At 43.9% G+C, this 71,419-nt stretch overlaps 3 protein-coding genes and 1 long non-coding RNA gene across 6 annotated transcripts; 2 read left to right on the plus strand and 2 right to left on the minus strand.

Moving 5' to 3' along the window:
• Positions 1 to 27,342: 27,342 nt before the first annotated feature.
• LOC108072873 (uncharacterized) lies at positions 27,343 to 52,733 on the minus strand. Of its 3 annotated transcripts, none has more exons than XM_070287101.1 (4): positions 52,571 to 52,733; positions 28,212 to 28,585; positions 27,981 to 28,153; positions 27,343 to 27,919 (listed from the first exon to the last, which is right to left on the minus strand). In XM_070287101.1, exons 2-4 carry the CDS (start codon positions 28,583 to 28,585, stop codon positions 27,372 to 27,374), a joined length of 1,095 nt encoding a protein of 364 aa, XP_070143202.1. In that variant the 5' UTR covers positions 52,571 to 52,733; the 3' UTR covers positions 27,343 to 27,371. The 3 variants fall into 3 exon arrangements, with proteins under 3 accessions (XP_070143202.1, XP_017019692.1, XP_017019684.1); XM_017164203.2 differs by having other exon boundaries at positions 52,558 to 52,733; XM_017164195.3 differs by lacking the exon at positions 52,571 to 52,733 and adding an exon at positions 52,065 to 52,125.
• Positions 35,486 to 36,225, plus strand: LOC138928704 (uncharacterized). Its single transcript, XM_070286208.1, has 3 exons — positions 35,486 to 35,572; positions 35,707 to 36,083; positions 36,141 to 36,225. Exons 1-3 carry the CDS (start codon positions 35,486 to 35,488, stop codon positions 36,223 to 36,225), a joined length of 549 nt encoding a protein of 182 aa, XP_070142309.1.
• On the plus strand, positions 48,577 to 50,250 carry LOC108072896 (uncharacterized). The gene is made up of 5 exons (XR_001770633.3): positions 48,577 to 48,728; positions 49,204 to 49,383; positions 49,440 to 49,651; positions 49,709 to 49,777; positions 49,839 to 50,250. It is a non-coding gene; the product is annotated as an uncharacterized lncRNA (long non-coding RNA).
• An 11,781-nt stretch (positions 52,734 to 64,514) lies between the features above and the next one.
• LOC138928706 (uncharacterized) lies at positions 64,515 to 67,052 on the minus strand. The gene is made up of 5 exons (XM_070286215.1): positions 66,881 to 67,052; positions 66,328 to 66,814; positions 65,074 to 65,939; positions 64,734 to 64,946; positions 64,515 to 64,678 (listed from the first exon to the last, which is right to left on the minus strand). The coding sequence occupies exons 1-5, from the start codon at positions 67,050 to 67,052 to the stop codon at positions 64,515 to 64,517; spliced, it is 1,902 nt and encodes a 633-aa protein (XP_070142316.1).
• Between the last annotated feature and the right edge of the window lie 4,367 nt (positions 67,053 to 71,419).

The raw sequence follows: 71,419 nt of genomic DNA on the forward strand, positions 1-71,419 counted from the left end.
AAGAAGATTTGAACAATCTCACTATTCCGGCAACCTACACTGATCTTGAATCAGAAGATTCAGACACTTCAGGCAACTCACAGGAGAATAAACTAAACAACACAATAACCATGGCCGATGAAACAATTGCCCAAAGGGCATATATTAAGGAAATCTCGAGCGCCATTCCTGAATTTAACGGTCAAAAGCTTCATCTACAAAGATTTGTTACGGCCTTAAAATTAGTCAATTTAACGAAGGGAACCTTCGAGCACATAGCCGTAGAAGTTATTAAGTCCAAAATTGTAGGATCTACTCTATACAAAGTTCAAGATGAGACCACAATAAACGCAATAATCAAGAAATTGCAGGACACAGTAGTCGGTGAAACATCCGACGTAATAAAGGCTAAAATGGCTAAAACAATACAGAAAGGCAAAACTGCCGAAAAATTCACTACCGATATAGACAACTTGCGAAAGCTCTTAGAAGCTTCATACATTGATGAAGGCCTCTCAGCCGAACATGCAGATAAATTCAGCACAAAGGAAGCCATCACCACAATGGTCAAAAATTGTGAGCATGGCCGACTAAAGACAATACTGGAAGCTGGCAACTTCACCACCATGAATGAAGCCGTCACTAAGTACCTACAATGTAGTACTGAAATGACGGGTAATGCCAACGCCATATTGTACACACAGAGAGGTAACAACTATCGCGGTAATAATTACCGAAATAATTATCGCGGTAGGGGTAATAGCCGAGGTAACTACCGAAATAATGGCTACTACCAGAATAACCAAAATAACGGTTATAACCGCAGCTACAACAATAACAACAATAATTATTATAGAGGAAACAACCGTGGCGGAAACAACCGCGGCGGAAATAGCAGCGGATCGAACCGAAACAATCAAAACAATGTCCGAGTAGCCCAAGGCACATCGGAAAACTCGCAAACCCCTTTAAATATTCAAAATTAGACGAAGCTAGAATTCACACAGTTAATCTCAGCCAAAATGTATTTGTTCCATTTTTCAATGTAGCTACTGGGAAACAGCTTATCTTTTTAATAGATACGGGTGCAGACATTTCAATTTTAAAAGAAACTTCGGATAACTTCCAAAACATTCAATACGATTACATAATAGATATCAAAGGCATAAGTCAAGAAATAACCAAATCTCAAGGTTTAGTTTCAATTGAGATACAAACAACTAAATACATAATTCCACACGATTTTCATATCGTAGATTCACACTTCCCTATTCCATGCGATGGAATATTAGGAATTGACTTTATTAAAAAATACAACTGTCAATTAGACTTCAAGCCATCTGAAGACTGGCTTATAATTAGACCCAATAATTTGAAATTCCCAATTAATGTACCAATAACTTACAGTTCTGGCAACAATTCAATACTTCTGCCAGCAAGATCCCAAGTTATTCGGAAAATTGTACTTAATTCAAAAGAAGACAGTGTATTAATTCCAAATCAGGAAATTCAGCATGGTATTTACGTTGCGAATACCATAGCAACATCCCAAAATGCCTTCATAAGATTAATTAATACAACAAATACAAACCAAACAGTAAGTACAGATAATCTAACATGTGAACCACTTTCGAACTACGATGTAGTCAACACAAATCCAGACAATAGAGAAAAATCTGTACTATCGCAACTTTCAAAAAACTTCCCTCCACAATTCAAGTCACAGCTTTCCAACTTATGCACTCAGTATAGAAATATATATTCGGATTGGAAACCGAATCAATAACAACGAACAATTTTTATAAACAAAAACTGAGATTAAAAGATGATGAGCCAGTCTATATAAAGAACTATCGAAGCCCTCATAGTCAGGTTGATGAAATTCAAAAGCAAGTCGGAAAATTAATCTCCGACGGGATTGTCGAACCATCTGTTTCTGAATATAATAGCCCTCTGTTACTTGTTCCTAAGAAATCATCCCCAGGGTCCAATTTAAAGAAATGGCGATTGGTAATTGACTACCGTCAGATTAATAAAAAATTACTATATGATAAATTCCCATTACCTAGAATTGATGATATTTTGGATCAACTAGGTCGAGCTAAATACTTTTCATGTCTTGACTTAATGTCAGGATTCCATCAAATTGAACTAGAAAAAGGTTCAAGAGATATAACGTCTTTTTCAACGAGCAATGGCTCATATCGCTTCACGCGATTACCTTTCGGATTGAAAATAGCTCCAAATTCGTTTCAGAGAATGATGACTATTGCATTCTCTGGACTAGAACCTTCTCAAGCATTCCTTTACATGGATGACTTAATAGTAATAGGATGTTCCGAAAAACATATGCTTAAGAACTTAACAGATGTTTTTGAGAAATGCAGGAAATACAACCTAAAGTTACATCCAGAAAAATGTTCATTTTTTATGCATGAAGTGACTTTTCTAGGTCATAAATGCACAGATAAAGGAATACTTCCAGATGACAAGAAATATGACGTCATCAAGAATTACCCAGTCCCGCACGACGCGGACAGGGCTAGACGTTTCGTCGCGTTCTGTAACTATTACAGACGTTTTATAAAAAATTTCGCCGACTATTCACGGCACATAACGAGATTATGTAAAAAGAATGTTCCTTTTAAATGGACAGATGATTGTGAAGATGCATTTCAGTATCTAAAAACAAAACTTATGGAACCTACCTTGTTACAATATCCAGATTTCACAAAAGAATTTTGCATAATAACAGATGCAAGTAAGCAAGCATGTGGAGCGATTTTAACTCAAAACCATGATGGACTCCAACTTCCCATTGTATACGCATCAAGAGCATTCACTAAAGGTGAAAGTAACAAGTGTACTACTGAGCAGGAATTATCTGCAATTCATTGGGCAATATTAAATTTTCGACCGTATATTTATGGAAAACATTTCGTAATTAAAACGGATCACAGACCCCTTACATATTTATTTTCAATGACTAATCCAAGCTCTAAACTTACACGTATGAGGCTCGAACTAGAAGAATACGACTTTACAGTCGAGTATTTAAAGGGAAAAGACAATTATGTAGCTGATGCGTTATCGAGGATAACCATCAAGGAATTACAAAACATTACCGGATCAATAAATAAAGTCACTACAAGATTCCAAAGTAGACACAAATTCCGCGCGGAACATCAAGAAAAAGAATTGCCAACGCAATCTCTGAATAAAGCTTCTAAGCCCAACGTTTACGACGTCATAAACAATGACGAAGTACGTAAAGTAGTGACCTTGCATATAAAAGATATGTTGTGTTTATTTAAACATGGCAAGAAAATTATTGCAAGATATGAAGTTAGCGATTTATATACTAATGGAGTTATCGACTTAGGTCAATTTTTCCAAAGGCTTGAAACGCAAGCCGGTATACATAATATCAGCCAACTCAAAGTGGCACCGTGGGAAAATATCTTTGATAAAATATCAACAGATAATTTCAAATTAATGGGCAATAAAATACTGAAAACATTAAGAGTAGCGCTACTCAACCCGGTGACCCTAGTATCAAAAGATACAGAGAAAGAAGCAATTTTGTCTAAGCTACATGATGATCCAATACAAGGAGGTCACACAGGCATTACAAAAACCTTGGCCAAGGTCCAGAGACACTACTACTGGAAAAATATGTCCAACGACATAAAAGAGTACATAAGGAAATGCCCAAAATGCCAAAAAGCTAAAATAACAAAGCATACAAAGACTCCTTTAACAATTACAGACACCCCAATAAATGCTTTCGACAGAGTGATAGTGGATACCATCGGACCACTACCAAAATCGGAAAATGGAAACGAGTATGCAGTCACTTTAATATGTGATCTAACTAAGTATTTAGTAGCAATACCAATTCCGAATAAAAATGCTAATACTGTCGCTAAAGCCATATTCGAATCTTTTATTCTGAAGTACGGTCCAATGAAGACGTTCATTACGGACATGGGAACCGAATATAAGAATTCAATCATAGATGATTTGTGCAAATATATGAATATCAAGAATATAACATCAACAGCACACCACCACCAGACCGTTGGAACAATAGAAAGAAGTCACAGAACTTTCAATGAGTACATACGATCTTACATATCGGTTGATAAAACTGATTGGGACGTATGGCTTCAATATTTTGTCTTCTGTTTCAACACGACCCCCTCTATGGCACATACTTACTGTCCATATGAGTTAGTGTTCGGTAAAACAAGTAATTTACCGAAACACTTCAATAGCATAAATAGCATAGAACCACTTTATAATATAGACGACTATGCTAAGGAATCTAAGTATAGATTAGAACTAGCTTATAAAAGAGCTAGGGTAATGTTAGAATCAAATAAGAATAGGAATAAATTATTGTACGACCATAGGGTTAATGATATAGATATATCAGTAGGCGACCAGGTTTTGTTAAAAAACGAAACAGGTCATAAGCTAGATGTTAAATACACCGGTCCTTACATAGTAACGGAAATAGGTGATAGGGATAATATAGTAATAGCCAACGATAAACGTAAGACACAAACAGTTCATAAGGATAGGCTAAAAATCTTTATTTCATAATTTGCATTCAGCCTATCCATACCTACACATAAATACACTTACAAAACACACAAAAAAAAAAAAAAAAAACCCCAACCAAACAAAACTAAAACAAAAAAAAATAGCAAAAACCCATTAAAAGTGTATTAATTATAAACATTAGTATAAAATAACTTCACTTAGTTACGTTATTTTTCAAAAGGAGGGAGATGTAGTATGCACACATATTGAATACGCACTGTACCCAGAGTACTTAAAGAGTGCGCACTGTAATACAATGTTGCAGTGTTTATACAAATCAAAGTCCCGGTCATAAACCATGAGTGGCCGAAATATGAACCGATCGCTAAGGCTTAGCCTGCACTCAGAAAGTGCTAGTGTCGGCATATTTGCATCAAATGGACTACACGCGCATACCCCCTCGCGCCTCCACTCGTGAGCGCATAGCCAATGTACATAAGTACATTTCCTTATACATAAGAATACTTATACACAACCGTCTCTCTGCCGCCGCCTGAGAGCAGCGCAGCTCCGAGACTTAGCTTACTTTATAACTTAAGGAACTCTGTGTAATCACTAACTCATCGAGCCTTGGAGCGGCATCATAGCTGCCCTTAGCTAACTCCTAAAAACTCTGGAGCGGCACCATTGCCGCACCAACATAAATAAAATAAAAAACCAATTAATATCAAACATAAAACTATACCAAGTCTTGTCCTTTTGGAGGAAATACTTCATGGCGGAACAAACTTATTTCAGTATTAAATTTTCCTTATTTATTTACTATTTTATTATTCTTTTATCGATATTTTGAGTTATTCGATTCCGATTTATTATATTCGGTATTTCTATTCGTTTATTCGCTTAGCGATCGGTTATTATTTATTCGATTAATTTTTATTCGATTTTAGTATTCTCGGCGGTTATTTTTATTCAAATTTTATTGTTGATTTATGCCCTATATTTGCATTTATTTTATTTGATTTGTATTTATTAATTTGATTATTTTTGGTTTTATTTATCTTTATTTCGATTTATTTTAATTTTATTAATTTATTTTAATTTTTATTGATTCATTTTAATTTTTATTGTTTCCGTTTATTTTTTTGCATTAATTATTTTTGTTATGAAATTTGTTATGATGTTCTCGGCGGCAGGATCTCGCAGGATTCTTTGAGGATTCGTGGGCGTCCTTAACTTGGTTAAAGGATAGTGAAAATCTTTCCGGTGTGCAAGGATACGACGACGAGTTTTAATAAGTGGGTCTTTCGAGGTGTAAGGTCTGCGACGATGTGTATTCAATGAGGTGATTTTGCGAAGTGTCTCCCTCCTAGCGAGGGTCCCCTGTATTTATCATAATGCTTAAGCTATCCTAGCTGTCCTGACCGGTCCCTGCTCGGGCGCCATCTGTAAGGATGTGTCTTGGGCCGGAGTAAACCTCAGCGGCCCAGGATTCCTCTCCAGAAATATTTATATTTTTAGAGACGGCCAGAACATGGACGCCGAATTTTATTGAATTTCCTAGGGGCAAAATGGCAGCGAAAGGGGCTCGTTTCAAGGGGAAAAATCTGACTTGATGAAATGGGAACCTTGGACGCGATTACCCTGGCGATGGCCAGGTGCTCCTCCGTTTCCTGCGCCCGCTCGGTTGCCCAGCAGCGGCGACTCTTTCGACCGGCAAAATCTCCGCCGCCCGGTGAGACCCAGCGGCGATGGCGGGCAAAATGCAGATCGGACGGGAGGAGAGGGAAGAGGGGAATCTTGGACGCGATCACTCTGGCGATGGCCAGGTGCTCCTCCGTTTCCTGCGCCCGCTCGGTTACCCAGTAGCGGCGACTCTTTCGATCGGCACAATCTCCGTCGCCCGGTTTGACCCAGCGGCGATGGCGGGCAGAATGCAGATCGAAAGGGAAAGGAGAGGGGGGAGGGGAAAACTTGGAAACACGCGCCGGCGGCGATGAACACGTGGTCCGGGAAACCCAGCAGCCCCGATGCCCACGCCAGATCTGTGCCCGGGAGAATCCAGCGGCGACAAATCCCGCTACCGTCCCGCTGCTCTGGCCCGGAGCTTGCCCAGCGGCCACGCGAAGTTGGTGCGGGGAACCCAGCCACCAGCTCGGCGAGTGAGTGAGCGGGAGAAGAACACTTTGGCACGCGTCAAAATAAGGGTTGATTGTTGCTACGCAGAGTTCGGTGTGAGTGAGAGGGAGAAAGCGATACTATTTTGGTCTTCATTTTATTGCTTAGCTGTATTTGATTTTGTACATTTATTCCTAACTTAGATTTGACTACGCCTAACGGCACCTAGCCTGGCCCTACGCCACACTCCAGAAAGCTACCCTGACATGGCTCTCAGCCGGCTCACCCGCTGGTGTCGGTGGGCGAGGACACGTTTCCTTCAGCCGAAGGCTCCTTAGGCACTCGCGTGTCCTTTTGGGACTTGGGTACTGGCTTCGATAATTTCCTTTTGGACTTGTCGCGGTGACCGAGTTTGACCGATCGCGTTTGCTGTCGCCAGAGAAGTGAAGAAGGCCAAGTTTGGGCAGAGCCCTTGTGGCCTAATTCTGCCCGGAATTTTGCGGGCAGCGCAGCTTTCTGTCGTCGGCTTTGTTGTCGTCTTTGTTGTCGTCTTTGTTTATGTTTTGATCGCGTTGTTTATGTTTTGATCGTGCTTGTTTATGTTTTGATCGTGCTTGTTTACATGCCGATCGTTGTTGTCGTCCCGGAGGGGAAATGTCGCTGCCTCTGCCGCTTTCGCGTCGGCTTGCGTTGGCAGCGGAGAGGGGAAATGTCTTCAGCGCGGCCGCGACTGTTTTAGTGCGGCCAGTTGACGTAGGCCTACAGTCGTTCCCTAAATAATGTACACGCTTGCTGTTTTCTAATTACTTTGTAATCTGGCCCTTCTTGGGCAAAATAAAGATCGGGCTTCGTGCCGTTAAATCTACGGTTTTCTGTGTGCGTGTGTGGTGTGTGTAGGAGTTTTTTTTTTTTTTTTTTTTTTTATTATCCATTTATTAACAACATTAAATCTTAGTAATATACAAATAACAACAAACAAGAACGAAGACTGCGAATTGTTGGTTTGAAGGCTGCTTTCTTTTACAGTGTAGGGGCCTTGGTCGCGGTACCGCCGCTAGGCATTGCTTCGCGCGAGGTGCGGGCCACCTACTCCGCACGCATCCTTCTCTCCGTCTCCAGGGTCCTCAGCGTTTTCATGACGCTTGCCACAAAAGTGGCAGTCGCGTCCCAGGCCTTCTGGCTGCCAAGCATAGTGGGGACCAGATTGTCAGCTCCGATGGCAGCGCCCACGACTTCCTCCAATGCTAGCCGCTCGTGGTGAATGCGATGGCATTCGAAAAGAACGTGGTGCGCGTTCTCTTCAACTCCGGTCCCGCATTCCGGGAGGTAGCTCCAAAAACAACCGTGCCCACTGAGTGCCTGAGTCAGGTAGATGTCTACCTCGCCGTGCTTTCGGTTGATCCAGCTTTGGATATCAGGAATCAGGCGGTGAGTCCAACGGCCCTTTGTGGAACTGTTCCACCTGGACTGCCACCGGGCGATGCTCCTGCGTCTGGCGCTGCTCCTGACCTCTCGCCTCGCCAAAGAGTTTTCCGACTCGCGTGAGAGGCGGGCTTCCTGTGCTTCTCGAACCAGCTCGCATATCGGCACCTGCCCCGCTATGACTAGGGCCGCGTCGTCGGAGACAGTCCTGAAGGCGCACGCTACTCTTAGAGCGCATAGGCGGTAGGTTCCTTCTACACCCCTCACATAGCTTCTGACTTTCACAGCCTCCGCCCAGGCTGGGGCTGCATAGAGGAGTTGCGATGTGACGACGCTCATGAGCAGCTTCCTCTTGCACTGCTTGGGCCCCCTGGTGTTCAGCAGGATCCTGGAGAGGGACCTTGCGGTTTCGCTGGCCTTTTTATGAACATACTCTAAGTGTTCTCTGTAGCAGAGGCGTGTGTCCAGGATGACGCCCAGGTACCTCAGTGCGCGCTGGGAGGTGCTTGGAAGTCCACCTACCCGGATCTCCGCCGTTTCCACGCGCTTCCTGCTGGAGATCAGGACTGCTTCGGTCTTGTGCGAGGCCAGTTCGAGGCCGGCGACTGCAAGCCAGGACTCGACCGCACGGATCGCACTATTTGCCGCCATCTCCGCATCTGCCAGCTCCTTCGCCACAACCACCAGCGCCACGTCGTCGGCAAAGCCAACGATAGTGGTGTTCGAGGATAACGGGAGGTTTAGCACCCCGTTATACATCGTGTTCCAGAGCAGCGGTCCCAGAACGGAGCCCTGCGGGACTCCGGCTGAGACCTCGTGCGTTCTGGTACCCTGGGACGTGTCCACGATGAGACTCCTCTCGCTGAGCAAGCTGCGGACTATCCTCAGCAGGTAGCCCGGGATGCTGAAGGCTTCCAGAGCCTCCAGTGTCCGCCTCCAGTCCGCAGAGTTGAAGGCGTTCCGGATGTCAAGAGTAACAACCAGACAGTATTCCTTGGCGCCTTTTTTCCATCTTGCGCCAGCGATAGCGTTCGCGGCCAGGTTTGTGACCGTTTCAATCGCATCCAGGGTCGATCTCCTCTTCCGGAAGCCGAACTGGTTTGGCGCGAGCCCACCAGCGCGCTCTATCGCTGCCTCCAGCCTCGAAACAATCATCTTCTCAAATACTTTCCCAATCCTATCCAGCAGACAGATGGGTCTGTACGAAGATGCCTCGCCCGCTGGCTTCCCCGGTTTCGGGAGAAGAAGAAGCTTCTGGCGCTTCCATCTCACTGGGAATGAGCCTTCCGCCAGGCACTTGTGAGCAGCAGTTTGGTCGCCCTGTTAGGGATTGAATCAGGGCCTGGCGCCTTCTTGTTTTTGAGTGTCCTCGCTGACACTAAGATCTCCTGCTCCGAGACCGGGCATATCTCCATGGACTCGCTGCTCACATGGAAGTTGAGCGGTTGCCCAGTCGGAAATAGCACCCGGACTATGCCTTCGAGAGCCTCAGGGTCAGTTGGCGCCTTGCTGCCAGCGCTCACGTGTTTTACCACTTTTTGGTATGCCCCGCCCCATGGGTCCTTCTCGACGTCGTCGCATAACTTAAGAAAGCACTCTCTCTTACTGGACTTTATCGCCTTCTTTAGGGCCGCCCTTGCGATCCTGTAAGCCTAACTGCGGGCTGGTAAGTTCGGAGAGCCGCGCGCTCTCTGGACTTTCCTCCTGGCTCGTAGGCAAGAGGAGCGGAGGTTTGCGATGTCATCGCTCCACCAGTACACCGGTGCGTGATGCTTCCGGAAAGATTTCCGTTTCTGCATACTTGCATTGCATGCACGCTCGACCGCGGCCGCCAGTTTGAGCGCAGCATCGTTTGCGCTGTCAGTTTCGTCTGTGGCTAGGCCCGCTAAGGCGCTCGAGAACGCTTGGGCGTTGAGCGTGTCTTGCCGATATGCCTTATTTGCGCTGGGCGGGATCCTTCTGCAAGGTGGGTCCTCGCCGAGGGAGACGAGGATGGCCTCATGATCGCTGGCTGTGTATATCTCGCTGATCCTCCACCTGGCTAGGCAGGCTAGCGTAAGTGAGGTCTATAACGGACCCTGCTCCCGCTCTGTTGAAGGTATGCTGGGTACCCTCGTTGAGCAGAGCGATATCCTGGGAGGCGAAGGCCTGACGTCCGCCGATCTGACGTCGGACATGTGAGCGGGTTCTCGCCCACACATCCACAGCGAAGCTTTTCCAGTCCGGTCCATGGCCCAACCATGTGTGCTTGCAGCCTTGTATGGCTCGCTGAGCACCGCCACATCCGCGTCCAGGTCGCGCACTGTCTGCATCAGCAGATCATGCGCTGCCCTGCAGTGATTCAGATTCAGCTGAATCAACTGCATGGCGCGTTACGGGGGACGGCGCCACTGCTACTGGAGCTCCTGGACGGGCTGCTTTTGCTGGCTGCCTGGTGCCTCGTCTCCTTCTTGCCGGAAGCAGCGCAGAGGAAGCATTTCGCCTCGTTGGGGCACTTTGCGGCTTTGTGACCACTCTCCCCGCATCTTATGCAGCACCCACTCCGGTCAGTAGCGCTTTTACAGTTTGAGGCCAGGTGGCCAGCCTCAAGACACCGGTAGCATCTTGGGGGGCCCGTCCTTTCCCTGATCGAGCATGAGGACCAACCTATGCGCAGTTTACCTCTCTTCAGCACCGCCTTAGCCAGGGAGCATGGAAGGCTTATTACAGCCGTCTGGGACTCGGCATAACTCGGGCGGATGCTTCGCACCTTGACCTTCGCCTTATCCAGGCTGTATTGCTCGGCGATCGCAGCCACTAGCTCGGGCTCCTTAGGTGTGTGTAGGGGTGTTTTTTTTTTTTTTTGTATTCCAATTATTTTTTTATTCCATCTTACAATTACTAATAACTATAATACACTTAAAGTTACAACTAGGACAAGACGGAACAGGTACTTGGGAATAGAAGCTCACGCCGTGAGGTACCGCCGCCTGGCATTGCTTCGCGGGCGTGGAGGCCCCTACTCCGGCCGCTTCTTCCGCCTTCGCTCCATCGCTCTGAGGGTCCTCATGGCGTGTGCGGCAAATGTTTCTGCCGCTTCCCAAACTTTTGGGTCTTCCAGCATCCTCGGCACCAAAGTTTCGGAGCTGATCGAGGATCCCGCTGCTTCCTCCAGTTCCTGTCTCTCGAGGCCGAACCTGCGGCACTCGAAGAGAACGTGGTGCGCATCCTCCACTATGCCGGAGCCGCGCTCCGGGCACCAGTCTTCCGCCTTGTGACCAAAGCGCTTCAGGTACTGGCGGAAGCATCCGTGGCCACTAAGCACCTGGCAGAGGTAAAAACTCACCTGGCCATGCGCCCTATCAACCCATCGCGCTAGGTCTGGGATGAGCCTGTGCGTCCACCGGCCTTTCGGAGAAGAGTCTCATCGAGCTTGCCAGTTCTCCATGCTCCTTCTTCTAGCGGTATGCTTCACCTCAGCGTGGGACAATGGTAATCGCCTGTCCTGTAGGGATTCGGAGATCTCCTTCCTCTCCCTAATGAGCTCCGTCAGTGGGACTTGCCTTGCGATCACTCGTGCCGCGTCCTCCGAGATTGTCCGGAACGAGCATGCGATCCGGATGGCACATAGCCGGTAGGTCGCCTCCACTCCTCGCATGTAGCTTTTGACCGAAATAGCTTCAGCCCAAACTGGTGCCGCATACAGGATCTGAGCGGTCACCACCGATGAGAGGAGTTTCCTCGTGTACTGCCTTGGACCTCTAGTGTTCGGCAGCATCCTGGAGAGCGCTCCAGCCGTACCGCTAGCCTTTTGGTGGACGTACTCCAGGTGCTCCTTGAAGGACAGCCGGGTGTCGATGATGACGCCCAGGTACTTGATCGCCCTCTGCGACCGGATCCTCGTCCCTCCAACCAGCACGCTAGCAGTCTCCACCGCTTTCCGACTCGAGATTAGGACCGCTTCCGTCTTGTGGGCCGCCAACTCCAGACCGGCAACCGCCAGCCACGTCTCTACGGCTTGGATGACCGTGTCCGCGCGCGCCTCCACAGATGCTAGCTCCTTTGCTACCACCACTATAGCGACGTCGTCCGCAAATCCAACCAGGTTGGTGCTGACTGGCATCGGAAGCCTCAGCACGCCGTCGTACATTGCGTTCCAAAGGAGAGGACCCAGGACAGAGCCCTGCGGGACTCCGGCTGAGACGTTGTGCTCTTTGGGACCCATGCTCGTGTCCAACATGAGTACCCTGTTGCTGAAGTAGCTGTGAGCTACGTTCAGCAAGTACCCAGGAACGTTGAAGTTCCTCAGGGACTCTAGCGTACGGCTCCAGTCTGCCGAGTTAAAGGCATTCCTGATGTCCAGGGTGACCACCAGGCAGTAGGACTTGCTTCCTCCTTTCCACCTGGTTCCGGCAATGGCATCCTGCGCCAATTTGACTACCTTTGTAATGGCGTCCAGCGTAGACTTCCCCTTCGTGAAGCCATATTGCTCCGGGGAGAGTCCACCAGTGGCTTCGATAGCTTGGCTCAGCCGGGTTGAGATCACCCTTTCGAACACCTTGCCGATCGTGTCCAGCAGGCAGATCGGTCTGTAGGACGATGCTTCTCCTGGTGGCTTGCCTGGCTTGAGCAGCAGAAGCAGACGTTGCCTTTTCCACCTGTCGGGGAACGTCCCCTCCAGAAGGCACTTGTTGAACAGGCCGGCAACTTCGGACGTCAGCAGCGATAGAGTCAACTTGGTTGCTCTACTCGGAATCGCGTCTGGCCCCGGAGCCTTCTTGGGCTTCAGGCTTCTACCGGCAAGGAGAACCTCAGCTTCCGTGACCCAACGGATGTCGCCCAACTCGGTGCTGGGGCAGATCAAGACCTGCCGACCGCTCGGGAACAGGGAGCCAACTATCCTCTCCAGCGTCACCGGGTCGGTTGGGGCACAGCCACCCGCATTAAGCCTCTTTACTACAGTTCTGTAGGCTCCTCCCCATGGATCCTCTTCGGCGGCGTCGCACAGCTTGAGGAAGCATTCTCGTTTGCTGTTCTTAATGGCAGTCTTGAGCTCCTTTCTTGCTGCCTTGTAGAGGTCGTTGCACGTAAGAAGGCGCGGGGTGCCTCTAGCTCGCTGCATCAATCTTCTGCTGCGGTGGCATTTACGGCGCAGGTCCGCCTCGGTATAGGCCTCGCTGATCTTCCATCGGGCGCGGCTGGCCAGCGCACTGCTGACATAGGTGAGGTCGATTACTGAGCCCACCCCGGCCCTGCTGAAGGTCTGCCGGGAGCCTTCGTTCAGAAGGACTACGTCCAGAGAGGCGAAAGTCTCCAGCACCGCTCGGCCTCTGGCGTTGGTCCGGGAGGATCCCCATTCCATGGCCCAGGCGTTGAAGTCGCCGCCAACTACGACGTTGCTCCGCCCACGCAGATCGCTGCTCAGCTCGTCCAGAATCCTGCCGAACGCCTCCAATGAGAGACTGGGTGCCAGATAGCAGCTGTACAGCCAAGTGCCGCCGACGTTCGCCCGGACAAAGCCTTCCGCTGCTTTGGTGTCGCACATCTCCGGAGCATCCGCTCCGCAGAGCCACAAGGCCGCCTTGCCAGAGCGGTCAGTGGCCCAGACGCGGCTGGTACCGACCCTGTAGGGTTCGCTCAGGACTGCCACCTCCGAGCCCAGCTCCCGCACCGTCTGCGACAGGAGATCTTGCGCAGCCCTGCAGTGATTCAGATTGAGTTGAATCAACTGCATGCAGGCTTGGGATTCGCATACCCACTGTTCGAGGCTGGACATCCCCTGGGTGTGTAGGGGTGTATGTGTGTGTGTGTGCAGTGGTATATGATATGCCTAATCCTAATTTATCTCCCTATATTAATTACTAAACTTAACTATGAACCTAACTAATATTTACATTATTTAGAATAGGGGCTTTTGTGACTTCGTCACACCCCATCCCATCTTCGGGAGGGCTGGAGAGTGACGATGACTTTCCCATTTCGATTTATTTGGACGCGGAAGCGTTGACTCGCCTCCTCCTCCAAGATCCGGGTCGTCCGTCGCAAGGCGGCCGGCAATGTGCCGTTGGGCGTGGTCCACTCTGCTGGAGCCGGTACCCAGAGGGGAGGGTTGGTGGTCTCTTCGCCGGTGTCCAACGACGATTCGTCGGATGAGCTGGGCGGGCTGTCTGCCCATGGTGCGCCTTGAGATGACGGCGGCGCAGCGAGCGGGGGTGTGCGGGCCGGTGTAAGGCCTCGGGCCAAATATGTCCTCGTAGGAGGGCGGAGGGGACCTGGGCTGGGCCGTGAGTGGCGTCCAGCCTTGCCGTGGCGATGGTCCGGCTTGAGCGACGCTGGGCGGGGTCCAACGCGGGGGTGGCGACCTGGAGACATGGGTCCTGACACTGTCCCGGCTGGTCTCGTCCTCCTCGGCTGAGATGGTCGATGCCGACTCATCATCAGTGGGTCCGGTGGCGTGGGGCGGAGTCCGACTCGGGGACGACGGTCGCGAGGCGTCTGGCTGGCTGCTATCCCGGCTGACCTCGTCCTCGTCGGCCGAGATGGTTGACGGCGTGTTGTCGCCGGTGTCCCCCCAATCGTCGAGGCCTTCCGGTATTTCCCCGAAGCACTCGACCAGGGCGGCTTCCACTTCGCCCATATATGGCGGAGTCCGGCGGGTGCTGGGGTGAGGCCTCCTCCGGATGTCGCGACTGTCCTCCGCGGTGGGGTCGTGTAGGACGGTCGCGTCGCTATCGTCGTCGTCCTCGCCGGTCGGATTGTAGTTCCGACGGGTGCCAACGCTGCGGTGGGCCCCTTTGGTCCAGGCCTATGGCTGCCTCGTCTGGGTCCTCGAGGGTGCCGAAGAGGTCGCCCAGTGTGTCTTCCACCAGATGCTCGAAACTGAACCAATCCTCTGGTAGCGAGGCGATCCGGGTGGAGTCTCGCGTCGTTGGGGCGGGGTGAGGTTGACCCGCAGGAGTCCGAAGCTGTGGTCTAGGGGCACTTCCTCCTCGTCATTGCCGTTGTCAAGGGCAACTTCCAGAGGAAGCGCCGGCGGCCCTATGTGGCCGGTGCACAGGGGTGCCAAGGGCGGCATGCCCCTTGAGGGTGCTGGACGCGGTATGGTGTCGTCCGGGTGGACCAAAGGCAGCATGCCCCTGGGAGGTTGACGGGGTCCGGAGCTATCGTCCGGGTTCGCCCTCTCCAGGTTGTCGTCGTCGATGGTGATGACCTCGACGGGTAGAGCCCGTGGCCAGAAGGGGCCGGCGCTATGGGCGACGAAGCTGCCTCTGGGAAGCGGCTGGCTTGGTCCGGCGCCGTGGAGCGCCTGTAGGAGCTCGTCGACCGCATGCATCCATGCGGTGTCCTGTGGCGCCGGGGCGGGAGTCGGCGGATGGCCTTGTCCGTCCATCGTCTGGTTGGCCTCGGTGGTGGCGGAAATCTGCGGAGCGCGTGGCTCGTCGTGCCTTGTGGTAGGCGGGCTGAAGGCGGTTACTGTAAGGACAGATGAGATTGTGTTAGTGAGTAGCCCTGGGCCCTAGCTAATGGAGTGGGCTAGGGTTGGCTACGGCTACGGCTACGGCCTTTTGGAAAGAGACGCATGTTCACCCCACTAGGGGGTTCGGGACGTTGGACAGGCGCGCCTGTCAACAAGTGGCCCCTGCGAAACATGGTCATCTCCCCCTACATGGGCGCTCGTCGCTAGTGTTGGTGGCGTGGGATGGGTCCCCTGCGCCGTGCGGTCTTGGCTGATGGCTGTGCGTCCAGAGTGGTGTCGTCGGCATCTTCGATCGTGGTGTCTCCGGCGTCGGTGTCTTCCCGGTGGGTTCCGGCTTCGGTGTCTGCCTCATCCTCGTGGTGGTACGGCTTCAGCTGGTTCAGGCTGGCGGTCCGCCGGCGTCGGCTTCCTGGCACGTGCAGTTGCACGATGTTCGGCGATGGGAACTTCGCTACCCGGAAGGGTCCTTCGTATTTTGCTGCTAGCTTCGCAGCGAAGCCCTCGGCCGCGTTGGACAAGGCGTGTCGGCGTACTAGAACCATGGATCCAACCGGTGGTCTCCACGTCCTCCGGCGCAGGTTGTAGTGACGGCTCTGCTCGGCGGCGGCGCGGCAAGCGTTGTTTCCGACGACGTCGAAGATGTTCTGAAGTTGTTCGCTTCGCTCTGTCGGGGAAACCTCTAAGGTGCCTCGTCCGGGGGTAACTTCGTCGTACAACGTCTTCGGGAGTCGCGGTTCTCGGCCTTGTACCAAGAATGCGGGGCTCAATCCGGTAGTGTCAGAGACGCTACTGTTGATGGCCAGTTATATCTCTGGCAGGAGTTGATCCCATTCGTTCTGCTGGCCTCCATCTAAGTACTGGACGATCATCGTCTTGATCGTTCGATTTGCCCTTTCCGTAGGATTCTGCCTCGGAGTGTAGGGCGCCGTGTGCTGCAGCTCCATTCCTAGGGACTGGCAGAACTTCTGGAACGAGCGACCGGTAAACTGTGTACCATTGTCGCAGACAAATGTCCGAGGAACACCGAATCGACTCAAAATCCGCTCTCTGAAGGCTCGCTCCAGCTGAGTCGCGGTAGCTTTGCGAAGCGGCACTAGCTCCACCCACTTGCTGAAGGCGTCCAGGAACACTAGAACCATCGTGTTGCCTTGTTTCGACCGCGGCAGTGGGCCGACGAAATCTGCGCATAGGATGTGGAACGGCTCCTCGACCTGTCGAGTAAACATTTGACCCGCAGGTTTCTCTTGGCACACCTTGTATCGCTGACAAGTAGGACAACGACGAACGTACCGAGTCACCTCGCGGAACAATCCAGGCCAGTAATAGCGCTGGGCCACGCGAGTGCTGGTTTTCCGGACTCCTAGATGACCGGCGGTGGGGTGATCATGACATTCTTCGAGTACTCGGTGACGGTAGTCCGATCCTACGCAAAGTTTCCAGGGCGTGTACTCCTCCTCCTCAGGTCGGAGTCCAAGGCGACGATATAGCTGGCCATTCTCCTCTCGGCAATCCGGGAATTTTTCTGGTTCAGTCCGAATCTTCTGGAGCATCCTCTTGATCCACTTACAGTTGACTCCTTGTACCTCCGCTTGCTGCACGATGGGCAGCGGTCGGCGAGAAAGGGCATCGGCCACTAAGTTCTGGGCCCCCTTCCGGTAATGGACATCGTACTGATACTGTTGTAACTTCAGTGCCCAACGGGCAATCCTGCCTGTTGGATTGTCGATGGAGTTCAACCACTTCAGGGAGTGGTGATCTGTGAGGACTTCGAAGCGATATCCCACGATGTAACACCGCATCTTCCGAATCGCCCAGACGATGGCGAGGCACTCCTTCTCAGTCACCGAGTAGTTCCTCTCGGCTGTGTTGAGCCTGCGGCTGGCGTACGCTATCACCCTCTCGTTTCCCTCGATGGTTTGTGTGAGTACGGCTCCGATTCCGTAATCACTGGCGTCAGTTTGTAGCACAAACTTCTCTGAAAAATCTGGGCAAGCTAGAATAGGGGCTTCGGTCAGCAGCGTCTTCAGTTCCTGGAAGGCCTGGTCCTGCTTCTGCGTCCATTCCCACTTGGCCCTTCTTCAGCAGCGATGTCATGGGTGCCACAACATCGGCGAAGTTCGGCACGAAGCGGCGATACCAGGAAGCGATTCCCAGGCACCTGCGTAGCTCCTTCAGGTTCGTCGGCGGTGCGAGTCCACGGATCGCAGCGACCTTGTCCGGGACCGTGTGGATTCCGGCTTCGCTGATCACATGGCCCAGGTACACGATGCGGCGCTGGAAGAAGTGGCACTTCCCTCTGTTGAGGCGCAGGTTTGCGCAGCGGAGACGTCTGAAGACCTCTCCGAGGTTGGCGACATGTTCCTCCAGTGTGGAGCCGATGACAATGATGTCGTCCCGATATGCAAACGCGTGAGGTTCCATATCCGGACCGATGACCGTGTCTAAGGCGCGTTGAAACGTGGCGGGGGCGAAGTGAAGACAGAAAGGCATGACTCGCCAATGAAACAGTCCTCTACCCGGAACGGTAAATGCCGTGCACTCCCGACTGTCCGGGGCCACTGGGATTTGCCAATATTTGCTTTTCGATGGTTCAATGCGTCCGTCTCGGAGGAGTTCATTGATCTGCTTGTCAATGACGGCCCTCATGGCTGGATTCATGGGAAAGTATCGCTGTTTAAGGGGTCGATCAGTGCGCATGGAGATGCGATGCTCTGCGATGTGTGATACCCCTGAAAGAGTATCAAACTTGGCCAGTTCCTGGTCCAGGAACTCCTTCACCCAAGGCTCGGGGTAATCCTGCGTCTCGGCTTCCTCTGTCTGGAATGAGACTTGCTCCTCTGTGGGATGACTCACCGAATTGACGGTTCCGCATAGGGGCGGGCTCTGCTCCGGCGTTTCCTCGACGTGATCCTGGAAGCGGACACGTTTTGTGGAGGCACGGAAAGGATTCCGTTGCGCGGCTGTGGCATCTGCCACGGGCAAAGCCTGTCTCCAACAGGGCGGCTGGTTCTCCGTCGTTGGTGAAGCTGTGTCTCGAAACTGTGCTCGAGGTGAGGTACTTGGCTGGTCGTCGAGTTCGGAGCATGGCTCCCTTGGCTGCCCTCGATGGGTAGAGCGTGGCTCTCCTTGGGCTGTCGTCGGTGGCTTCTCGGCGTGGGTGGATTGTGACTCCGGTGCCGTGCTTCGCGGATCAGAGTGTGGCTCTGAGTGGTGTGCCGTTGGTGGCTCTTCGTGGTTGGAGCGTGGCTCCCTTCGCTGGTCAGAGCGTGGCTCTGCGGACTGGTCCCGTGGGTTGTTGCGTGGCTCCCTTCGATGGTCAGAGCGTGGCTCTGTTATTGGTCTCCGCTGGTCAGAGCGTGGCTCTGTTGTTGGTCTCCGCTGGTCAGAGCGTGGCTCTGTTGTTGGTCTCCGCTGGTCGTTCGATCGCAGTCGGAGGGTCTGCCCGCCGCATAGCAGGGTTGCTCCGATTCCGCAGAGGAAGTCCATTCCTAAGAGAATATCGTCCAGTGCGTCCAACATCACGAGGAGAATGGTGGGCGTCCGCTCACTCCCGAGGTAGATATTTGCCGCCAGAGCTCTGGTCAGCTCGCGGCATGTTCCGTCGGCGAGTACGACCTGGGTACGGATGTCCCGTGTGTTCCTTTCGTTGTTCAGCATTTGAGCCGGCCCTTCGCTAATGAAGCTAAGGGTGGCTCCGGTGTCCAGGGTAGCTGTGAACCGCTGCCCCTCCAGGTGGATGGTAGCGCGGATGCGTCCCTGGCACTGATGGAGAGTGTCTCCTATTGGCTTCGGGGATACGGAGGGTTTCTCGGGTGATTCCCAGTCACACGAGGCCCTTGCCCGTTTCCCGACGGTGGCTGTCGGCAACAGTCAATCGTCCTGCGTCCTCGTTGGCCGCAATCCCAGTAGAATAGGATCCGTGGGTTCCTGCATTCGGCTTCGAAGTGCCCGGATTGGCCACAGTTCCGGCAGGCGTCGCGAACGTTGACGGCTTCTGGTCGTGGTGCCACTGCGCTCTGGCTGGTGCAAGCGTTCCGGCTAAGGGAACCGTTGAGGGCGTTGCCTGAAGAGGGCGCCTGTTGAGCTCGTCGAGTGGGCATCCTGTCTCCGTCGGCTGCGTAGCTGGCTCCGGTGGCCGGGCGTTGAGTCGGGGCGCGGCTCTCGGGCACTCGCCCGTCTCGGCTGCGCGTCTCCTCGTAGTTGGTCACGAGGTGCGTTAGCTCGGTCAGCGTACGGAAATCCTGCCTCCGGGTGTAGAGTTGATACTCCGGCAGCATATTTTCGTAGATCCTCTCCAGTTCCCTGTCCGAGGAGAATCCGGCCTGGCGCATCTGCAAACGGATGTCGATAAGGTATTCCTTAAATGGCTCATTGGGCTTCTGAAAGTGCATCCTTATCTCATCCTCCAGCCGCTGATAGTATCGCGGTGGCAAGAAGAAGTCACGGAACTCTCGGCGGACCTCGATCCAGCTGGCTTGCTGGAGTCCGCTCCTGCGGAACCAACTTTCGGCCCGGCCGGTCGGCAACACCACCAGGGCTTGAGCCAGATATCTCCGGTCGATCCGGCATGTATCGGCACGCTCCTCTATATTCTATGTTCTATGAATCCTAGTGGATCCGTCGTCCCGTCGAACGAAAGGCCCCACTTGGTCATCCGATCGATTAAGAGGGCCCCTAAGCCGGCGTCGCTCGGGGAATGCGCAGGTCGCGGAGGCTCTTCCGCCTTCGGTCGTCGCCTGGTAGCCGGTGACGTGCTACGCGGCAGAAAAAGCGAGGGTGGCACCAGCGATGCCGACGTGGTCGGTTCCGGCGAGATGAGAGACGGATCTAGCGGTATGGGCGACTTCATTTCGCCAGTGGGCGCGTTCCCGAACCGGCGTTCCAGTTCGTCGAGCCGATCCAGCATTTCCTCGGAATTGCCTGGCTGCCGCTAGAATGCTATGAGCCGCGCACGTTGCTCATCTACCGTGCCGCTTCGTTCGAGTCCGAACTCGCCGAGGATGGCTTCTAATTCCATCTTTTTGCGGTAGCTTATCCACGTGACGCCCATGGTTCGCAGAAGACGTAGAGAACAAGGATTAAAAGTAACAACGGGGCTCGAGTGAGTGGAAACGGTAGGATACCGTGGCAGCGACCTGGTTCTACGTTGTCGGATACGAGTTTGCGGAAGTGGATCTCGCAGGATCCGCACTGTGTGCACGTACACCCTTGGTTTGGATCTCGCAGGATCACTGGGCTTTTGTCCCGAGAATTGTATTCCGTTGACTCATTTATTATTTTCTTCGATTCTTATTGTTTTATTCAGTATTAAATTTTCCTTATTTATTTACTATTTTATTATTCTTTTATCGATATTTTGAGTTATTCGATTCCGATTTATTATATTCGGTATTTCTATTCGTTTATTCGCTTAGCGATCGGTTATTATTTATTCGATTAATTTTTATTCGATTTTAGTATTCTCGGCGGTTATTTTTATTCAAATTTTATTGTTGATTTATGCCCTATATTTGCATTTATTTTATTTGATTTGTATTTATTAATTTGATTATTTTTGGTTTTATTTATCTTTATTTCGATTTATTTTAATTTTATTAATTTATTTTAATTTTTATTGATTCATTTTAATTTTTATTGTTTCCGTTTATTTTTTTGCATTAATTATTTTTGTTATGAAATTTGTTATGATGTTCTCGGCGGCAGGATCTCGCAGGATTCTTTGAGGATTCGTGGGCGTCCTTAACTTGGTTAAAGGATAGTGAAAATCTTCCCGGTGTGCAAGGATACGACGACGAGTTTTAATGAGTGGGTCTTTCGAGGTGTAAGGTCTGCGACGATGTGTATTCAATGAGGTGATTTTGCGAAGTGTCTCCCTCCTAGCGAGGGTCCCCTGTATTTATCATAATGCTTAAGCTAGCCGACGCTGCTGCCGCAGGCAGAGCGGAACTGGAGATGTGTGTGGGCCCCGTGTGTGTGTGCTTGAAGCGTCCCTTTTGCCGGCGTTGACGCTGGCAGTGACGTTGACTACGATTTCTGGCGTAACTGTACCGCTTGTTTTGGCGACGATGCGCCATATGCACCAATGGAAATTTACCATGCGTTTTGTCTATTCCCTTTTCTCCTGTACTTTTGCCGATTTTTGAAAAAAAATTATTCTAGCTGTCCTGACCGGTCCCTGCTCGGGCGCCATCTGTAAGGATGTGTCTTGAGCCGGGGTAAACCTCAGCGGCCCAGGATTCCTCTCCAGAAATATTTATATTTTTAGAGACGGCCAGAACATGGACGCCGAATTTTATTGAATTTCCTAGGGGCAAAATGGCAGCGAAAGGGGCTCGTTTCAAGGGGAAAAATCTGACTTGATGAAATGGGAACCTTGGACGCGATTACCCTGGCGATGGCCAGGTGCTCCTCCGTTTCCTGCGCCCGCTCGGTTGCCCAGCAGCGGCGACTCTTTCGACCGGCAAAATCTCCGCCGCCCGGTGAGACCCAGCGGCGATGGCGGGCAAAATGCAGATCGGACGGGAGGAGAGGGAAGAGGGGAATCTTGGACGCGATCACTCTGGCGATGGCCAGGTGCTCCTCCGTTTCCTGCGCCCGCTCGGTTACCCAGTAGCGGCGACTCTTTCGATCGGCACAATCTCCGTCGCCCGGTTTGACCCAGCGGCGATGGCGGGCAGAATGCAGATCGAAAGGGAAAGGAGAGGGGGGAGGGGAAAACTTGGAAACACGCGCCGGCGGCGATGAACACGTGGTCCGGGAAACCCAGCAGCCCCGATGCCCACGCCAGATCTGTGCCCGGGAGAATCCAGCGGCGACAAATCCCGCTACCGTCCCGCTGCTCTGGCCCGGAGCTTGCCCAGCGGCCACGCGAAGTTGGTGCGGGGAACCCAGCCACCAGCTCGGCGAGTGAGTGAGCGGGAGAAGAACACTTTGGCACGCGTCAAAATAAGGGTTGATTGTTGCTACGCAGAGTTCGGTGTGAGTGAGAGGGAGAAAGCGATATTTGATTTTGTACATTTATTCCTAACTTAGATTTGACTACGCCTAACGGCACCTAGCCTGGCCCTACGCCACACTCCAGAAAGCTACCCTGACATGGCTCTCAGCCGGTTCACCCGCTGTTGTCGGTGGGCGAGGACACGTGTCCGTCAGCCGAAGGCTCCTTAGGCACTCGCGTGTCCTTTTGGGACTTGGGTACTGGCTTCGATAATTTCGAGTCCTTTTGGACTTGTCGCGGTGACCGAGTTTGACCGATCGCGTTTGCTGTCGCCAGAGAAGTGAAGAAGGCCAAGTTCGGGCAGAGCCCTTGTGGCCTAATTCTGCCCGGAATTTTGCGGGCAGCGCAGCTTTCTGTCGTCGGCTTTGTTGTCGTCTTTGTTGTCGTCTTTGTTTATGTTTTGATCGCGTTGTTTATGTTTTGATCGTGCTTGTTTATGTTTTGATCGTGCTTGTTTACATGCCGATCGTTGTTGTCGTCCCGGAGGGGAAATGTCGCTGCCTCTGCCGCTGTCGCGTCGGCTTGCGTCGGCATGCGTCGGCAGCGGAGAGGGGAATTGTCTTCAGCGCGGCCGCGACTGTTTTAGTGCGGCCAGTTGACGTAGGCCTACAGTCGTTCCCTAAAAAATGTACACGCCTACTTGCTGTTTTCTAATTACTTTGTAATCTGGCCCTTCTTGGGCAAAATAAAGATCGGGCTTCGCGCCGTTAAGGGGGTTTCCTGAATTACAAGGTCAAAAAAATCGATTTTTTTTATTGCTTAAATCGATAGGTAAACTTTCTAAGAATATACCACAAAAATTTCAGAAGCCAATTCAAAGTATTTTCGAAGTTACAGAGATGAAAGCAAAGGAGCGCCCAGCAGGTTTGCAGGCGCTTTGCGAACTTTGAAGCGCGTTTTCTCCACTTTTCATTTTTACGATTCTTTCGAATTGGCGGGAAAGATAACAAAAAAACTAATTGACCGATTGAAACGAATAAAGGCTTATTCTCTTTAGAATTAAATTCTCTTCTAGTTGAACTAAAACGGTTGTTGAAAACCGCTTTTTATATTTTTTACAGCATGTTAAAGTCAATATTTTATCCCGAAAAATGCAATTTTGACTTTAACATGCTGTAAAAAATATAAAAAAAAAGAATCGTAAAAATGAAAAGTGGAGAAAACGCGCTTCAAAGTTCGCCAAGCGCCTGCAAACCTGCTGGGCGCTCCTTTGCTTTCATCTCTGTATCTTTGAAAATACTTCGAATTGGCTTCTGAAATTTTTGTGGTATATTCTTAGATAGTTTATCTATCGATTTAAGCAATAAAAAAAAATCGATTTTTTTGGCCTCCTAATTCAGGAAACCTCCTTAAATCTACGGTTTTCTGTGTGCGTGTGTGGTGTGTGTGTTTTTTTTTTTTTATATTCATTTATTTATTTACTATCAACAATACTAACTAAAGTAACACAGAAACAGAAAATGACAGGGCAAGGGCCCGTGGTTGTGCGGTACGGCCGCAAAGCATTGCTTCGCACAACTGTAAGCCGCTCATCCAGTCTGCTCCCTCCTCGATCTCTCCAGTGCCCTGAGAGATCTCATCAGTTTGGCAGCGAACTCTGCCGCCGCCTCCCATGTCCTCGGGTCCGCCAGCATCAGCGGCACCAGCGTGTCCACACTGATGGCTGTACCTGCTATCGCCTCCAGCTCGTCCCTTTCCTCGTCAAACCGGCGGCAGTCGAAGATGACGTGGCTGGAATCCTCGGTTATCCCGGATCCACATTCCAGGCAGCTTTCCTCCGTGTCGTGGCCAAACCTCTTGAGGTAGCTACGGAAGCATCCATGCCCGCTCAGCACCTGGGTCAGGTAAAAATCTACCTGCCCGTACTTCCGCTCCATCCAGGCCTCGATGTTGGGGATCATCCTGTGGGTCCAACGTCCTTTGGATGAGGCATCCCACAGGGCCTGCCAGCTTCCGTAGCTCCTTTTCCTGGCCGCGCTTTTCAGCTCGGCCTTCGCGACCGTATCGACTCCCTGCTGACCGCGAAGCGTGGCACGGATGTCGGCCTTCTCGCGGATCAGCTCCCTCAGAGGGACCAGGCCGGCTAGCACCAGCACCGCGTCGTCCGAGATAGTTCGGAAGGCGCTCGCCACTCGGATGGCACAAAGTCTATACGTGGACTCGATTCCCCGCATGTAAGACTTTTTCGCAGCCGCCTCCGCCCACACTGGTGCCGCATACAGCAATTGGGCGGTGATGACGCTGGTCAGCAGCCTCCTTGTGCTCTGCTTGGGTCCCCTGGTGTTAAGCAGCATCCGGGAAAGTGCTCCAACAGTCCCGCTGGCCTTCTTTTGGGCGTACTGTAGGTGTTCCTTGAAAGACATCCTTGTATCGAGGAGGACACCCAGGTATTTGATGGCCCTCTGGGATTTTATCGCCGTCCCTCCGACCAGGACCTCCGCCGTTACGATCTTTTTCCTACTCGAAATCAAGACTGCCTCCGTCTTGTGCGCCGCTAACTCCAGGCCGGCGTTCGAGAGCCACGCCTCGATCGCTTTGATCGCACCATTCGCGTTTTCCTCCGCAGCCGCCCGCTCCTTCGCGACTACTACCACAGCTATATCGTCAGCGAAGCCAACGATCTGGGTGTCTCTGGGCATCGGGAGTCGTAGAACCCCATCGTACATGGTATTCCAGAGCAAGGGTCCCAACACGGAGCCCTAAGGGACTCCGGCTGAGACTTCATATGCTCTGGAACCCACATCCGTGTCCACAATGAGCACCCTCTCGCTGAAATAGCTCCTCGCTATCTCCATTAGGTACCCTGGGATGTTCAGGGCGGCGAGGGACTCCAGCGTCCGATTCCAGTCGGCAGTGTTAAAGGCGTTCCTTATGTCCAGCGTTATCACTAGGCAGTAATTTTTGGAGCCGCCTTTCCACCTCGTTCCCGCGATCGCCGTTTCCGCTATCTCCTTCACCATCTCGATCGCGTCCAGAGTTGACCTCCCCTTCCTAAAGCCAAACTGGCTAGGAGAGAGGCCCCCTGCCCTCTCGATGGCGGCATTTAACCTTGCTGCTATCACCTTCTCGAACACCTTGCCAGTGGTGTCGGTAAGGCAGATAGGCCTGTAGGAGGATGGCTCCCCCGGCGGTTTGCCTGGCTTAGCCAGCAATAAGAGCTTTTGCTTCTTCCATCTCTCCGGAAAGGTGCCCTCCTGGAGGCATATGGCGTATAGGGTGGCGAACTCCTTTGGGTGAAGCGCGATAGCCAGCTTCAGGGCCCTGTTGGGTACTGCGTCCGGCCCAGGCGCCTTTTTGGGGCGAACGCTCCTTCCCGTCCGGATCACCTCGTCGGAGACCTCACAGTCGACGTTGGGGTGGCGCTCCGCACTGGACTGCGTCAACACCACCGGGGCTCCCCTCGGGAACAGTGCCTGCACTATGGAGTCCAGGGCTTCCGGGTCCGAAGGAGCCGTGCTGCCTGCTTTCAGCCCTTTGACCACCAATCTGTAGGCACCGCCCCAGGGGTCGTTTTCCGCCTCGTCGCAGAGCCGCAGAAAGCACTCTCTCTTTGCCTCCCTTATGGCCAATTTTAGGGCCCTCCTGGCCGACTTGTAGGCTTCGCTGCACTCGACCAGTCGAGAGGAGCCACGTGCACGGGTCATTTGCCTCCGAGCATGGAGGCACTTGGACCGGAGATCGGCTATCTCGTCGCTCCACCAGAACGTTGGCCTTTGATTCCTCCGACATGTCCCTCTCAGCCGCATGCTCTGGTCGCAGGCATGCTCCAGGGCTGCTGCGATCTGGTTTGCAGCCTCGTTGGCTTCACCCAGCGCCTCGGCTGACAAGCCGTCCAGCGCGTTGGCGAATGCCTGGGTGCGCAGCGTGTCCGGCCGGTAGGCTCTCCTGGGCCGCTGCAGTGTGCGTGTGTTCCCCTCCGGCGCACCCACGGTGCATAGGATCGCCTCGTGGTCGCTCCCGGTGTAAGCGTCGCTGACTTCCCAGTTAGCGTCGTGGGAAATTGCGCTGCTCACGAAGGTCAGGTCGATTATTGAGGCGGCTCCTGCTCTGGCAAACGTGTGCCTCATCCCGTCGCTGAGGAGGACTACGTCCGTCGAGGCAAATGCCTCCAGCACCGCGCGTCCCCTGGCGTTAGTGGAGACGGATCCCCACTCGAGGGCCCAGGCGTTGAAATCGCCTCCGACTACAACCTTTGCCCTGCCACGCATGTCGCTGCATAGGTTGACTAGGATCCTGCTAAATGCATCCAGCGGGAGACTGGGGCCCAAGTAGCAGCTGTAAATGCAGAAGCCGCTGACTTCCGCCCGCACAAACCCATCGGCTGAAAGGATGTTGGACATCCGCCGCTGTCCGTCGCCACAGAGCCACAGGGCCGCCTTGCCGGAGCGGTCCTTCGCCCATGCTCCTCCCTCCCTCGCCTTATATGGTTCGCTAAGTATAGCGACGTCCGCCGCTACCTCGCTCACCGTCGGCAGAAGCAGGTCCTGCGCCGCTCTGCAGTGATTCAAGTTAATTGGGATCAGCATGCAGGCATACGGTTTAAAAATGCCTAAGTACCACAAAAAGTGGTCAAAAACCCCATAGTGTAATATCTCTAGAAAGGGCAAATAATAAGCTCAGACCAACACCCAGCTGCAAGGAAGTTCGTTGACCTTTTAACAAAAAAAAACACATAAATACTATAAGTATTGTAATTTTTTTCCTAAATTTATTTTTACACAAATAATTATAATTAATAAATTAAATAATATTACTTTGAAATTATATTATATAGGTATATAATATAATATATTAAATTGATATGTGTTCATATTATTAATTATTGGCTTTATAAATTAAATAATTTCTTGTTTAAACTGAGATTGACTCATCAACTTGAATTGTTATTATTTTTTCTAGCTTTTTAGTTCTAGGAGGTGGAATTGGAGGGTTTCGAACTATATCATTGCTGAGATCACTGGCTGTTTGGGATGAATGACATTTAAATTGAAAAAAATTGGTTTTGTGGAAAAAAGTTCCAAAAGAAAATTGTTTTCTTTCGTTTAAAATTGTATTTTTGTACAAAAATTGTTTTAACTCTTTAAATCTGTACCAAATTCCCAAAACAGAACAAAATATTATGATAACCAAAGAAATCAAAAGGCAATAATTTAATGATTCTCTGTGGTTATTATCTGCCATTTGTTCTGTTGATGTTAATATTTTAGTAGATTTTGGAGATGTAGTGAATAATGGGTTCTTTGTAGGAACAGGCAAATCTTGACTTAAGGAGATATCCGAACACGATCGAAATTCTTCCTGTGGGCCACAGCCAACAGCACCGATGCCATCGTCGCAGATTCCCCAGTTATTACCAGCAATGTAACGCCATTGTAACACGCAATGGTCACATGTAAAGTCTGAAATAAAAATTTGTTAATTATTTTCAGAAAAATATCGTAATGGTAGGATACATTCTACCTGGTAGACGGGCTTTAATTTCATAAATGCGACTTCCATTTCGGGGATAAAATCTACTTTGCAAATCCGTTGGACTTGGCTGGATAGGAAATCCACCCATTATCGGCAAAACATTTTGATCCAGACAGAACTGTTTAGCATTTGGCCTTGGACATAACCGAAACTCAAAATATCTGTGAAATTAATGAGCTGTAAGTTTTTCGCATAGCAAAAAAAAATATTTTTGTATACCCCATATGACTAGCAGTTAATTCGACACGTATCGTCATCTCGGATCCAGGAAAATAAGTTTTCACGATTAAGCCTTGCCCCCATTGACCGCCGCTTTCATGAGGACGTGGCTCCGGAATGTCCCAGGGGTCTCCGCATTCTCCGCATTTTCCTTTATTTTTTTTCCACTGGCGGGTAAACCCGCCACAGTATAATTCATGATCGTTATAGTCTGGTGGTGTTTGAAATCCATAACGCCAAGCCGATGCTCTACTTGGTGGTTCAATAAGTCTCCCATGAGCATCGCAGTACAGGATGGAAAATGAAATTGAGAAAAAAAGGCAAATCCACACAATTTCTTTTGCTTCCTTTTTGGACCCTGCTCTCAAATGCATCTAACAAAATGAAATTTTTTTCAAATAATTATGGTTAAATAACGTTTGCTTATGAAAAATTGCTTATTGATTATAATTATATACACTTGTCTATCAACGTAATAACGTGAGACCAATCTATTCTAAGGTAATTTAAATTAGCCAAAACCAGCACCTCAGTTGTGTATATTCTAGTATATAAGTCTCAAATTCAGACTCTAAATATTATGATAACCAAAGAAATCAAAAGGCAATAATTAAATGATTCTCTAAAGTTATTATCTGCCATATGTTAGAATCTGGCCCATTTCCGGAAACCAATGAATGTAATTGCTTTAGTGGCGGTACCAATGACGTCAATTTGACTTGGCCGCTGGCGCAACACAATCCAGGGACTTCATTTTTGAATTTTAATGCCTTTCCATGTGGACACAATACATTCAACAATTTGCTCTGAACTGTAATCAATTGCCACATTATAACTGAATGCAGCTCTGTGAGGATAAAACACACCATCCCTATGCTGTTGATTTCGATTCTGTTTATCTTAATTTCGCGCTTTGCGATGCTTATCGTTCTCTGCTCTGAGGTTTAACTACAAAAAAATCAGCCAAATCGGTCTAGCTGTTCTCAAGTTATGTCGTGACAAGGTGAAGTGGGTTTCATTTTTATATATAAAAAGATAATATGTCGGAAAATTCAATACGGCCACGGAACCTGATGCTGTTTCCAACAATGTCTCCTCCAAATTAAACTTGAATGCTAAGACAGTCTCTTGCTTTAAACTGGTAAAAAAGACGTTTAACAAAACATTGCTACCTTAAGATTCGTCAAGTTAAAGATCGGCGTACTGGATCAATACTATGATGAAGTGTTTAATAAGCAAATTTTACAGTGCTCTGTTAAGGTCACAAGGTTTGTTCGTAGAGAAAGGATTAATAAGGGAGATCTTCAACCCCAAATCTTTCGCCAAAACCCGTAGTGATCGACCCCGCTGGCGTCGATGTTCTTTCGGTTTATCTTCCGCATGCCCTTTCCTGCTATAACCAGGCCAAAGTTCCCACAGAATCTTCTTCACCCTCTTCACCTCCACTCGTCATCCACTGCCGGAGTCCCAATGCACCGACAACAACAGCAGATGGTGCTTGCTCAGTCCCTTTTGCCCGACATTCTCCAAAGGCTGGGTTTGGTTGACTCTCGCTTATGCGAGCTCTTTGCAGCTATGCTTTCGCTCCCGGTGCTACAACAACTCTTGCCGGTGTTACGCTGTGCATCTGTATGCTACTCAGTGATCGGTTGGCCGTTGGATCTTCGGTCTATGGTGTGTGCTGGCGGAATTGATACTCTTAACTTTTCTATGACTTTGGATTACTCCCATATCGTTGTTTATAATTAGGATATTGCACAACCCTTTGCTTGTGATCTGCGACCAGCATTATCTTATTCTATATCTGTCGTTCCGGCTGTGCTGTCCGCTCATGTTGAACCTGCGCCACCCCTCTCTTCTTCGTCTTGCGACAGCTCCAGCCGGAAAATATTTTTCAAGATATATCCGGCATCATCGCAGTGAATTATATTAGTTGAAACTTGGCTTAATATGGATTTCTGTGACAATGAATTCTTCTACCCCAATCTATACCAAGTTTTCCGCAAGGATAGAGATGCTGCGAAAACTCAATGCTCTGAAGGTGGAGGCGGTCTTATCGGGGTTTGGCGTATTCTGAGTTGCACATCTATCCGGCTTTGGAATGAGGACTCTATTCTGGATCAACTTTGCGTGTCTCTTGCTGCACCTTCGGAAACAATTTTTCTAGTGGTTGTATATCTACCGCCATGCAGCGCATTCGAGATTTATAAGGCAATGTAAGCAATGATCTGGAGGACTCGCAGTGTTTTTGGCGACTTCAACCTTGTTGGTTTGGGTGTGGACTCTGCAACAATGGTTTCCCAGTAACCTACATCTGCCGCATGAAATCTTGGCGATTGATGATCTCTTTAGTTTGCGAGTGGTCCAAATTAAACATGCATTTAACAAATTAAATAAGCGACTACGCTTAGTTTTCTTGAGTCAGGATTTGAACTTGAATTTGGCGTCTAGTAATAATCCTCTTTCGGATTGTGATGTTCACCAGCAGCCTTTATTCTCTCCGTATAATTCACTAACATATTCTATGTATATTAATGCTAGCAATTTAAATTTACTTCGGAATGATATCGCAAATATTAATTGGGTAGAGGTCCTTTCGCATGTTAATTTGGACACTTGCTATGATAACTTTCTCTCATCTCTTTTAGTCATCATTAATAGGTAAGCAAAAAAAAATATTCCACGGATCTTATAAATTACCCTGGTATACGCAAGAACTAAAAAAATACAAGAATCTTTGAAATAAATTCTATAAGCGGTTTGTCGAAAATGGTAATTCTGCAGATTTTGAGAGATACAGGAAACTGAAATTAATTAGTAACCCGAAATCAATTTGGTACTTTGTTATTTACAAAAAAAAAAAAACACCTTTATCCCTTCCCATATGTCGTACAATGGGTCAATTGCATCTTTCTATCAAGAAGGGACAAATCTTTTTGCCAAATACTTCGCTTAAAATTTGGAGCCATCTTTTCGTTCCATTGTTTTAATCTCAAACATTGGGTGCCTGCATGTCTCCGAATCCGACGTAGAGCTTTAAAACCTCACCTCTCTCCTTTAGTTTTAAAAAGTTATATTGGCGCTCTGTCTGAGCCACTTAAAATCATTTTTAATAAATCTTTCTCCAGTGGTGTATTTATTCAGAGATGGAAGCTGGCACTAGCTACCCCAATCTTTAAGTCTGGCGCTAAAATCATTGTTTTTAACTACAGACCAATTTCAAAGCTTAGCAATGTCCCGAAAATTAAAGTGGCAAAGTAAGCAATAATGTGCTATTGTTTGCGGATGATTTAAAAATGTTCAAGTCAGTGAATTCAGCCCAAAAAAGCAAAGCTCCAGAAGGATTTGTATACAGTTGAGAATTGGTGTTACCGAATAAGCTGCCTTTGAACATTGCTAAATGCTTCCCTGTTACGTACAGCAAATGGTATAATAACTATACATATGTTTCCCATTTCAATTCAATCTATTGTGCTGCCCTGCTGAACTGAAGCCTTATATTTCGGTGTAATGTTTGAAGCCAAATTAAAAAAAATATCTTATCTTTCGCCCTTTACTCTCTCAATTTCCACGATCCTGTTCCTTCTTATTCCACTAAATGCCGACTAGTGCATATGTCTTCGTTAGAGGATAAAACAGGTGTATCAGCCATTATTACTATTTTCGACCTGATTTCAGGCAAAATTGACTGTCCCGTATTATTAAGCTTTGTAAATTCTGTGTTCCGGGCAGGCAACGAATATCATTTGAACCTATTTATACTTTGTTTTGCAGGACAAACTATGCCCTAAACGATCTTTAATTTATTTTAATAAATTGCGGCTAAACATGCGATTGTACCCAACCTCCTTAAGAGATTCGGCAACGACAAAAAACTCTACTTATATTTAGCCTCAATTTAGTATTAAGTATTAAGTATTTAAGTTGCCAATTAAGGAGTCCCTCCGTTGACGAAATAAATAAATAAATATAACATCAGCTGCAGAAGCTGCAAGAAACTAATCGAACAGGAGGCACAACGGAGACACACAGGAGACATAACAGCAGAACGCGTCACTTTGGGCCTATCAGCTAGAATCGATGGGAGTAATAGAAAAACGATTCAGAGTGGTGCCTGTGGGATTCCGTACCTCCGATGACCTCTGGCTGGGAGAGAGCGAATCAAGATGACTCTCATTAAGATTCTGTTGTGACTCTTATTAATATTCTGTTGTGACTCTCATTGTAATGTTATGTCAGTCTTATTCGGCGAGCCAGAGCGTACAGAACAAGGCGAGAAAATACATGTATATAACGAACTTAATTACTTGTATTATTGGTGCAATTACCGGGTTAATACAGTGCCTAAGAAAGCAAAGTCACAACCAGGAAACAGAAGATATGGACCAAAACGGAACTAAACTTTAATTGGAAGTTCAAGGAAGAGCCTCACCACTTATACCTTATACATACCTACCAGAGAACTGGTGGCAGTTTTTAGCACTCTACTCACCAACTTTGGTAAAATCGGGTGCCAGTGCCATTCATGGTCTTATGATACTACAGTTTTAATTAATCTGCTACTTCATTAGGACCTTGAAAGAGACAACTATATGTGTTATATTGCATGGATTTTGTGGTGTTCGATATAACATAGCTAAATCCCCTAATGCTATGTTAAACAAAAATTACCATAAAAAAGGGATTTTGTAATAAGGAGTATACGGTCACACTGGTTTGACTTCACTTCCTCTTCCTTTTGATCTTCAACGTGGCTGGTCGTGTGCGTAAATAAATAAAATATTAATCAATCAATCTACAAAACATCAAAACATAAAAACATATAATTGAGTTATAATTGGTCTGGGTAATATTGGAACTAGGAGACAAGCGTTTTAATTCAATAGGTTATGGGCCCAGACTACGTTTTTAGACAGAATTAAAGTGAATATAAGTTTTCTTGGAAATCCGAATTTAATACCCACACACACACGTGAAAACATATACAAGATGGATGATCGGTCCCGCCCGGACGCAGTCATCATAGCCGCGAAAAGGAAAACATACAGTGAAATCCTGGCCATGGTCACCAGAAGGGACGACAGCTAGCTTGCAGGCCTGGGTAACTGCGTCAAAAAGGTTAGACGCACCACTAACGGAAACCTTCTGTTAGAGATGGCAAGGAATAGCGCTGAGAGCGCAGAGACAATGCGAACGAGCATAGCGCAGGTGCTTGGTGATACGGCGGAGGTTCGGGCAATGTCAGAGGACTCAAAGGTCTCGGTACTCGAGATCCGAGAGCTGGACGCCCTAACCAAGGATCCCGAGATTGTTGCTGCGATCGCGGAGCAATTCAGCCTGGATGGCGCCAAGGTCAAGGTGCGGAGCCTCCGCCCTGGCTCAGCTGAGTCCCAGACGGCAGTAATTAGCCTCCCGTGCCTCCTGGCCAAGGCGGTGCTCAAGAGAGGTTCTCTGCGCATAAGCTGGACTTCCTGTACGATCAGGGAGAGGACGGGCCCCCCAAGATGCTATCGGTGTCTCGAGGCTGGCCACCTGGCCTCAAACTGCAGAAGCGCGACTGACTGGAGTGGGTGCTGCATAAGATGTGGGGAGAGGGGACACAAAGATGCTAAGTGCCCCAACGAGACGGAATGCTTCCTTTGCGCCGCTTCCGGCTAGAAGGAGACGAGGCACCAGGCAGCCAGCAAAAGCTGCCCGTCCAGGAACTTCAGCAGCAGTGGCGCCGGTCTCCGTAACGCGCCATGCAATTGATTCAGCTGAACCTGAATCATTGCAGGGCAGCGCATGATCTGCTGATGCAGACAGTGCGCGACCTGGACGCGGAAGTGGCGGTGCTCAGCGAACCATACAAGACTGCTAGCACACACTGCGTTATGGATGTGTGGGCGGGAACCCGCTCACATGTCCGACGTCAGATCGGCGGATGGCTACGTTCGTGGTAGAGTAGGTGTGGGCGTACAGCTTCTACCTGGCACCGAGCCTCACCCTGGAGGCGTTCAGCAGCATCATCGACGAGCTCAGCGATGACATCCGGGGACGAAGTAACACAATAGTGGGCGGCGACTTCAACGCATGGGCTCAGGATTGGGGATCGCCGTCAACCAACGCCAGAGGCCGCACCATCCGGAAGCCTTCGCCTCCCTGGATATTGCTCTGCTCAATGAGGGTACCCAGCAAACCTTCAACAGAGCGGGAGCAGCGTCCGTTATAGACCTCACGTACGCTAGCAGTGCACTAGTCTGCCAAGCCAGGTGGAGGATCAGTGAGATCTATACAGCCAGCGATCATAAGGCCATCCTCATCTCCCTCGGCGAGAACCCATCTCACAGAACGGTCCCGCCCAGCGCAAATAAGGCGTACCGGCTAGACACGCTCAACGCCCAAGCGTTCTCGAGCGCCTAAGCGGGCCTAGCCACAGACGAGACGGACAGCGCTAACGATGCTGCGCTCAAAAAGGCGGTCGCTGTCGAGTGTGCATGCAATGCAAGCATGCAGCAACGGAAATCTTTTCGGAAGCATCACGCACCGGTGTACTAGTGAAGCGATGACATCGCAAACCTCCGCTCCTCTTGCCTCCAAGCCAGAAGGCAAATCCTGAGAGCGCCCCGCTCTCCGGCTCTCCGGCCCTAAAGAAAGCGATAAAGTCCAGCAAGAGAGAGTGCTTCCTTAAGCTATGCGAAGACGTCGAGAAGGACCCATGGGGCGGGGCATACCAAAAAGTGGTAAAACACGTGAGCGCTGGCAGCAACGCGCCAACTGACCCTGAGGCTCTCGAAGGCATAGTCCGGGTGCTATTTCCGACTGGGCAACCGCTCAATTTCCATGTGAGCAGCGAGTCCTTGGAGATATGCCCGGTCTCGGAGCAGGATAACTAGTGTCTGAGAGGACACTTCAAAACAAGAAGGCGCCAGGTCCCGATTCGATCCCTAACAGGGCGACCAAACTGCTGCTCTCTCTGCACGCCAAAGCGTTCGCCGAGATTTTCAACAAGTGCTTGGCGGAAGGCACGTTCCCAGAGAGATGGAAACGCCAGAAGCTCCTTCTTCTTCCGAAACCGGGGAAGCAGCGGGCGAGGCGTCGTCGTACAGACCTATCTGTCTGCTGGACACGATTGGAAAAGTGTTCGAGAAAGCGATTGTCTCAAGGCTAGAGGCTGCAAAAGAGCGCGCTGGCGGGCTCTCGTCAAACCAGTTCGGCTTCCGGAAGAGGATATCGACCCTGGATGCCATCGAAACGTTCACCAACCTGGCCGCGAACGCCATCGCTGGCACTAGATGAAAAAAAAGCGCCAAGGAGTACTGTCTGGTGGTAACACTAGACATCCGGATCGCCTTCAACTCTGTGGATTGGAGGCGGACACTGTAGGCTCTGGAAGCCTTTAACATCCCTGGATACCTGCTGAGGATAGTCCGCAGTTATTTCAGCGAGAGGACTCTCATCGTGCACACGTCCCTCTCTCTGCTTCAGAGAACACCCTGAGTATCTTCACAAAAAGGCCAGCGAAACCGCAAGATGCCTCTCCAGGATCCTGCTAAACACCAGGGGGCCCAAGCAGTGCAAGAGGAAGCTGCTAACGAGCGTCGTCACGTCCCAACTCCTCTATGCAACCCCAGCCTGGGCGGAGGCTGTGAGAGTCAAGAGATACGTGATGGGTGTAGAAGGAACCTACCGCATATGCGCCCTAAGAGTAGCGTGCGCCTTCAGAACTGTCTCCGACGACGCGGCCCTGGTCATTGCGGGGCAGGTGCCGATAGGCGAGCTGGTGCAAAAAGCTCAGGAAGCCCGCCTCTTACGTGAGCCGGGAAACTCTTCGGCGCGGCGCGAGGACAAGAGCAGCGCCAGGCGCAGGAGCATAGCCCGGTGGCAGTCCAGGTGGGACAGTTCCACAAAGGGCCGTTGAACTCACCGCCTGATTCCTGACATCCAAAGCTGGATCGACCGAAAGCACGGCGAGGTAGACTTCTACCTGACACAGGAACTCAGTGGACACGGTTGTTTTCGAAGCTACCTTTAACGATTCGGCCACGACTCAGAGGACCACTGCACATTGGGCCAGCGAGCCGATATATGGACGAAAATTCAAATTGTTTATGGAAAGTAAACCTTTTTTAATAAAAATATTTGAATAGTATATACTTTGACTAAAATGAATTAAAAGATTTTAATTGTTTTGATGCATCCCTGAATTTTTGGCAGCCCTTCAAAGTCAGCTGTATGATTGCATGCTTGCAAAACTAAAAAGCGCGGGTAAGATTTTATTTACTTGCGAGTGTGCCAAAATTGTTGTGGCTTAACCAATTTTCACGAAAATTATGGAAAACGAAGGCAAAGGTATGTAGAATATTTGTATTAAAATAGACTTTGATCATGTTTGATAATGTGTTCTTTGTGTGCGTTTATTTGTGTTGTCCAAAAGTAGAAAAAAGCTAATCTGATAACCCATGTGTTGTAGACTATAACTAATATTGTGCCAACTTGTGCCAAAAAGTAATTATGTGTCATTAAAGTGCAAAGTGTATATAAACTAATTTTATTAAGCTTTTTTGCATCTTTTTGCCCCTATATATATAAATCCGACATATCGTAGCTGTGGTTGAGTTCGCCTATAAGCAAGTTGGATCTATGATGAACTGAAGGAATTCGACTTAAGCGCGGAGAAAAAGGATGAAATTAACACTAAAGTGAGAAGCTTTCACCTATACATACATAAGAACTTGGAAAAATGTAACAGAAATATGACCAAATTTAAGACAAAGCATACCGAATGGCTTCTGTTCAATATGGCTATAACAGTAAGTTCATTCTTGTCTGCAAATCCAAAGCCGTCAACATTAAGACCAGTTGGACGCCCACCCATTGAATATGCTAACGCCGGTCCCCGTCAAATTGGCATCCGATTTAGCTGTTAATCAGGGTCACAACACATCTCTTCTTGTGCATGCCGCCGCAGTTTCGGCCGAAAAAACGAACGAGAAACCCTTATGTTAAAAAATACATTTCTCACTTCGAGTGACACCAATAAGGCTTTTTTTTTTTCAAACAAAAAAATAATGAAATTTTATTTGACTAGTGCACCGTTACCTAAATATTTGGCAACTAAACCTAATTCGAAGTTATTTCTATGTTTACAATGTTTAGTTATGGAGGAGTATTAAGTTAAGTTATGTTTACATAATTTGAAATGATTTTCATGTTTTGTCTGATATATTATGTCAAGACCCTATCGGGGAGGTCTTGAGGGTGTTGACGTTTAAGTCTTCTCCTGATTCGTGTTCTGTGTTCAGAGGTGGCTAATCTTCTAGCCAGACTATTAGGGTGATTGTTTAGTTTTTCCATGTACTTAGTTGAAATAGTGTGAAGTTTGTCTCCAAGCTTGGGCACCTTCAGGTCTCGTTCAATGTCTCTAGTCCTCATGTACCAAGGAGCCCCAGAGATCCTCCTTAATGTTTTTGCTTGAAGAATCCGAATCTTGTTCAAATGACATCTTGCAGCAATTCCATAAACTTGAAGGCCATAAAACAGGGAGGGGGCTAGAATTGACTTATATATCATGACCTTGGAGTAAAGCGATAAATTATTGCGGGGTGCCAGGAGCCATGCCCTCCGGGAAACTTTAGCCTTAAAAGCATGCTGAATGTTCGCAACATGCCTGCTGAATGTAAGTTTACGGTCCAAGGTAACGCCAAGGTATTTATAGGCTCTATGTGGGCCAATGACTCTACCATTAAGACTGACCCCAGGACAGCTAGCTGCACGGTTGGTGAAAGTCACATTCGCACATTTATCCGCATTGATGCGCACATTCCAGTTCATAGCCTATTCTTGGTAGGCATCCAGATACTCCTGTAAACCAAATAACCCAATAAGGCTAGAAACAATTTTTTTACTCTGAAAAAAGACTCGGTTCGACTAACGGAGGATGATGCTTTAGCATATCTGCTTGAAAATTCATTGACTAAAAGTCAATACAACAACTTTCGAGAGCTTAGCATTTCCCGATCTTATGAACTTTTTCCTACTTACAACAAAGTCAGAGAAGCTAAGTCAAAATGTAGACCTTTTATTATTAATGTAACCGAGTCAGTTGCTGAAGTTCCCCTGCAAAGTCTTCTAGACCACACTAGTTGCCGTATAATTCAAATGCAAGAAGATATATTTAAGCAGCTTGGCAATATTTTAAGTCTGACCCTTATAGCAAGCTATGGATTTGAAGGAACAACCGGACAAAGCAGCTATAAGCAACACTTTTAGGGATGTGATTCATTGCTTTCTGATGACTCGCTTTTTGCGACAACAATAATCCCCCTAAAATTAATGGACCATATTGGAAATGTATTTTGGATGAATCGTACTCCTCAGTCGATTAGATTTTGTAGACCAGTCAAGCTTGAGTTTGTTAAAGAGACAAAGGACCATATTCTTGCTGAGAAAAAAAATTTGGATAGTCAAATAAAAGATTTGTCTTCATATGCATGCTCTGTTGTAAATGGAGTTTAATTTTCAGTTAGATATGATCTTCAAATGACACTTTTAGATGGGAAGGTTTTAAACATTTTAACTGAAACCAAATCTTGCCATTTGTGTCCGATATGTGGAGCGAGTCCAAAAATCTTTATGGAAAATGCTAAAATAGACTCACCAAAACTTAAGCCAAGACATGAAGCATTAAAATATGGCATACGTCCTCTACATGGTTGGATTCAATTTTTTGAATTCGTTCTTAAAATTTCATATAGACTGAAACTTAAAAAATGGCAAGTGAGAGATGAAGATGGAAACAAGAAAGGAAGCTAACTTCGACACGTCGAAGTTTGTATACCCTTGCAGATTGGTTTTGATGTTTATATTATAAATATAAATGCTGTAAACAGACACAAAACAGAATTTCATAACATTTTACCTATACTGATTACGTTTACAGTTTGAAAGTTACAGTTTTACACTCCCAGCTTTACATTTTCTCTACATCTACCGATCGCTTCTATGGCAGCTATATGATATAGTTGTCCGATTTTAATGAAATTTATACCAAAATTCTGAAATAATAAAAAAAGCTTCTACCTCAAAGTAGATGAAAATACGTTGAAAAACAACGATGTTAAAAGTTTTTTCCTATTAATTTCCCGATCGTTCCTATGGCAGCTATATAGATTAGTATATAGTCGTCGGATTTTCATGAAATTTGTATCGAAATTCTGAAATAATATAAAAAGGTTATATCTCAAAAATGATGGAATAATATTGAAAAACAGCCAAGTTATAATTTTTTTCCAAAAATTTATCGAACATTTGTATGGCAGCTATATGATATAGTCGTCCGATCCGGCCTGTTCCGACATATATAGCAGTGAGAGTATATAGAAGACTATATGCAAAGTTTCATTCAGATAGCTTTAAAACTGAGAGACTAGTTTGCGTAGAAACAGACAGACGGACAGACGGACATGGCTAGATCGACTCGGCTGTTGAGCTGATCAAGAATATATATACTTTATAGGGTCGGAAAGGTCTCCTTCACTGCGTTGCAAACTTCTGACTGAAATTATAATACCCTGCAAGGGTATAAAAATAAGAAAGGAAGCTAACTTCGGCACGTCTAAGTTTGTATACCCTTGCAGATTGGTTTTGATTTTTATATTATAAATTATAATGCCGAAAACAGACACTAAACAGAGTTTCATAATATTATTATTATTATGTTTACAGTTTGAAAGTTACAGTTTTACACTCCCAGCTTTACATTTTCTCTACATATAGCGATCGCTTCTATGGCAGCTATATAATATAATTGTCCGATTTTTGTGAAATTTATACCAATATTCTAAAATAAGAAAAAAATGCTCATATCTTAGGGTAGATGAAAATACGTTGAAAAACAACGAAGTTCTAATTTTTTCTATTAATTTCCCGATTGTTCCTATGGGAGCTATAAAATATAATCGTCCGATTTCCACAAAATTAAAACCGAAAATCTGAAATATTATAATTTTACCATATCTCAAAAATTATGCAAAAATGTTGAAAACTAGCCAAGTTATAATTTTTTTTTCTAAAAATGTATTGAACATTTGTTTGGCAGCTATAAGATATAGTCGTCCGAACTGGCCCGTTCCGACATATATAGCAGTGAGAGTTTAAGAAGACCATATGCAAAGTTTCATTCAGATAGCTTTAAAACTGGGGGACTAGTTTGCGTAGAAACGGACAGACGGACATGGCTAGATCGACTCGGCTGTTGATGCTGATCAAGAATATATACACTATATAGGGTCGGAAAGGTGTCGTTGCAAACTTCTGACTGAAATTATAATATCCTGCCAGGGTATAAATAAACAAGATGGGCACAACTAAGCAAAACATCAAACCGTTCGTTTTTTTTTTTTTTTTTGGAAAAAAAATAATTAAATTTTATTTGACTAGCGCACCGTTACCTAAATATTTGGCAACTAAACCTAATTCGAAGTTAATTCTATGTTTACAATGCTGGAGGAGTATTGAGTTCGTCGGCGAAAAATATTCTGTGTGGAAATTTAGAGTTGGGGCAATTCTTGCAGAACAAGATATATTAAAAGTGATTGATGATGAAATTCCTGACGAAACAGATGAAAGTTGGGTTAAGGCAGGAGAGGAGGAGGAAAAAGTTTCGCGTCGCAGTTATCCGTGCGCAAACGGTTGTTTTCGCTCAAACTCAAGAGTGAGATGGCACTAGTGAACCATTTCATCATTTTTGATGAACAAATTGGCGAACTATTAGCGTCAGGGGCAAAGACAGATGAAATGGATAGGGTTTCGCATTTACTGCTCACATTACCAGCATCATATGACGGGGTAATAACAGCTATAGAGACCCTTTGAGAAGAAAATATAATATTACATTAGCTTTTGTGAAAAATCGTTTACTCGACCATGAGGTAAAAATAAAATACTAACAACGACACAAGTAAAAAAGTTATGCAGGCTGAGGCTAAAAATATTTTCAAAAATAACTATAAAAACCAATTTAAGAACGAAAATAAATATAAAGTAAAAAAAAAAAATTTTAATACAAATAACAATAATCGCAAACCATATAATGGGAAACAAAAACTAAATAACATAAAATGGCTCCACTGTGGAAAACTAGGGCACATAAAAAGGGATTGTTACGGCTATAAAAAAACAAAAAAATAATTATAATAATAAAGAAAACAACAAGCAAGCGCACACTGCAACGACCACGCCAGGTTTCGCGTTCATGTTAAGAAGTGTAAATAAAATTCAAAATAAATTAAACGCGAACGTGAACTTTATCCTTGACTCGGGTGCTAGTGACCACCTTATAAACGATTAGACATTATTTGTGGACCATGATGATCTGGAAACTCCAATAAAGATTGCCGTTGCCAAACATGGAGAGTATATGTATATTTGCAACAAAGCGTTGAATCGTCCGCCTGGAGAGTAACTATCAGATAACGTTGGAAGACCTACTCTACTGCGGAGAAGTTGCAGAAAATTTTATCTCTGTAAAAAGGCTACAAGAGGCTGGAGTGACAGTCGTGTTCGGCGAGAATGCAGTGAAGCTAATCAAAGGTGATGTCACTATTGCTGAAAACTCAGGTGCGTACGATATGCCAGTTATTGAATTTAAGGGGGGGGTAAGGTATTTAATTTTTTTTCGTAAATTTTTTTTTATTTTTTATTTTTAAAGTTTAACATCTTAAGAATATTGTGTCCAAGTTTTACATCGATCAGAGTGAAATTGACGAAGTTATGCGGAGTTGAACGAAGGTCGGTTGGTGATTAATGCATGGGAATCACAAAGTTTAAAGCGCTCTCCTGAAAAATTCAATTTTTCAAATCGGTGTACACGATTACAGAAAAACTACTGGACCGATCGATTTGAAATTTGGCACACACATTCTTTAACTAATTCCTCAGGTATTCACGTCGGCCTTTTTTTAATTTTTAATTTTTATATATTTTTAAATTAAGAAATAACGTTTTTTTTTTTTAGTCAAAAATCGGGTTTTTGACTTTCAAATTTCATAAAAAATCACAAAAAAACTAAAAAAAAAAAAAAACGCTTCCTGAATACCTCGGGACACTTATCCTTTAACGAATGAGGTATAATTTTTTTAGATCGGATGATCCTGTGGACTGTTAGGATGTACACCGCAAAACAACTTTTTTTGGAGGCGACTCTGGAGATTCCCTATAACTTCTCTACCTCTAAATATTTTTCAATACAAAATTTATCAAAAATTATTCAAATGTTGTGTTATTATATGGTATTTAATTCATTAAGCTAACTTTAGCCGTTCCGCCACAATAATTTTTTGAAAAGTGGCCTTTTTTGCACCGAATTAACCTTACCCCCCCCTTAAAGCATTTAAAGTTAATAAACAAAATAAGAATTTATATAAATTATGGCATGAAAGGCTGGGACATGTAAGCAAAGGAAAAATGTTAGAAATAAAAAGAAACAATTTATTTAGTGACAATAATCTTCTTGACTGTATCATATACTCCACAGTTAAATGGAGTTTCAGAACGAATTACTGAAAAGACTCGAGCCTTGGTAAATGGTGCAAAACTAGATAAATCCTTTTGGGCACTTGCAGATCGTGCGACAACACCTTATGAGATGTGGTATAATAAAAATATTTGGCTCGCTGTGTATGTACACAATAAAATTAGAAAACAGAAGTTTGACGATAAATCGTTTAAAATTATATTTGTCGGATACGAACCAAATGGTTTAAAATTATGGGATATCGAAAATGAAAAATTAATGGTTGCTAGAGATGTAATTGTTGATGAGACAAATATGGTTACCTCTAGAGCTGAATGATAGTAAGGACAATGAAAATATTATATTCCTGAAAGAGAATAAGGAAAGTAATCTCCTGAATGAAAGTAAGGAAGGTGTTGAATATAATATCCAGAATGAGAGTATGGACTGTTGTGAAGAAGAGATCCTGAATGAGAGTAAGGATTATGAGAATGAAAATTTCCAGAATAAGAGTATGGAATGTTTTGAACGAGAACTCCTGAATGAAAGTAAGGATAGTGATAAAGGCAGTTGCCTGAATGAGAGTAAGGAAGTTAAGGGGGGACATCTGAGTAACTGGCAAAAAAAACCGATTTTCTAGAATTTTTTTTGCCAAATGAAATGAAAACGCGTTTAAAGTTTTAAAGTCCTATATAGATACATGTGAGGCATCGCCGCAGAATGGAAAATTTCGACACTTAGAAACTTTTGCCGGACTCTTTCTTTTGGTATGTTATTTTTAAAACCCTAAAGAATTTTTTTAACCAAAAAAAAAATTTTTCGATTTTTAAAAAAAGTTACTCAGATGTCACCACATAAACAGCCTAGAAAAATGTCAACAAATTAAATCGCTAATAAAGTTACTAATGATGTAACTAGAAGAAGCGATAGATTAAAAAATAAACCATATGTTCGGAGCAGACCGCCAGCACCTAGTCACGCGCGCATAGGTGTACCACTGCACCTGCAGCGCTCTTTTGTTTTCTCTTTTCTTGTCTCGCCAAAGCTGTCGCGTTAAACCACAAACTACATTTGTACGCTCAAAAACATATATATATTCTGAAGCCAAGCTTTACACAAACACAGTCTCCAGCTCCGAGAAAAGAACACAAGCATTAAACACGGCTTATATTAAATTACCTATCGTGCGTTTTTTATTATAAACTAAAGGGTGGCAAATTCGTTGTCTTCCCCACAAACATTTTGGTGACCCCGACGTGATCTTTATCGGAGTCTGCATTGTTTAATATCGTTTAAACAAAACGCTTGTTTGCTGTCGTTTGCGGGCATTCGGTCACAAACACACGAACATACATATGTACATACAGTGCGAAGCCGGCCGTTTGATTTTTTGTACATTTCGCGCTGTGAAAATCAAAGCTGTGTTGTGCAAATAATTTGACATAAAGGTGAATCGAATTTAATCGTTTTTTATTAACGCATAGTGCATATATGTATATATGTGTACATATAGCCACCGCCATACATACATACATTCGTTCGCATATATCCGCTGTTGCTAACGGCAAAAACAACAACAACAAAGTTTAAGGTTCCGTTGCATTTCGGCGACGCTTGTAACCTCTACATTTTCGCGGTAGAAAGCATAGGGTGTTTCGTGCCTCTGACGCGGTCAGACATTTTAATTTATTTTATTTTTTTTTCTCGTGATCGAATAAAAAATATGTCTGATACGGAAAATTCGGTTCGGGCACCAAATGAATCCCCAAGTGACGTGGACTTCTACCGAGCCAAAGCCCAATCTATTTTGCGGCAAATAAACTCGATGAAATTTTATTTAAATGCTGATTCGGTCAATTTGATGAAGCTGATTTACTCGCGCGAATGGATTGGATCAACTCCTTAAACCAGGCATTTGATGCTGCGCAGACATCGTTGGAGCGACTGGATTTTACGGAGATCTCGAGCGACCATCGGATTGAATTTTCCAGAGTTTTCATGGATGTAAAGGCGAAACTAAGCCGAGGCTTAGCTGCTCATCGCAAGTCGCAATTGCCGGCTTCAATCGCTGCCAATTCAACATCTATTGATATGACTAACAATCCGGAACTTTCTTTTAGATCGAGGAAGCCTCGGTTGCCAAATCTGGAAAATGCTCGTTTTCATGGATCCTATGCTGAGTGGCCGGATTTTCTGGCGACGTTCCGGACGGTCATCGGAAATGATGATGAGCTAAGTGATATTGAGAAATTACAATATTTGCGGTCGAGTTTTAGGCGGCGTGGCTCTGGAGACCATACGCTCGCTCGAACCCTCAAATGCTAATTATCATAAGGCTATGAATTTGCTGATAAATCGATTCGATAATAAAGTTTTAAATTTTCACGCACACGTACAGGCAATATTTGGTTCAAAGGGTGTCGAGAAGGGATCGTCAAAGGGTCTTCGGGAGCTCAGTGATTGCATGAATTCACGTTTACGAGCAATTCGAACCCTGGCCACTACGCAACAGATTTTGGATGGGCTTCTAATACACATCGTCACTCGAAAGCTGGATCATAGGACGCGCGAAAAATGGGAAGAGGATTTATCGATCACAGAGCTGCCTACCTGGGATGCTATGGAGTCGTTTTTGGAGAAGAGATGCAGGATGATGGAAAACTTGGATCAAGCCTGGGTAACTCAAACACCAGGTCAGCAGGTGGGAAAAAACTTGCACAAATATAATCCAAGTGCACTTATTGCTTCTGCCACTAGCTCAAGCCATCAGATATGTTTGTGTTGCGATGCAAGGGATCATTATTTGCCAAAATGCCCTCGATTTTTGAATTTGAGCCCGAATCTTCGGTATAGAGAAGCAAAGAAGTTGCACCTTTGCTTAAATTGTTTGCGCAAGGGGCATAGTTTGCAGCAATGCAAGTCGACTCATTGCAGATATTGTCGCATGAAGCATCATTCATTGAACATTCACATGAACCATGACCCATCCGCACCATCCATCTCATTTTCATCTCCATCATGCGATCCATCCTCGAGCTCTCAGCCATTGCCATCAGCATCAGCATTAGTATCATGTTCGCAAGCATCATCTCATCCTGATCATCACTTATCAAGCCCTCCACCCAAAGCCTCAAATATTATGCCAAATGACTACTGGTTGCTTCCGACTGCTATTATATACGTGAGAAACAGAAGTGGAGCATTTATGCCTTGCCGAGCAATTTTAGATTCTGCCTCTCAGCTAAACTTCATAACCTCTCGCTTAGCTAGTCAACTTAATTTGAATCATAAAAACTCGCAAATCTCGATTGCTGGGATAGGAAAATATTTCATGAGTTCGGATAGGGTAGTCGATATTGTTGCGCAATCACGGGATGCCAGCTATCGTGCGTCATTCGCAGCTGTTGTGACTCACAGTATCACGGATTACCTGCCCCATTTCAATATAGAAATATAGATGCAACATCATGGAGAATTCCGCAGAACATTTCGCTTGCTGATCCTTATTTTAATCAATCGCAACGAATTGCTTGGCGCTGATTTGTTTTTCCAAATAATTTCCACAGGAAAAATTCATTTGGACAGGACTTTGCCAACTCTTCAGAACACCAAACTTGGTTGGATAGTCTCTGGAGGGTTATCGAGTATGCCCAACCCTGCTGATCGAGGAGACCTTCATCGAGGAAGTCACATCCGGCGGAGACGGCGTCATCAGAGTAGCTATGGTCCGTACAGCTACGGGTCTAAACAAGAGAGCCGTCGCCAAACTGGCCAGTCTGCCCATCGATTCCGAGATAGTTGGAACCGTACCTCTTCCAACGGGAGCAGACCGCCAGCACCTAGTCACGCGCGCATAGGTGTACCACTGCACCTGCAGCGCTCTTTTGTTTTCTCTTTTCTTATCTCGCCAAAGCTGTCGCGTTAAACCACAAACTACATTTTTACGCTCAAAAACATATATATATACTGAAGCCAAGCTTTACAAAAACACAGTCTCCAGCTCCGAGAAAAGAACACAAGCATTAAACACGGCTTATATTAAATTACCTATCGTGCGTTTTTTATTATAAACTAAAGGGTGGTCACCCCACAAACACCATACATTTCCTATAATGAAGATGAAATAAATCTAAATAGTTTTATAATGAATGCACAAACTGTGTTTAATGAAGTCCCTCATTTATTTGATGAGGTACAAAGTAGAAAAGATAAGTCGTTATGGGAAGAAGCCATTAAGGTCGAACTTTTTGGTCATGTTTTAAATAAGACATGGACTATTGTTAAGAGACCACAAAATAAGAATATTGTAGATTGTAAGTGGGTATTTAAACGTTCGCTCCTGTTGCTAGAATTTCTAGTTTTCGTTTAATTTTATCCATTGCAAACCAATATAATTTTAATGTACATCACATTGATGTTAAAACTGCTTTTCTTAATGGAACACTGAAAGAAGAAATATACATAAAAGTCCCTCAAGGAATTGTTTGCAATTATGAAAATGTATGTGCATTCATTATAAAACTATTTAGATTTATTTCATCTTCATTATAGGAAATGTATGGTTTATTTTTTAATCTATCGCTTCTTCTAGTTACATCATTAGTAACTTTATTAGCGATTTCGTTTGTTGACATTTTTCTAGGCTGTTTATGTGGGGACATCTGAGTACCTTTTTTTAAAAATCGAAAAAATTTTTTTTTTGGTTAAAAAAATTCTTTAGGGTCTTAAAAATAACATACCAAAAGAAAGACTCCGGCAAAAGTTTCTAAGTGTCGAAATTTTCCATTCTGCGGCGATGCCTCACATGTATCTATATACGACTTTAAAACTTTAAACGCGTTTTTCTCAAAACCACTTTTTTTGAGTCGGCCGGAAACCTAACTCGAACAAATCTTAACCGATCGATGTGAAATTTTTTGCTCTTTCCTACAAGGCAACTTAATGGGGATGGCCCAAAAGTAGGCAATAGTGGCCCTATTATTGATCTTATACAAAAAGAAAGGAAAGAGAGTTACTATTAAAGGTCGAGTTACTATTAAAGGTAAGAGAACTATGTTAGGGATAGCTAGTCGCTCTCGGACTCGCTTAAAAATGGAGTCCGCCGACTAAATCAAGGGATTCGGCAGGCTTGCTGGCGAGCGCTAGATCTTTTCCATTTGGAGCACCGAAGCGAGCAGTTGGAGTCTGTGCCAGGAAAAGTCTATAAATTTTATTTAAACAAAAAAATAATTAAGTTAAAGCATTTTTTTCCCTGGTGGATGTCACGCTCAAACTTTAATTTATTATCTGGAAAAAATACCAAATATCTGTGCGATGCAAGGGTGAGTATAGTCGCTCGCGATTCATATATACAACAAGAAACATATGGTAATTTGTGGATCGTAGCTCCAGCCAAATTGCCACTGGGAGCTGCTATAAGGGCCAGCCGGGATCGACGTCATCATCAAACCCCCCTCTCTCGCCGCTAAATAACTACAGCGCAATCCCGTCTCTATCGGCGATATTTTGTTTCTGCATTACGCACCCTGTGCCAGCTGGAGCGCAGTGCTGTTAATTTCACCGGACCAAACGGACGCAAGAGCGTAATAGCGGCTGGCTAAGCGAGGAGAACCGGCCAAATTCCGGGGAAAGGCGTCGGAAAAACGCTCGTGGAAGTGGCCAATCCGTGAGAAAGCTGCCCGAGTGTCGCCGGTGGAAAAAGTGCAGAAAATCTGAGGGAAAGAGCCCTTCAAGGAGGCCAAGCTGCCTGCCTCAGCTATTTGCCAACCCGTTCTAAGCCCTTCTCGTGAATTGCTAAATCAAAGCCAGCCGGAATCCAAACTAATATTGGTTTTCAGTAGTTTAGTTTTATTTAGTTTTTTTCCTTTAATTTTTTTTCGGTGAACAAGCCAAGAAACAAAAAAAAAGTTCGTAGAAATCCGTTAGAGTAGATGGGAAAAAGTGTAACCCAAAATGTGAAGAATTACCGCAAAACTCCAGCTTCTCTCTTCCTTTTCATTCGCCGATCTGTACTGACATACACGGTAAATTAAATAAGAAGAGATATGGAAATTTATAAGGCCAAAAATAATAGATAAATCGGAATTAAAGAAAAAAAAAAGAAGAGAGATGAGAAATGAGCGAGTAAAGGAAAAGGAGACAGCCTTCTTTTCTGCATTCTTTTTATAAAAAATAAAACGAAACGGAATAAATCAGGCCTGCTCCGGTAACCGAAAACGGCAAGATTTTTTCGTTTTCGTTTTTGAAAACGAGAAATTGGTGCTCCGGTAATCGAAAACGAAAGATTTTTTCGATTTGAAAAACGGGCACCTTTTTCTAGCCGGAATGAAAAGTAAATGGCTTTTTTGTAACGGAACTGCATATTTCCCTGGGCAATGCCGAGCTAGCTCAGTGGATGACCAGGGGGGGTACGAACCTATGCCCGCAGTCCGCACAATGAAACACCGATTAATCGGACGTCTCAAATAAAACTCCTCACTAACAAAAACACATCTCTAGAACAAAAACGTAAACAAACAAAATTGACGACTTTTCTTGGAAGGGAAATGGTGGCATTGATGGAGTCGCCACGACTCTCCCGCCCAACCTGTGGTGTCTCCGCTGTGTCTTGGGGCACCACCCATCTCCGGCGGACCGGAGTCTAATCCAGGCGGCCTGACGGCCGGCCCATCTCCCTAGGTAAATACTTTTACTCAACGTTCATCTTGGTTGCTTTAATTCGTTATAAATTTCAGGTACTTATTGCTAACATTGATTGCCCATGGGACTCATTCCCGGCCAAACGTCACCCTAGCCTGGGATGCGCTCGCGCCAAGACTGCGGCAGCGGAGAAGAAGCGGCAGTCCGCTAAAGAAAATAGCCACAAACTGACTTGAGAGATTCTTGAGATTTCCTTCTTTCCTACCTACTATCCCTGCTGGAGCTCCAAGAGAAATAAAGGGGATAGGTAAGTAAGATTTCAGTTAAATCCAACTTCTTCTAAGCCGTTTCTTTAATTTTGCAGAACTCGTGTTGCACAAATCCCTGACACAAGTTAGGAGACGCGGAGAACAAGCACATTGAAACGATACGAGTAAGTTAAATAATTAATCCAAACAAAACAACAGTACAATAATTAATTAATCCTATTGTAGCAACTATAAGGCAAGATTGGCGGCCCGCAATGGCGATGAGGCTTCACCAGTATGCGTGGCCAGAAATCGCAGTAGCTGCTGGCGGCGGCGAGCCCGATGAAAGTGGGGAGTACAACGCAACGGCCACGTCGTTTTCGGTCAGCGGAGCGAATAAAAGCCCCCAATATACGTAAGTTTTGCCGGTTCCGGACGGCACCTCATGGAACGGACTCACCGGATTCCAGTTTAATCAGGTGGATGGCTCAGGTAACGGCTGCTAAGAGGCTCGTTGGAAATTTTCACTCGCTCTTATCCAGAAATATCCGCCCAACAACGTCGGTGGCGGGTAAGCTTTACAATATAATTCCGAAACAAAGATGCCGTGGCCAGCGATTCTATCACTGCCACGCTGAAATTACACATCCATTAATTAAAACGTTTTTTCCTTCACTTTCACTACATGCACCCACGTTCTCGAGTTGATTCATATTTTTCAGGAAATTAGCGGCGTTTATCTCGACCTCTCGTTGCTACTGCCGTTTCCCATGCTGCTTATCCCTCCCTATATAGCCTTCGGTCTGACACCCGAGTTCGGACTTAGGAACCGTTCTTTCCTCAGTGCAACGGCCGAAGCCAAGGGTAAAAACCCTTTCTCTTAAATCCCTTAACCTGAGCCCGTTACCTATTCCCGGTTCGCTCATTCAAATCCCTGCCCCTCCATTCCGATTGAAAATTCAACATTTTTTATATAAAATCAGATCTTATTTACAAAAGGAACAAAATAGTTTACTCAGTGGTCTATTGATGTTACTTCCACACCACCACAAGATCATTCTGGCATGTAGTTATTTTATAAAAGATTTGACAACAAAATTTTTGCCGTGTTCAACAAGTTTTCTCGTTTTGGCGATAGGTCAATAAGTCCATCGCAAAGAGTTATCGCCAAGGTTGCCATATTGTCGGTGGAATGAAACAGCCATTTGTAACTAAACAATTGCAATAAGCAATTGTAAATATAAAAGGCAGTTCTTCACGTTGTTTGCTTTTTACCAAAATAACAAGTCAAGTGCTTGAGCAACAAGAAACGATGAGAAAACGAAACATTGCGATAGAAATTTTTTTTCGAAAACCGGAGTAGAAAAAACGAAATCGTACGATTTCGACCAAAACGAAAACAACAAAATTTTACGATTACCGGAGCAGGCCTGATTATCTATTTTTTATATAAAATATATATTTATGATTTATTTTGAATTTTTGAATCTCTTTTTCTAACTTTTTAATTTTATAATTTTTATTTAAAAAAAGAAACACAACACAGGAAAAATGACCTGCGCCCGTTCTATGCTTGTGTGGGATCACACAAAGCATTTTTTTAATCACTCGCTAGCACCCTTTCGGCAGTAACAAAAAACAATCGGGTGTCAAATACACCCAGGTGTGTCTTATTGCCGCAAATAGGGTGCCTTAAGCACCCGGGTGTCTGAGACATCACACATACATTAAAAAAAAATTTAACAATGATTATTTTATTCTCTCTCTCTAAATCAAAAAAAATGTATTGTACTTCAACAATAACAACAATAATATTTACTTATGTGCCAAAAAATAGGCAATCTTTAGGAATTTTGTAGACAAAGAAAAAGACAACTTTATTACGCGTATTTAAAAGAAAAACTGAGATATGACGGTCGCCAGTTGGAAAAATGTAGTTTTCCAGAAAACGCGTTTAAGGGGTTATCTGGGCTTTAAAACTTCAAAAAATTCATTTTTTCAAACTTTTTTATAGTCCAAAGTGTCAGAAATGTTGTCCGACTGTAAGAATTGGAGAAATAGAAAGCCCAGCGCGTCGTATCACAACTGACAATTCGAACTTTGGCGTCTCGAAAACTATTGCACCGATCGACTTCTGCTTTTGCACACATCTTTTAGACATGTATTCATTGTCGTTGAACGAAAGATTTTTTTATCTTCAAAAACAACTCATTTTATTAGCCAAAATATGGCCACAAATTAAGGAAAAATGTACACTTTTTATGAAAAGCGCCACAAAAATTCAATTTTTAATTAAAAAAAAAAATACTTCGTTCAAAGACAAGCCAGACATATACATATGTACATACATATACAATTATGTACTATTTGTTGTTCAAATTTTTACTCAATTTAGTTCAAACCTTGCACATTAATGTAGAATAAATGAAATTTATAAAATTGTCGTAGGTCTTTTAAAAAAATTATATATACCTGTCGTTCCTATAGCTACATGATATAATCATCCGATTTGCTGAAAATTAAAATCGATATTCTGAAATAATACAAAAAGGCCATATCTCAGAGTAAATGAAAGTAAGTTGGAAAATTGCGAACTTAAAATTTTCATTTAATTTCACGATCGTTTCTATGGCATATGACGTTCAGCGATGTATACGTTATGCGTTTATAGTACACGAGAGCAGTAGACTATAGGCAGAGGTATGTGGCAACCCGCAAAAACAATAATTCAAGAGTAGTGTTCAATTTCAACAAGGAAGAATAGTATTAGTTTATTATCGCAACGAAGTGACCTTCTTAAAATATACACAAAAAATCTAAATTTCTATATATAGTCCCATATGCTTTCTACTTCTATAATGATTTTTGCTATGAATAACTTTTAATTTTTTTTCATAATTCGATTAAGAAGCAACGAAAAATTCTCCCGCCTTTAGACTTTTTATAAATATATTAATATATGTACATTTTCAAGTTACACAAGATTCATTTGTTGAAAAAAAATCAACTGTCCGCTAAAAGGTTTCGTTTTGATCTTTGAACAGATTTCACTTGCTTTTATTTAACTTTTAATGGTAACACAAATCCCACACAACATAAATGTTTTTTTCTTATTCCAAAAATTATCTGTATGGCGTGGTCCATGTACAAGTAAAGACAAAACTTAAACAATCTTGTGCTTCATTCTGTTTTATTTAAAGTTTCTCTCTGCTACATTTTCTGGAGATGGCAAAAAAATATATTTTATATTTTTCCGAACTTAAATTAGTGACAATTGGTTAAATAAATAATTAAGAAACACAGCACTAGTTTACCTTTCTTCATCATAAATATTAAAATATAATTAAAATTGGGCGATTACTTTATCCTAATAATGACAAAATATATACAGAAAAAAAGGAAATGGTAAACATTACAATGAAATAACCAATATGATCTTAACTTTTTGGACTCGTTATAATATAACAGCATTCAAAATTTGTTAACGGCAGCAGTTGTAAAAACTGGTTTAAATAACTTTAACAAGCTACAGTTCTAACTTGATTTTTTATTAGGACATTCGTACTGCACTGCACATAAAATATATTTAAAAAAAAAAAGCATTTTCGGCACACCGAATTTTTTATACCTTTGCCTCATTAACAATCTATTCATTTTGATCAAATGAAAAAAGACAAAGGAGATTATAACACATTTTTACATACCACAAAATAATTCGGTTTTTATCAAATTTCAGCAACAATCAGGCCTGCTCCGGTAATCGTAAAATTTTTTTCTTTTTCGTTTTGAGCGAAATAATTCGCTTTCGTTTTTAGCTGCTCCGGTTTTCGGCAAATTTCTGCTTTCGTTTTGCTATCGAAATGTTCCGTTTTCTCATCGTTTCTTTCGCTCGAACAGTTGATTTGTAATTTTGGTCAAAACTAAACAAAATAAAAAATGCCTTTAATCAGGCCTGCTCCGGTAATCGTAAAGTTTTTTCGATTTCGTTTCGGGCGAAAACGAACAGTTTTCGTTTTTAGCTGCTCCGGTTTTCGGCAAATTTCACCTATCGGAATGTTTCGTTTTCTCATCGTTTCTTATTGCTCAAGAAGCTGACTTGATTTTTTGGTAAAAAGCAAACAACGTGAAGAGCTTCCGTTTACATTTACAATTGCCTATTTTGAAGCCGGCAAAAGACAAAAAATCATGGAGTTAAGCAAATCTAGGCATTTTAGATGATGCCACATTTTTCAGTTTTAGTTCCGGTGGTCTCAATTAATTGTTTGGTCAACTTTGACCATTTAAGCAATCAAATTAAATAGCATTATTTACATACAACAATTTTGGCGCTCCTTTTAAGTTATTACCGTTTTCGATTACCGGAGCAGGCCTGATTGTCATATATACCTACATTCATTATTATTCAGGCCTGCTTCGGTAATCGAAAAGGGCAATATTTTTTCGTTTTCGTTTTTGAAAACGAGAATTTTTATGGCCGGAATGAAAAGTAAATGGCTTTTTTTATATGAAATCAGATCTTATTTACAAAAGGAAAAAAATAGTTTACTCAGTGGTCTATTTATGTTACTTCCACACCACCACAAGATCATTCTGACAGGTAGTTAAATCTAAAATGCCTAGATTTCTAATTTCCACTCGGAAGTGAATTTGATAACATTTGCGGATTTCCCTTTAACAGAAGCGAATTTCCCTTGGTGATTTAAGGAAATTTTTTAAAATTTCCCTTAAATTCCCAAACAAAATCAGCTGGTCGCTTTCAACATAAGAGTTTGCCTTGTCTAAGATTTGCTAAAAGGGGCTGATCAAATTTTGGCCCGCTGTAGTCTCCAACTCATGAAGTACTAATTTAATTAATAAAATCGGAATAAGCATTTACGACAGGAAATAAACATTTTGAAATATTTGTAATTGCAATCAGCTGTTCTGGTGGCAAAATGCTCGAGAGTAGAGTGGCCGAGGGTTTGGAAAAAATTCCCTTCGCATAACATTTAGTTCAGTTTGTAGATTAAATTAGCTGGTATTTTAAACAAAAACACTTTTTCATATACTTTACCCTAATAGCAGATCTTTTAATTGTAAAACAACATAAAAAGTAATTGTTCAAAATTAATCTTAAATATATGCCTTTTTTTTTTAAACACTGACAACCCTTAAATGGTCCCTCTCAAATACGACACAGCGGCAGCGGATTTGCAATAATGTTGAAGGTTAGAATCGAACCGATTTTAAGGTGCACCCACAAAATAATTATTTATAAATCAAGTACTTTAGTATTAGCTAATTCAATTATGCAATAATGTTTCCAAAACCTCTAGGAATAGATTACAATTAACATTTGTAATATACATAATCGTATTGTATTTTAAAATAATTAATTTCTGATTTTGCGGATTTGAATCCGCCGACCCTATGGCACACGGAAAGTTTCCGAACGTTTCGCCTGCAAATTAACAGAGACTTAACAGAGGGAAATACGAATCCGTAAGAATTTTTCGGATGTGAACACTAGAACAGGTCAGGGAAATCCGAATCCGAATAAATTTTGCGGAAGTGGAAACTAGAACAGGCCTGATAAGCTTGATCTGCGCTGTCTTAAGGGGGTCTTCTCATTCAAACCCCGTTTTTTTGACCCTTTTTAAAAAAATTCTTATTTGAAAACGCAAAGAGTAATTGAAAACTTTTTTTATTTATTGTATTCAAAAATGTTCAAAGTAAATAAAAAAATTGTTTTTGCCTCGATACGAGTGTTGTTCAAAGAGTAATGAGACTTCAAACTTGGTGGTAGAAAAAAAAGGTGTCGTCCTGGCGGCCATGATTCAGGGTCTCCAGAGCGTCCGAAATAAAAAAAAGGGGTTATAATCAGAATAGATGTCATTTTCGGGTGACGGAACAGATTTTTTTAAAAATTTTTTTAAACAAAATGACGGCCATTCAAAAAAAAATTCGATTTCGAGCTTTTTTTTTTTTTTGTAGTTTAGTGTAAACAAAAAAATAGCAAAAAAATTAAAAAAAAAAAATCTGTTCCGTCACCCGAGAATGGTGACAATTCTGCGTCGATTCCACTTTGTTTCATGAAAATCGGTTCAGTTGAACTGGAGATATCATGGCCGCCAGTTCGAAAAACGTCGTTTCGAGATAAACGCGTTTGAAGTTTGAAAAAAGCTCATTTTGCGAAGAGTTTGCTTCACAAAAAAGTCTGTATCTTCTAAAGTATTTCGAATTTCTAAAAATCCTTTTGGGGACATATACACAACATCCCAAGCTATAATTAATTGCAAAAAAAAATCGAAAAAAAAAGTTGCCCAATGAGAAGACCCCCTTAAACGGATCACGACTCAAGAACGACATATTACGAATGTATACTTTGGAAATAACTCTTTTCTATTTAAATAAAGAAAAAATAAATAAAAGTTTGAACTATAGTTATTCTCAAAGGCGATAACATAACTGGCGACGAGGTTAAAAACAATAAAAAGTTATTTTGAGAAAGAAATAACATCACTGCACTAACCATCACTTGCACGAGCGGGAAAGCAACGGGAACCGAAAAGAGAATTACAAACGGTCAGCAGAAGAAGCGACAGTGGAAAATTACCGGCGATTACATCAATAGTACCTAGCCCAAAGGCATACATAAGTAATAGGCCAAATAAAGGTAAATTGTGCGACAATTTTTTTTTTAACAACAATTTTTTTTGGAACAAGTAAAAAAAAAAAAAATTAATCCCAATTCAATAAACGCATTTAATTCAACATTCGAGGGTAGCAATCATAACCAACTGTCCGACTTTAATTCCCAAATCAACTCCATTGAACCAATGATTAATGGATTCTATGATAGCACAAAAAAATACTCTTTGGCTTTATACGAAATAAATGCACTGGGCTGGAAAGACCAGTTATTCATCGGATCATGTTGTGTCCGCCGTATCGATGGTAGCGTAAATATCCTTAAGGTTGGAAATGGGCAGCACAGGTTCCAGAGCTGCCAACTGGGGTCGACTCGGAAAGGTTTATTAACCTGTTAAAGGAGAGTAGAAAACCTAACGGAGTTCGAATGGCGTGTTTTCGATCTTCGCTGCCTCCGTTAGGCTTTGAGCGGCAGAGAAAAAAAAAGAACGAAACTTCGAGCGCGACACCGGGTGCGACGACGGCTCCGCGTCATGTTTATTTGTTTTAAAAACCGAAAATAAATTAAGAATCGGGCGCCCATCTTCGGCACACCGAAGTTTGTATACCCTTGCAGATTGGTTTTCATATTTATATTATAAATTATAATGCCGAAAACAAACATTAAACAGAGTTTCATAACATTTTACCATACTTATTATGTTTACAGTTTGACAGTTACAGTTTTACATTCCCAGCTTTATATATTTTATACATTTACCGATCGCTTCTATGGCAGCTATAAGATATAGTTGTCCGATTTTTATGAAATTTATGCCAAAATTCTATAATAATAAGTAAAGCTCATATCTCAGAGTAGATGGAAATACGTTAAAAAACAACGAAGTTATAATTTTTTCTTTAACTTTCCCTATCGTTCCTATGGCAGCTATAAGATATAGTCGTACGATTTTCATAAAATGTATACCAAAATTTTGAAATAATACCAAAAGCTCATGTGTCAAAGTAGATTAAAATACGTTGAAAAACAACGAAGTTATAATTTTTTTTCGATTAATTTCCCGATCGTTCCTATGACAGCTATAAGATATAGTGGCCCGATTTTCATAAAATTTTTACCAAAATTCTGGAATAATAAAAAAAGGCTATATCCCAAAAATGGTGGAATAATATTGAAAAACAGCCAAGCTATAATTTTTTTTTCCAAAAATTTATCGAACATTTGTATGGCAGATATATGATATAGTCGTCCGATCCAGCCCGTTCCGACATATATAGTAGTGAGAGTATATAGAAGACTATATGCAAAGTTTCATTCAGATAGCTTTAAAACTGAGGGACTAGTTTGCGTAGAAACGGACAGACGGACAGACGGACGGACAGACGGACATGGCTAGATCGACTCGGCTATTGATGCTGATCAAGAATATATATACTTTATAGGGTCGGAAACGTCTCCTTCACTGCGTTGCAAACTTCTGACTGAAATTATAATATCCTGCAAGGGTATAAAAATAAAGAAGGAAGATGTAAGACATCCGGAAGTAGGGACCTGGGAAGCCAGATCGGCGAACCCGAGAGGTAAGTGGTCAGGGACCAAGGAAGGGATAGGAAAAAGGAATATATATTTTTTTTATATGTAGAAGCCGACCAGGATCAGGTTCCAGAGGAGGAACTCCAGGCCAAGATCTGGGCCTGGCGAAATTTTTTTTTTGGTAGCCGCATAATTTTTTTTGCTGGCACTACATTTTTTTTATTGCCGCATAATTTTTGGTGCCGCATAATATTTTGGATTGCGCTAAATTGCTAATTTTCCCCACCGATTCCTTTTGGTCTTTGCTGGCCACCGGAACGTCACTTGTGGCCCATACTTTATTCCGCCACTGCACTATGGGCGATTTGTCGATTTTGGCGGCATAAAGTCTAGAAATAAAGCTAGAGACATAATTTTTTTTTTTTAATGTTTGTTATATTTAATTCTAATTTCGGATTTTTTTTTCGACAATTGGGTCACTCTATTGTTTCCGCATATGTGTAGGCCGCCAGTAATAAGTGCATTTATGTAAGGGGGGGGTAAGGTATTTAATTTTTTTTTTTTGTATTTTTTTTTTATTTTTTATTTTTAAGGCCTAATAGCTTAAGAATATTGTGTCCAAGTTTTACATCGATCATGGGAAAATTGGCGAAGTTATGCAGAGTTGAACGAAGGTCGGTTGGTTATAAATGCATGAGAATCACAAAGTTTAAAGCGCTCTCCTGAAAAATTCAATTTTTCAAATCGGTGTACACGATTACAGAAACACTACTGGACCGATCGATTTGAAATTTGGCACACACATTCTGTAACTAATTCCTCAGGTATTCACGTCGGTCTTTTTTAAATTTTTAATTTTTATATATTATTAAATTAAGAAATAACGTTTTTTTTTAGTCAAAAATCGGGGTTTTGACTTTCAAATTTCCTAAAAAATCACAAAAAAACGAAAAAAAAAAAAAAACGCTTCCTGAATACCTCGGGACACTTATCCTTTAACGAATGAGGTATAATTTTTTTAGATCGGATGATCCTGTGGACTGTTAGGATGTACACCGCAAAACAACTTTTTTTGGAGGCGACTCGGGAGATTCCCTATAACTTCTCTACCTTTAAATATTTTTCAATACAAAATTTATCAAAAATTATTCAAATGTTGTGTTATTATATGGTATTTAATTCATTAAGCTAACTTTAGCCGTTCCGCCACAATAATTTACAGCGCTTGCGTTACGATTGATACCGTTCCAAATATCGGCAAGCTCGCTGTTGGTAATCGCAACAACAAGTACAAGTGCATTTTTTGTATAAACGGGGGAAAACGGGGAAATGAGATTTTTACCAAATGAAAATAGACATTTAAGTTAGTAACTTGCCATTATTAGTTGCCTGCTCTGGCTTGCTCTTGATATAGAAATACTTCACGGAACACGATTACAATTGTTAAAATTTTAGTTCAAATAAAACCAACAACAACACTGGACAAAAACAACAACACAAATATTTATGTACTTTTGCCATAACATACAGATTATATATACCTTGATCTTTGTTTTCATTAATAAATATATATATTAAACTGCATAAAAACATACGCACACTGATCAATTGCAGAAGTAAAATTTTCGCGGTAACTTTTACAATCGAAAGCTGCTTGCCATCAGCTGACTTTAAGAGGCTGCCACATAAAGAGAGTTGCCACCCAGCAAAAAACAAAAATTTTTTTAAGCTTCCTGAAGTGTTTACTATTAATAAATAACAAGGTTTTTTTAATATTCTATCATACATTTTTTGACTTTATGCCACTTTTTTGGGAAAATCGCCCAATGTGCACTGCACAAAAAGTGGTCAAAAACCCCATAGTGCATTGGGTCAGCGAGCCGATATTTCGAGGAAAATTCCAGTTTTAAAGCTAGACTCTTCGAATATGGTACATATGTATGTTAGTGTAAATACATATAAAAATATATGTAAGTTTTAGACCGATCTGAACACGCCTTCCCTAGCAGCCCATATATGATAGGTTTCCCCTTATTGATACATGTACGGTAATAATACATTAAGGGTCCATTCTGGTTAGTTGAAAAAAAAAATAAAATTTTTTTTTTTCCTTTTTTCGATAGCTTTAAGTGTGTAGAATATCATACTAAAAGGGCAAATCGAAATAAGTAATAATTTAAAAGTTATGAGCCTCCGAACCGGCCGACTCAAAGGAGCTACAGAGCAAACATAAAACTATAACCGCGTTTTCTGGAAAACTACATTTTTCGGGCTGGCGACCATAATATCTCAGTCAATTTTTAACGAATCTTAATGATTTTTTTTTTAAATATGCGTAATTAACGTGTCCATGGAATAGGCTCCAATTATATTGATAGCTTAAACATTGGATTTTTAATCAAAAAAAAAGTGAAGAAATTATTCAAAAAAACGAAAAAATATTTTTGAGGCGCCGCCGTTTTCTTATTTTTTATTCAATTTTAAAAAAAAGTAGCCTATTCCATAACCACATTCATACTAAACAAGAACATTTTTGAATTTTTTGTTTCAGTCGATTTTTACGTCCTGCAGAATGGTCGCCAGAGGGGTGCCTTTTTTGGGCATGGGCTTACGTCGCCCTGTGTCCTGCTTCAGGACATGCTCTAAAATTTTTTGAAAATTTTGCTAAATAATCTTAAAACTATGATAAATATGTGTGACAAGTTTGAACTTTCTATCTCTTTTCCTTTGTCCACAAAAAGTTTCTGAAAATGGCCTATTTGTTGTCCCAACTAACCAGAATGGACCCTTAAATTCATTTTTTTAACACTTAAGCCTAGTACTCTGACGACGAAAATCCGGTGTAAAACGTGTTACAGCGGCCGAACTCCATATAAAAAAAACGGTGTGAAAAAAGGAAGAAGAAGAAATTTGTGCCTCCTAGATTTTGCCGGTACTCTAACGACGAAAATGATGGCTGTCAAATTGAATGGCGTTGCCAGATCAAAATAGTAAACAGTTGATCTCGGGGTGTAACAATAATTCATTTGATTTATTTTCACACCCCAAACATGGAGCGAAAATTGAAAGAGTAATATAATTGTCGGACCGAAAAATTTTCGGGCCGCGAGGATAAAGTGAAGTTAATAAGTGCGGTCAGAGCGAAGCCCATAATATGGGATTTTAATGCTTGCAAATCTTCCGTTTACGTTTATCTTAAGCAAGTAATCGTTTGTTCTGGCGCGACGACCAGTTTTCTTTTTCTTAATCAGCTCCTTAGCGGCGAAATACATAAAGAAAACACCAAAATCCAATCGGTTGGAATTCATCTTTGCTTATTTGTTTTTTGACAGCTGTTTAGTATAACCCTTTTCATGGCGTTTCAGGCTTTTCCTTAATTTTTTTGGTCACACTAGCTCGGTAGCCAAATAAAGAGCGATTTTGCTATCACACGTGTTACACCGGATTTTCGTCGTCAGAGTACTAGGCTTTAACCTTAATATTAATAAGTAAAAAATAACAATACATTCAAAATGACTATAAATAAGTATTTTTCATTTTAAAATGTTCCTACGTCAAGTTCTATTGAAAACGGACTTTTAGAGTCAGAATCTGAATCACTATCACTATTGCTCCGTGCTTAAGTCGAATTCTTTCAGTTCATCATAAATCCAACTAGAAACGGAAGATGCTCTACGATTGTTTTCTATGTAGACATCAAGCAGTTGCTCATAGGTGAACTCAACCACAGCTACAATATGTCAGATTTATATATATAGGGGCAAAATTGAGCAAAAAAGCTTATTAAAATTAGTTTATGTACACTTTGCACTTTAATGACACATATTTATATATTGGCACAAAATTTGTTATAATCCACAACAGACGGGTTAGCAGGTTAGCTTTTTTCTACTTTTGGACAACAAAAATAAATACACACAAAGAACACATTATCAAACATGATCAAAGTCTATTTTAATACAAATATTCTACATACCTTGTAACGTCCTGCCGTCCACGGGTAGTCAGCGGGACGTCCAGGGTCTGTGCAGATATATTTATTTGGTTCAGGCGTGGTTGCTGTAAGAGATTCCGACCCCGTCCCAGAGTATAACGCTAGAGGATTATGCCGTAAATGTATCTTAATGTTTATTTACTTAAAAGGTACAATTTTCAATAATTTCCTGCCGGATCTCGATTCTGGGTTACGCCGTAGTTCCGATTCGTCCTCCTCGTCCCGAGTGCGACTGTCCGATAGGGGAATGCCGATAGTCCCGCCAGGGTATGGGCCTTGAAAGCCACCCAATAGCGAATGCGTTCGGACTCGAAAGTCAACCACGAGAGAATGCGTTCGGACTCGAAAGTCAACCGAACCCAGTAGTTGTCGGACTCGACAGTCAGCTTAGCGACGTTTGTTGGACTCGAAAGTCAGCTCGGAGAAGTTCGGACTCGAAAGTCTGCAGTATTTTGGACTCGCAAGTCAGCCGAGAGACTCGGACTCGAAAGTCGGCAGTGTTTTGGACTCGAAAGTCAGCAGAGAGAATTGGACTCGAAAGTCGGCAGAGATTGGACTCGCAAGTCAGCAGAGAGAATAGGACTCGAAAGGCAGCAGAGATCCTAACTATGATTTATAAATAGGAACCAGAGTTCCCAAAAAGTGACGTCGCTGCTAACTACTGGGGAGGTTAACTCGACCCGATCGCAGTCGGCTGCTAAGTGATTACTCCAGGGCAGTGGTCCGCTTTATATAGGCCCTGGCGAGGCTTCAGTGTGGCCAGAGTCCTGTGCGCGATTGGCCCGAATAGTGTGGCCAGTCGTTCGGTTCGGTTCGCGAAAACAATTAAAATCTTTTGATTAATTTTAGTCAAAGTATATACTATTCAAATTTTATTATTAAAATAGGTTTACTTTCTATGAAAAATTTTAATTTTCGTCGATATATCGGTTCGCTGGCCCAATGTGCACTGTGAGTCTTAATATTGACGGTCCATAGTACAGCCTACGTTGGACCGACACCCCTACAAAGGGGCGGCAACGGGAGCCTCTAAGTCAGAGTTTTTTTTTTTTGGATTTATTCTGTTTAGGGTTAATAGTCGTTTTTGTTTGTATTTGTTCACACGTGAATACGTAGATAAAAATCATCTGTTAGCGATTAAGTTCCTGCAGCACTGCACTTGTCTATCTATAAGAACAACCGCCACTTGGGCCTATGAAAATACAAGCAACCCGAAATATGACCTCCTGCGAGCGGTCTGGGTTTGTTTAAGATATGTGCTATCGGGGTGACTGTGTGCACCCTTATCGCACTTAGAGTATTTCCCACGATCGGGAACTGTCCGATGCGTGGGTCTAGAACTAAGATCTACAATGTACATTCTCATGTTAGCTATTTAAGCTAGGTGTTCGGAGCAGACCGCCAGCACCTAGTCACGCGCGCATAGGAGTACCACTGCACCTGCAGCGCTCTTATGTTTTCTCTTTCTACTCTTTTTAATCTCGCCTAAGCTGTCGCGTTATCTAGTCAGCCAAACTACATTTGTACGCTCATAAACATGTATATATTCTGAAGCCAAGCTTACATATACACAGTCTGCAGCTCCGATTAAAGAAACACAGAAATTACACGGCTTATACTAAAATCCTTTCGTGTGTTTTTATTATAAACTAAAGGGTGGTATATTCGTTGTCTTCCCCACAAACACTACGATTTGAACGAAATAAAATCAGTTTCTTACAAAAACTCACGATGATAACTTCTTAATTTAGAGGCTCTTTCAGTATTGTTTATTGTATTTGTTTATATATTTATTTATTAATCAACATTATTTTCCTTATTTATTTATTTATTAATATTATGTTTTATTATTTATTTATTTATTTATATTTATTTCCCCATATTTATTTATATTTTATTCAATTGTTAAATTTTAGTTTTTTTGCCTAGCTATTGTTTTTGTGCTGATTTGGTTTAAGTATCGACTTCGCCTTTGAATATGCTTAACCCCCCCTCTTTGAGCGCTCAAGGAATTCGCTGTCGTGATATATGGCTACTGTATAGTTGTGTCCCCTTGTATGTAGGTAACTAACAAGAGGTCATTGTAGGAGGGGTTCCCAGGCAAGAGCAAACACCAATCGGGTTAATTTTCATCGTTATAATTATTATTATTCACTGCTTTACTTTAAACTATATGTATTTGTATGTACATATGGGTGTGTATGTTCAATAGATAAGACGTCAGACCGGCGGCGTGCGTTCAGCGGCGTTTGCAAAATCAGACTGACTTTTCCCCTCTCTTCCATTCTCTTCTTCTCGCATCGTATGCACTTCCGGAGACGAGCGAGCGATCGGCTGACTGTCATTCTCCCGCACAGTGGGACACGCAGCAAAACTAAACATGCCGACCGCCAATGCTAGACCTAGCATGAGACATCTCCGCGTGTCCAGTCCATCCTGTGAGTAGTAGGCGGGGCAAAATCTAGAATGGAGAAGCGAGACAAACGGTGTGCGCAAGAAATAATTCATTATGATTGAGGTGTACGTGAGAGCGCTTAAGAACGGATTGGCAGTGGACACAACTTCGACACTGACCGTTTTAATTGACCTTGTTTGGTTTTAAGTGTTACCACCCGGACTAATGCATCCGTCCCTGGGTGTAACTCGACGACCCGTCCTAACAGCCATTGTGACGGCGGAAATCGGTCATCCTTGATGATGACAAGGTCGTTCAGCTGCAAACCTTCAGCCTCATGGCACCACTTCGGTCTCTGCTGCAGATGAGTTAGTCTCGACTCCAAGCCTTCCAGAAATGGCGGATCATTGACTGATGGATAAGAAACTGCTCTGCGAAGGACTTGGACTGCGGTCTATACTCTGGAGGCGCCAACCTGGAGTCTCCGATTAGGAAATGAGCCGGCGTGAGCACCTCTAGATCGTCTGCATCTGCTGTGAGAGGGCACAGCGGCCGCGAGTTGAGGCAAGCCTCTATGCTTATGAGCACCGTAGATAATCTTCTCATAGGTGAGCCGTCGATCTGCAATGACCCTCTTAAGGTGGTGCTTCACCGACTTCACATTGGCCTCCCACAGCCCGCCAAAGTTGGGCGATTGAGGTGGATTAAAATGCCAAGTGGCACGCTGCGCCGCGAGCTTTGGGGCTATGAGCTTCTCGTAATCCTCCTGCAGCCTCCCGAATAATGCCTTCATTAGATTATCTGTGCCGATAAAGTTTGTTCCGTTGTCACTGTATAAATGTTGAACCATCCCTCGCCGCCCGATGAACCGGTCTAGAGCCAGCAAGAAATGCTCTGTGGTAAGACCCGTCACCGCCTCCAAGTGTACAGCCTTCGTCGCCAGACAAATGAAAACGGCTGGTTCCTCTCAAGCGTGCTGCCTTCAGCTCTATAGCGCCTGTGTAGTCAACTCCCATCGCCAGGAACGGTCGGTTAGGGGGTTGACCCTGTGTAGCGGCAGGTCTCCCATGAGCTGAGTCGAGGTGGTTGGCCGGGTGCGAAAGCACCTGACGCACTTCCGTAGCACCCTTCGAAATGCTTGTCTCCCTGTCAGTATCCAGAACCAAGCCAAGGTCAGCTACGCACCTCCGTGCAGAGTCAAAGCATGCGAATACAGGATTACTAGCTCTGTAAAAATATGAGAACTTGGGAGGATTATTGGATGCCTGTGTTCGTATGATAGCCCCGAATGGCGCAATCGCTCCCTCACTCGCAAGATGCCCTCCACTACGATCGGTGACAAACTCTGAAGTTTGCTTTTTGGGGGGCAGCCGTTTAGAATTCATCAATGCGGTCAGCTCAGACGAGAAGGACTCCCTTTGAACGATGCGCACGATGGCGGGTAAAGCATAGTCGAGCTCCTCAATGCTTAGGGGACCGGTACACCTCTCTCCTTTGCTAATAGCATTGCTTTTGAACCGAATTATAAAGGCTGTGACTCTCACAGCCTGGCTGAAACTGGAAAACCTCTCAACCAACGAGGGTTGCGGAACTGCAAGGTGAACGCGTACCTTGTCCGCCTTTGCCTCCAGCGCGGCATCGTTTATGTCGATCTGCCCGATCTCCGTCGAAGGCCAGTCACCTTGCTTGCGTGTAAGCCACTCCGGCCCTTGCCACCACAAATCAAAGTCCTTCAGCTCGCTCGGAGGAAGCCCTCTTGTCGCACAGTCCGCTGGATTCTCGCTACCTACATGTCTTCATTGCGATGGGGACGAGTGGTCCAGAATGAAGGCGACCCTGTTGGCGACGAACGTCTTCCATCTATTGACGTCCCCGTGCAGCCAATGAAGAAGAATCGTGGCATCCGTCCAATAAAAGGTCTGGATGGGAAGGTCATTTAGCCATCTAGCCGTTGTAAGCCATTTCACCAACTTGACGGCTAGCACTGCACCACTCAGCTACGTTCTTGGTATGGTTAGGGGTTTAATAGGGGTAACCTTTGATTTTGCGGCCAACAGCGATGCGTAGCACGTTCCATCCCCGTGCTCAAGCATAATTAGTAGCTGCATAGGATGTGGAAGATCCGTCACAAAACGCGTGAAGCTGAGCTGATACTATGGATCCTGGAGAATAATGAATCCACCGCTGTATGCTCAGACCGTCGATCCCCAGCAAGCCGTCCCGAAATGCTTGCCACCGCTCCGCAAGAGCCTTAGGAACCTCATCGTCCCAATCTAGAGCCGTCTTAGCGCCGTTGACCTGCATTTTCTTAGCCAGGGTTACCTCCTTCAATATTAACTTTCCCGAGAAGATGACTGGCGCGATGAGACCTAGTGGGTCGAACAGCCTCGCTGTGCTCGACAGGATCGTCCTTTTGGTGAAACTAGGTGGTATCTCAAAATTGACCTGAAATTTGAAGCAGTCCTTATTGGGGAGCCAATACATTCCTAACGCCTTGATAGGATCCGCAGTGTCCCAATTTAGAGGAGTCCGACTGCATTGATGCTCTGGCGGAATCGATTGCAAAAGGCTTTCTTCATTGCTGGACCATTTCCGCAACTCCATGCAAGCGGATGTTATCGCACCCGATACCTGGGCCCGTTTATCCGCTGCATCTTCTATCGTATGCCCTCCGGAAAGAATTTAGTCCACATAGATCTCGTCCCTCAATACTTCTTCCGCCTTAGGAAACGAACACTGCTCATCCTTCGCTAATTGTTGAATGACTCTGATCGCCATGAAGGGTGCCGAAGCCGTTCCGAAGGTTAGTGTTGTTAACGCATACACATTGATGGACGCTTCCGCCGCCCGCCATAAAATCCGCCGATATTGGGCGTCTTCCGGGTGAACATCGATACAGCGATACATTTTTTGTATATCCGCCGTGAAAACAAAATGATATTTCCGCCAGTTGAGAATGACTGCAGACATGTCGTTTTGAAGACACACAAAATGTCGTTTAAAGATCTTGAAATATGATGGTCCCGACAGTGCCCAAAATGTATAAGATTTTTATTTAATTTGTAGTAGATATTTTATTTATTCTTTAGATGGGTTGGAGCAGCTAAGGTGCCGCGCCGACTCTCAAAAGGTTTCTGATTATTACAATATTCCTTAAGTTATAATTTAAACTAAGTCTCGTAGCTGCGCTGCTCGCAGGCGGCGGCAGAGAGACGGCTGCATATATATATTCTTATATGTAAAGGAAAGTACTTATGTACCTTGGCTATGCACTCTCAGGTGGAGGCGCGAGGGGTATGCGTGTGCAGTCCGTTCGATACAAATATGCCGATGCTAGCACTTTCGGTGTGCGGGCTAAGCCATAGCGATCGGTTCATATTTCGGCCAATTAAGGTTTATGACCGGGACATTGAAATATGTAAACACTGCAATAAAGTATTACAGTGCGCACTCTTTAAGTACTCTGGGTACAGTGCGTATTCGTTATGTGTGCATACTACATCTCCCTCCTTTTGAAAAATAACGTAACATAGTGAAGTTATTTTATACTAAGGTTTATAATTAATACACTTTTAATTGTTTTATTTTTGCTATTTTTTTTTTTTGTTTTAGTTTTGTTCGGTTTTTTTTTTTTTGTGTATTTTGTAAGTGTATTAATGTGTAGATATGGGTGTGTATTTATGAATGTGTATGGCCATACTAAATGCAAATTATGAAATAAAGATTTTTAACCTATCCTTATGAACTGTTTGTGTCTTACGTTTATCATTGGCTATGACTATATTATCCCTATCACCTATTTCCGTTACTACGTAAGGACCGGTGTATTTAACATCTAACTTATGACCTGTTTCGTTTTTTAACAATACCTGGTCGCCTACTGATATATCTATATCATTTACCCTATGGTCGTATAGTAATTTATTCCTATTCTTATTTGCTTCTAACATAACTCTAGCTCTTTTATAAGCTAGTTCCAATCTATACTTAGATTCCTTAGCATAGTCGTCTATATTATAAAGTGGTTCTATGCTATCTATGCTATTGAAGTGTTTCGGTAAATTACTTGTTTTACCGAACACTAACTCATATGGACAATATGTATGTGCCATAGAGGGGGTCGTGTTGAAACAAAAGACAAAATATTGAAGCCATACGTCCCAATCAGTTTTATCATTTTTTATTTGGAATAGGTATTGCAACTAGATATTTCGTTAGATCACATATTAATGTGACTGCATACTCGTTACCATTTTCAGATTTTGGTAGTGGTCCGATGGTATCCACTATTACTCTGTCAAATGCATGTGCTGGGTTTTCTGTTATTGTAAAAGGGGTCTTCGTGTGCTTTGTTACTTTAGCTTTCTGGCATTTCGGACATTTTCTTATGTACTCTTTTATGTCTTTGGACATATTTTTCCAGTAATAGTGTCTCTGGACCTTGGCCAAGGTTTTTGTAATGCCTGTGTGACCTCCTTGTATTGGATCATCATGTAGCGTAGACAAAATTGCTTCTTTCTCTGTATCTTTTGATACTTGGGTCACCGGGTTGAGTAGCGCTACTCTTAATGTTTTCAGTATCTTATTGCCCATTAATTTAAAATTATCTATTGATATTTTATCAAAGATATTTTCCCACGGTGCCACTTTGAGTTGGCTGATACTATGTATACCGGCTTGCATTTCAAGCCTTTGGAAAAATTGACCTAAGTCGATAACTCCATTAGTATATAGATCGCTAACTTCATATCTTGCAATAATTTTCTTGCCATGTTTGAATAAACACAACATATCTTTATATGCAAGGTCACTACTTTACGTACTTCATCATTGTTTATGACGTCGTATACGTTGGGCTTAGAAGCTTTATTTAAAGATTGCGTTGGCAATTCTTTTTCTTGTTGTTCCGCGCGGAATTTTTGTCTACTTTGAAATCTTGTAGTGACATTATTTATTGATCCGGTAATGTTTTGTAATTCTTTGATGGTTATTCTTGATAACGCATCAGCTACGTAATTATCTTTGCCCTTCAGGTATTCTACCGTAAAATCGAATTCCTCTAATTCAAGCCTCATACGTGTCAGTTTTGAACTTGGATTTACCATTGAGAACAAGTAAGTTAATGGTCTATGATCTGTTTTTATTGTAAAATGGTTGCCATAAATATATGGTCGAAAATGTTTTATAGCCCAATGAATAGCAGCTAATTCCTGCTCAGTAGTACTCTTGTTACTCTCTCCTTTAGTAAAGGATCTTGATGCGTAAGCAATTGGAAGTTGGAGTCCATTATGGTTTTGAGTTAAAACCGCTCCACACGCTTGTTTACTTGCATCAGTTATTATGCAGAATTCTTTAGAAAAATCTGGATATTGTAACAAGGTTGGATTTATGAGTGCCGTTTTAAGATGATCGAAGGCATTCTGGCATTCCGATGTCCATTCGAATTTTACATCTTTTTTGCATAACCTAGTTATGTGACGAGAATAATCGGCAAAATTTTTTATAAAGCGCCTATAGTAATTGCAAAATGCAACGAATCGTCTAGCGCTGTCCGCGTCATGCGGGACTGGATAATTTTTTATTACGTCATATTTTTTGTCATCAGGCAAGATTCCTTTATCAGTGCATTTATGTCCCAAAAATGTGACTTCATGCATGAAAAATGAACATTTTTCAGGATGTAACTTTAGGTTGTGTTTCCTACATGTCTCAAAAACATCAGTTAGGTTCTTGAGCATATGTTTTTCGGAACATCCTATGACTATTAAGTCATCCATATAAAGAAATGCTTGAGACGGTTTTAATCCCGAGAAAGCAATAGTCATCATTCTCTGGAATGAATTTGGGGCTATTTTCAAGCCAAATGGTAATCGCGTGAAGCGATACGAGCCATTGCTCGTTGAAAATGACGTTATATCCCTGGAACTTTTTTCAAGTTCAATTTGGTGAAAACCAGACATTAAGTCTAGGCATGAAAAATATTTAGCTCTACCTAGTTGATCTAGAATATCATCAATTCTAGGTAAAGGGAATTTATCTGACAATAATTTTTTATTAATTTGACGGTAATCAATTACTAATCGCCATTTTTTCTTGTCAGAGTCCGGCAGAGACTTCTTCGGAACTAATAAAAGTGGGCTGTTGTAAGGTGACACTGACGGTTCGACTATTTTGTCGTCTATCAATTTTTGTACTTGGGCTTGAATTTCTTGCACTTGGCTGTGCGGACTTCTGTAGTTTTTTATGTATACGGGCTCGTCATCCTTTAATCTAAGCTTTTGTTTGTAAAAGTTATTCGTTGTTATAGATTCGGTTTCTAGTCCGAATATGTCTGTATACCTGGTGCACAGATCTTTTAGTTGAGTTTTAAACAAAGGCGGGAAGTTTTTAATTAACTTATTCATAACGAATTCATCTCTTCCTTCGTTATTTTCTTTTATTATATCATAATTATTAAGGGTTTCGTATTTGATATTATTTAAATTTACAATTTTATTGGCATTCGTTGTATTTATTATACGGACATAAGTATTTTGGTGATTGGATATCGTGTTTGCGATATAAATTCCTTTATCAATTTCTTGATTTAATATCAGAATTTGATTTTTTGCTGTTGGAATTTGTATTTCACGGACAACTTCGGAACGTGCTGGGAGTACTGTGGCATTATTTTCACAGGTGTGAAGTATTTGCAATTCAATCGGATAATTTAAGTTGTTTGGGCGAAGAATTAGGGAGTCGCCACTTTGAGTAAAATTTAGTTGGCAATTATATTGTTTTATGAAATCTATTCCTAGTATGCCATCACTAGGTATTGGGAAATTTTGATTAACTAAATGAAAGTCGTGTGGAATAATGTATTTGCCATTAGTGAGTTCTATGAAGGCTAAACCTTTTGAAGAAATTGTGCCTTCGCCTATTCCCGATATTTCAGTGCGGATTTTATTGTTTACATGCTCAAATTTATCTATATTTTCTTTTAATATAGATATGTCTGCACCAGTATCGAGTAACAGTGTATAACATTTACGTGTATTTTCGTTTTTGATTTTTATGAAAATGCTTAGATTCAAGTTGACTGTTTTTATTGAGCTTGTTGTTTGCTCTAAATAACTGAAGGGTTTTCTTGGTTTTCCGAATTGGTTTGGGCCAATCGGACATTGGTTCGATTATTTGAGTTCGACCAGTTGCTATTTCCACCGCGGTGGTTTCCGCTACGGTTATTTCCTCTATAATAATTATTGTTATTATTATTATAATTATTTCGGTTGTAA

This window comes from Drosophila kikkawai, chromosome 3R, assembly GCF_030179895.1.
Source record: "Drosophila kikkawai strain 14028-0561.14 chromosome 3R, DkikHiC1v2, whole genome shotgun sequence".
Lineage (NCBI taxonomy): Eukaryota > Metazoa > Arthropoda > Insecta > Diptera > Drosophilidae > Drosophila > Drosophila kikkawai.

What these genes read in the sequence shown, in the direction of transcription:
- LOC108072873 (XM_070287101.1), bottom strand. Translation starts at nt 28,585, where the DNA reads ATGCATTTGAGAGCAGGGTCCAAAAAGGAAGCAAAAGAAATTGTGTGG. An exon ending in TTAACTGCTAGTCATATGGG is followed by an intron (nt 28,154 to 28,211) that starts GTATACAAAAAT and finishes TTAATTTCACAG; the next exon opens with ATATTTTGAGTTTCGGTTAT. An exon ending in AATTAAAGCCCGTCTACCAG is followed by an intron (nt 27,920 to 27,980) that starts GTAGAATGTATC and finishes TTTTTATTTCAG; the next exon opens with ACTTTACATGTGACCATTGC.
- LOC138928704 (XM_070286208.1), top strand. Translation starts at nt 35,486, where the DNA reads ATGAAAAAAAAGCGCCAAGGAGTACTGTCTGGTGGTAACACTAGACAT. An exon ending in GTGGATTGGAGGCGGACACT is followed by an intron (nt 35,573 to 35,706) that starts GTAGGCTCTGGA and finishes CTTCACAAAAAG; the next exon opens with GCCAGCGAAACCGCAAGATG. An exon ending in ATAGCCCGGTGGCAGTCCAG is followed by an intron (nt 36,084 to 36,140) that starts GTGGGACAGTTC and finishes TGACATCCAAAG; the next exon opens with CTGGATCGACCGAAAGCACG.
- LOC138928706 (XM_070286215.1), bottom strand. Translation starts at nt 67,052, where the DNA reads ATGTATCGCTGTATCGATGTTCACCCGGAAGACGCCCAATATCGGCGG. An exon ending in GACGGTCTGAGCATACAGCG is followed by an intron (nt 65,940 to 66,327) that starts GTGGATTCATTA and finishes ATCGCAATGAAG; the next exon opens with ACATGTAGGTAGCGAGAATC. An exon ending in CTATGAGAAGATTATCTACG is followed by an intron (nt 64,679 to 64,733) that starts GTGCTCATAAGC and finishes GCCCTCTCACAG; the next exon opens with CAGATGCAGACGATCTAGAG.